Here is a 60,948-nt window from a genome sequence, read left to right as displayed (position 1 = left end):
ACACTATAGCCAATGTACTTTCACTTTGAAATATCTACCCAGTCTTTGATAACGTCCAATGACTATAGACATCTATCTGTACATAAGCTAGTCTACTATAGCTTTGCTTTCAAGTATAAGTTAAATGAATGTCACATTGTTTACACTATAACATCCAGTCTTCTGCAATTGAGCATTTTGGTATATGAGCTACTTGAGGTAGCCGTGTCTATCTTACGCGCTTGCGCACTGCGATCCACACACGCACACACATGCATCTTTAGTCAGTTTTTCTTCCTAGAGTCCATTTGCTTTTCGGTCGAACCGGCTCTTGTGAATCCTTGATCCTCGGATCTCTGGGTGCGACACTCGGAGCATCCCGGTAGACACGCGGGAGACCTGTACGGATGCAGTAGCATATGTTCTGACAGTGAGCCGGTCGGTAAATACATGGCCGGCGCGAGAAAGGGGGGCATCATGGCGGAGCCGAAGGAGGGAGCCATCAGGCTTGGAGGGGCAATGTCCCCGATGTGGTCGACGCGTCCGAACATGCTAGGGGTTGCAGTCAGTAGATCAGGCGGGGGGAAAGTGGTGGGGCGCGGGAGTAGATGCGAGAATGATACGGCGAACGGTAGATTCTGGTGCGCCGGTGGTGCTTCTGACACAGACACTGGCGTGAAGGCCGATTTCGGACTGTCCTGTCTCGCTGGCAGAGCCGCGGCCTCGTCCTGCTTGTACGTGGAGAGGTACTGCTGGAGCGCGTTGCCGCCCGCGCCATCTTTGACGTTCGCCCGCCTCGCCACGGCCTCGCCAGCAGCCACGAAGTGTTCGATGGCCTTCAGTAGGTCGTCGCCGCATCGCTGGAGGACAAGTTCCAGCACGGAGCGCTTCTTGTGGGGGAAAACCCTGGACAGCATCTCCAGGGATGACAACCTGGCTGGGGAGAGCTTGCTTCCGGAGTCGCTGTCCGCCGGGGACGCCTCCTTCTCGTCGTTTGACTTCTCGGATTCTCTTCCTGGGCTCGAAGTCACGTCCACCTCGGTAACCTCATCGTCAGAAGGACCGGAGCTCTGCTTGGAAGATTCTGTAAAGATAGCAAGAGTCAAATTTCAATGATGCATCCCAGCGTTACAGGTGTGATATTTTACACGCAAAATTTATTGTTCCAGACCTTTTATTGGATTAAAATATTCTCATAATGAACTGATTTCATGGAATTTTGAAGTACTTTATGGGGTCTGCTACAAAATGACAAAACCTTCACTATGATTGCATAGGCTGAATGCATGAAAAGCATTAACAAAATTGCGTTACGCGTGTGACGCTTTATAAATGTACAAATTATTTTTACATGTCACTCCCTTTCGACCCTCAACCCTAGAGGGGCCAGAGGTGTATTGGAGTTGAGCAGCTTTGGAAGTGGTACTATTCATCTTACCGACCCCGAAAACTATGGATTCCACACTAATATTGGTTGTTTTCGATTGTTTTTACATCTCACCCCCTCCACCCCCCTCTAGGAGTGTCAGGGGTGTCTTACCCGCACAGTATTTTTTTCGAGATTACTAGTGATATGCGTACCAAGTTTGGTTGAAATTGCTCCAGGCGTTCGAGAGTTATGCTGGCACAAACAAAAATTTTATATATATAGACTTCGCATTTCGGGTACTTTTGGCTAATCGCGAAGGTGAGGATGAGTGGTGATATGATGAAATTGATGAAGGGGCCTAACTTCGTAACCCCTCCTCTACCACGGAGGCCGGCTGTTAATGTGATCATCCCTTTCGCTATTATTTTTATTTTGAATGAATGTGTTTAAACGGCATTTGCCTCATTATTGCAAGAACCCTTAAAATTATTTTGTTTTCAGCAAGTGGCTTGCTCCCTCGTTATGTGACAGGACTTGATTAGAAGATACGCTACATGCCAAGGTATAATTTCCTAACACATTGTTACAGCCTGCGTGTTCAAAACAAAGCGGGGAGTACGTACATTATGTTTGCATTTGTTCGTTCATCGATTTCATCTGATATTGCATGACAGTTGAAACACGATGGAGACATTTTATTTAGAATGAACACACATGAATGGCAGTCCCCATTTATTGGAAATTCTTTGTCTTGTCAGTTTGTAAGTACTGTAAATACTTCTTACAGAATTTCAAGTATCATCATTCTTTTGGATTTTGCTCAGGTAAGACTGGCAAGTTACGCTAGTGGCAACCCTGTAGCGCGCCCCTGGAAGTTATATCAGAGCGGTCGTTTGCTGTGTTGGGTTGCATAGATACAGGTTAAATCTTAAGCGTTTGTGGCGCAGAAAATAGTGCTCTCGAGGTAAAGTTTATGAGGAGAAGTTACTTGTTTCTATGATATCTACCAGCACCCAAGTGTTGTTGAAGTTGTTTTGCGACACCCTGTATGTATACATATATGAAGTATGTTATTATTAAAGTAAATTATTGGTAATACATATAAAGGAATCAATTTCTTACTTTTATATATATATATAAATGTAAGAAATCGATTCCTTTATCTGTATTAATAATAATGTACTTTTTAATATTTAGTAATTTATTTTTATAATTTATAACATTAGGTGTATATATATATATATATATATATATATATATATATATATATATATATTTGATTGATTTGGTGTTTTAAGTCCACTTTATGCACGGTAAGGCTAATCGGGACTGGACCTACAGTTTAAAGTGGGATCCGAACCACTCGTGCCTCCACCGGGTATCGAACCCGGGACCCCTTATATATATATATATATATATATATATATATATATATATATATATATATATATATATATAAAATCAGAAATGTATAAATTAGGGAACTAATTCCTTTACTAACTGGTCTGGTTAAAGCTGTCAATATATTCATTATGTATAGGTTTTTCTTTAGTTTTAGATTTCTATTTATATGAATCAATTAGATTTCATAGTTATTTTTGTCTTGCATTCTTGTTTGACTTTTATTATGTGTATATTGTTATTGGCGTAGTTCTGTTAATATTCTTGAGGGAGAGACAGAGAATGCATGCAACACTTACAAACACACAATACGAAATGTGTGTATTTTCGATTTTTATCCTTAGTGAAGTATATTTGAAGTCAAAACTAATTGTTTATCTTTTGTTGTTATAACAAAGACTCTCCCCCACCCCTAAAATTTTTGGTGGGGATTTGACAAGACTGTTGGTGGGGGTAAATTTCCCTATCTCCCGCCTGGAATTCACGCCTCCAACCGAAGTTTCAAGGTTGGATTCCCGGCATGGACACGAATGACCCTTCATCAATTTCTTTAAATCATGGTTCATTGTCATCGCGAATAGTTTGAGGAAGCAACGCGTAACGTTTTTGAGTTGCTTTAGCGTCAGCGATTGTCACGTCCCAGTTCCGACAACACAATGAAATATGCAAGAAAGAAATGTTTCCCGAGAGCGACGATAGATGGCAGCACTCTATATAAAGAAGAGCAGAGTTCATTGTAGAAACTTGGAGCTGAGAAGAGCGATTATATATATTACAGTAAATGCAAAATACATAAAGGAAGAGTATAAAAATTATAGAAGGAGTAAATAAAATGTTGTAAATAGCAAATTAAGATAAATAAGAATATGCTCGTATATAAAACAATCAGGAACGTTAATAAGTGAGCAAATGAATTCAGAAATGTATCTCTTCTTTCGATCCTCTGACGAGGAGAACATCGTGAGCTTTTGTATTTGTCCGTCCCGCGGTGGCGCTGTGTTCAATTAGACGCCCCGAAGCACTTACGGTTGCGCTTCTTATTAGACGCACTGGGCCATAGGCAGCGGTTGCTATTAGCGATCCTGGGCTATTCCCCTTTTGGTCGTTACATAGGAGGTGGCGCTATTGTCAGTTTAGTCGACCCAACTCTTTCTATAAGTATAGCTTGTATCGTTTGCCAAAGAAACTGGGAAAGCGAGCGCATATATGTAATAAATAAGATTACGCTTTAAAAGGAAAGACAATAAATTAGAAGAAAGAAAAGAAGAATAAGCCTTTCCCCAAAAATAGAAGGAAGAAAAGAAGCGGAAGCCTTTTCCATAATCAAAGACAGAAAAGAAGAAGCTTTTTTGCAAATCAAAGATAGAAAAGAAGAGGAAGCCTTTCCCAAAAATATAAGGAAGAAAAGAAGAGGAAGCCTTTTCCATAATCAAAGATAGAAAAGAAGAAGCCTTTTCCCAAACCAAAGATAGAAAAGAAGAAGCCTTTTCCTAAAATTCCGAGAAGAAAGAAGAAGAAGATTTCCTTTCAAGAAGAATATAACCGACGTAAATTTGGAATCAGCATATATATATATTTCAATGTATAGCCTATACAAGCTTCGCTATATATTTTCTCTGTATTGTGTATAGTTTTCAGAATATAGATCCGCATTTAACTATATCCTCTTGGCTATAAAACGCTTTCTTATTTGGAATTCTCGAATAAAGGACCTATCCCCTGAGATTAAGATATCTGTAGCCGTGGTATAAGTTTATTTTAAGAAGTGCACTAGATGGACGTTGCACGATCTACTTTCTGGCAACTGTTGTTCTACTTTTATTTTATAGTATTCTGTCTTGGATAAAGTAATAGGCACGCTGTCATTGTGCTTATTCCTTCATCGGCTTTCGATCATAAAGTACTGCTGAACCAAAGAACTTCAACTCAGACCAACTAGAACAGATTTTAATTCCGGATTCTATCGCTAGATGGCCGTAGTAGGTTGCAGAGTGCCCGTGAACGCGCAGAGACAAAACTAATATGAACTGTACGTTGCATGTGACAGAAATGGGCGACATATTGAATTGTTTACTATTTGTTTTAAAACATTGTACGTATGTAAAGAAAAACAGTTTGTGTTTAATGTAATGCTTAATCCTAATAAGCCTACTTCGTATTTATTTATTGTCACCTTTCAATTTGTTCTGTCGACTATGACCACGGTCTGTGCAAGGTTGTTCGTAAGACAAAAATATTCCGCTTTAACAAGGACAACTATAATATAAGTGTTATTTCAAGAGAGAAACATCTATATAGAGGATTTTTGAAAAAAGAATGTCTCATTAAATTCAGAAATCATTAATTTCTCAGTCAATTTCCCAAAGTGGATTTTAAAAAGGAAGTAATATATTTTCTTTACCGTATAAATGATAGTATAAATATTGATTGATTGATTTAGTTTATTTTACTTCTCGTTTTGTGCCTCTTGGCTAATTTGCGAAGATGGGGATGAGTGATGAAATTGATGAATGGACATTCACAAACAACCAAGCTCGAGCGGGATTCGAACCCGGGACCCCTGGCGTCGCAGTGCGATGCGCTAACCACTCGGCCACAGGATCCGGCAATATAGTATAAATATGTTAGTACATTAATTTATTTTACTGGAATTACCAGTCCAGCCAGTAGCGGAAAGGGGGGGGATTTACTTTCTTTTTGTAAACAAGAGACAAGGCATTAAGAGGCCATATTGTTGTGTCGTCACTGGGTACAGCAGAGGACATTTTATACCGGAAAGAAAAAACAGTAGACTTAATAGCGTTAAAAAAAGGAAAAAAACTGATTAGAAAGCCTATTGAATTAGGAAAGTTGAACGAGTGAGAGCTTGGGAGTTGCAGTGTGGAGAGTTTCTTTGCTCTGTGTTATATGTCAGGCACTCTGAGAGGAAAGTTCGGAGAATATGGTTTTTGCCTCTTTTGTTAAAATGCCAATATTTTTGGTTCATTTATGATTACCAAGGGCACATATTGAGACTCCAGTAAGTGGTTCTATAATTTTAGCGGGAGAATTACTTGGTGGGTCTCCAATCTCCATGAATGATCTTGTAATTTCATATCTACAATGTTTCTACGAGATTCTCGGGTATTCATGTGTAAGGTTTCAAACAGATCTCTCTTAGGTCTCAGGGCCGTGGTATCTCAATCTTCTTGAGCCCTGTAAATTAGTTTTTTTTTATGGCCCGATGACAACAATTTTACTCTTAAATTACTTTCATTTTTTAAAACTTTTACCCTTGAAATTGAATAGTAATAAATGAATTATGGCATAATCATTAGTTTCAATATATATCTAGGCATTTTCACAAAATATAAAATTTGGTTTAAATTAGTTAACAACGACTGGTTCTAATGGAATCTTTTCGTTTCAACTGGCCAAAATTATTAAATTAATTTGGTAAGTGATGATTTTCATTGGAATGTTAAATTTCGGATACCGAAAAATTTCAATTAATCAAAATATTTTCGCTTGAGTATATTTATTAATGAAAATTGCTGATCAAATTAAATTCATCCTGGAGTCCGTCCGTCAACTTTCAAGTTTCAATCTCACCGCAACTGTAGGGAAAGAATTTGCTGGTTGTTGCCAGCTCGGGCTGCAAGTACAGAGCATTCCCTGACATTCATTACGAGACTCGGCGGCAAGCGGCCCGGCGTCAGCGCTTGTCTTTCCCGGTGAACGGGGTCCGCGACAGTCGGTAGAGTTGGCTATTAAGATTAGTTTTCATATTGTGTACTAACCTTGACTACAGAAGGTGTTGAAAATGATATCCTTCTGTTGCAACACATTCCTGGCATCTCCGAAGGAAATTGGCATTTACACGTGCAAGTTCGTCTACTGTAATTCTCCCGATTTCTTGTACAATACTCTCTTTTAACTCACGGATGGTGTGCGGATTGTCTTTGTATACTTTATTTTTTTTAGATTTCCCCATAAATAAAATTCGCAGGCTTACAAATCGGGGGACCTAGAGGGTTTTTGAAACACCCGTTTGTTGTGAGAGGCGGCGGATAGATTTCCGAGGAGACTGTTCTAACCTTTGTCCTATCTCATCGAGTTTTTCCTCAGTAAGTACACTTGGGTATTTCTTTCCACTTTTATTCAGAACTGACCCTGTTACTCTAAACGTTTTACGAGGTTCAATATAGTGGTTCTATGTCGAACGGGAACAGTAGGAAATTTCGTTTGCTAAACATCGTCGCACTTCTCCACAATTGCTCTTTCCGAAGTAACATTCGACAAGATAAATCCTTTCTTGTAATGTAAACTTTTGTGGTGCCCTATTAAGCCACAATCTTCAACACACAAACACGACACAATACAACTTCCGAGGGAAGATTATACTGGCGTCAGTCTGCAACGTCAACAGAAAGGAAAAGAGAGCGAAGGCAGAGAGAGCGAAAAAAACAGACTGTAGCGTGCGACTGTCGCGGACCCGTTCACCGGGAAAGACAATCGCTGACGCCGGGCCGCTTGCCACCGAGTCTCGTAGCGAATGTCAGGGAATGCTCTGTAGCTTTATTCTTCCGGCACTAACTCCAGAACTTCGCCAAAGTTGAAATTCATATATTGTATCATTCAGAGACGCTATTGATGTCATTTTGGAGAAGGCATGTGTCTGATGACGACTTTATTCCTGTAATCTTACAGTTCTTAGCGTCCGTTGTCAAAATCAGTTTGAAGTCAACATTTTTTTAATTTTTTTTTTTAATTTTAACTTTCTGCGCACCCAAATGCAAAGTTCTGTCTACGCATATGTTCATAGGGATTATTCACTAATGTTACGTTAGGGTTGCCGGACAATTGCGATGATGGACAATTTAGATGCACACAGAAGTGAAAGGGCGGGTGGGCAAGTGCGATGACATTTTAAATCTTCTATCAAATTGAAGTGGTACAATACCTTTTGCAAGAGAATTATGTGAAATATTGATATTTTCGGCTGGGAATTTGGTTCAATCAAGTTTTTTAACATGGGCTAGAGCTAACAGACACTTTTTGAAGTGTCCCGTTTCCTCATATGTGCGAATACACTTCCTAACTCTCTCGTCGATTTTAATGTCACGCTTCCTCCTTTTCTGACCTTCTAGATTAAGTTCCCTCCGCATGTACTTGATGTTGCTGTCCTCTGTTTGGCTCTTGAGGCAGGCCAGAACATCATGAGTTTTTGGATGCGATGTTCCAAGCCACCTATTTATTTTGTTGTTCCAACCTTCTACAGCATTATTAGTTCTGTGGCGCCTTTGGTTAGGTTAGGTTAGGCCCTGATCGTAGCAATTGTCCAACCACTAATTTGTAAAATGACCGTCAAAATCATCGCAATTGTCCGTGATTTTGGCTTCATCACAATTGCCCGCCATCGCAATTGTCGTAGATGCTACGTTAGTCACATTGGTCACATTGATGTGGTCGCGTCGGTCATTTTAGTAACTACTTAGGAGTCGCAAGTTAAGGCCGAATCACACGGACCTAGATTTCCAATAAAAATGCCCTAGTTAGCGCTGGACAGGTTACCTGGCTGCTAGGCTGGTTTTGACGACTATACCGTGTTCTAATTGCAACTGGCTTTCTCTGCTAGATTATGTGGAACAGCCAATCGGAGCGAATGTTTGGTCATGTGAAGATAATCTGCGTGTTTGGAAAGGAAAGTTTTTTGTCTGTGGTTTCGGAGTGTTGGCTGTTTTTGTTCGCTGCTCGATGAAATAAAAAGTAACAGATGTTCATTAATATTTAGGAATTTATCCGAAGCAATGAAGTTTCTACACTACGAATGTCATTAACCGATAATGAAACTCCTTATTGCGTAGGCTATTCGGAAATCAACCTCCGTTTCGTTGGTACGAGCGCATGGGTTACTGCAACGTCACGGCGCATGCGCAGAAGTAAGCGATCACGTGTTGGTTCACGTCACCCCAAATGGTCGGTTACTGCATTGCATTCAGTGCTTAGCGTGCAGCGAGCGGAGAAAGATGCCTGACGTAATCGCTGCTCCCGCCAAATGTGAGATTCACGATGTGATCTGCTTTCTTCAAGCTGAAGGACACAGCGCAGGTGAAATCCATCGCAGAATGAGAGCCGTGTAGAGTGCCACACACGTAAATTTGCCGTTGCGTAGAAACGAATTTTCGTTTCGTCTCCCTCTCTCTTAGCATCATGTGTTCTACCCTGCTCGAAAACCTTCGCTATTGTTGCCACATTGTCATTCCATTCCTGGACACACTCGCGCAAACATCATTGAAAACAATTAAATAGCGCTCCAGCTAGCGGTTCCCACCGCTCGGTAGGGACGCTAATGTGGCAATATAGCACGGCGTAGTGCTTGCTTCTTTTATGCAGTGCATGTTCATTGGCTAGCTAGTAACTAGTGTTGCCAACTGTAATAATGAAGCACTATTTCTGTCACGGAAGGGGAAAAGGCAGATTAAGTGGCGGTGAGTTTTGTTGGATTGGAAGCACCATATTTTTATTTTATACTAAGTATTTGACCGGTTTGACGTTGTGTGCGTGTATTGCGTGTGTTTATGTAAAAGTGTGTGTTTGCTAATGAACGTTAAATTCCATAATGCCTCCAGTTCTGTCGAAGTTGAAATCAAAAACCTTGCATAGCCAAGCTCGGGAAATTCTAAGCAACGTGCACGAGTTCATGAAGGAGGAAGCCAGTCATGGTGTTAGCATCCCAATAAAGCATTTTGACAAGAGAGCAGCGAACAGCAGCAACAAATTGTTCATATTTCATAATTTTGGAATTATTCAAAATAAATAAATTATGTGGCTCCAACATCATTTCAACTCTGGCTCCGGCACGTGTTCTTGTAGAAATTGCATAGAGGAGGCTGTCATTTTTGCTGCTTAATGCGATACATATTGTTTTCTGTGTTAAAATTGCCATGCTTTGATGGGTGACCAAGTTCATAGCAGGGCCGGCGGAAGGGGAGGGCGAACCGAGCGGCAAAATTTGAAGAGAAGAAAAAAATAAGCCTATTGAAAACTGTGATCGAGCGAGATATTCTTTTGCGCTGAATAGTATTGAAATAGCATAAGAAGTCTCATTATTTATTTTATATTTTGATGTTTTAGTTAGGAATATATTGATTTTCAATTTTCCGTTGCTGCGTAATGACCGGGGGGGGGGGGGGTCGAAATAGAGCGGCATCTGCCGCCACCTCCCAGGGAGGCAAAATGACTAGCGCCGGCCCTGGTTCATAACAAAAGAAAAAGCCGCGCAGCTTATCGTCTAGTGGCAGTATATGTACTTGTTATTGTTGTGGAAGCCGGCATCCTTTGTAAATGTACAACAAAGGCAACCGACTGTCGCCGATCTCAGAGAGGAAATAATAATACTGCTTCAGGAGGAGTGTTATGGTGCAATTGTAGCGGTTTAACACGTTGGCATGTTATTATCTGCCGTTGCAGTTCCATACCAGTGTATACGGGTTTTGGGAGTGAAAAGTTAGAACGCCACCAGTGCATTAATGCAATGAAAAATAATATATATATTTTTTTATTTTGTTTGAAATCACTCAAATAAGGAATCGTATGAAGAAGTCTTCTTTGCAGCATTTTTGGTAATTTTACTTATGTGTTAGTTCATATTTTGCGAATTTTTAGTCCATATGTATGTAGCTACATACATAGTCACTTGTTAGTACATATTAATCCTAGTCCTGGTATAATGCATGACGTTTAAAACTCAACGTTAGATAGACCTGAATTCTCTAATTTTATTGTTGTACGTAACAGCTGTGCATCGGCGCACCGCAGCGATTTTTCTATCTGCTCCATTAGCAACACTGCTTCTTTAGTTCTGTCGCGCATTGCACGGCAGAATTATCTGCGCTGGACTCTACGGAGAGAAGTTCATGAGTGAAGGTTGTGTGAGGGAATGGTGCCGGAATTTTCGAGAGGGACGAACCGATGTGCACAATGAAGGTGGCCAGGGAAGACCGTCTATAGTGACGGATGACATTGTGCAACGTGTTGACAGAGTGATTCGCGAGCGCGGACTTGTCTTCTGAATTTCCGGAAGTCGGACGAACAACACTGTACGAGATTGTGGATTTAAAGCTGGGTTATCACAGGTTTTGTGCAAGGTGCGTACCCAGGGACCTCACCGAGGACCTCAAAGAGCAGCGCGTGGGGTCGGCATTGGAGTTTGTGGAACGCTATCAAACAAATGGTGACGCTTTTCTGTCCAAGATCGTGACAGGTGACGAAACGTGGGTCCACTTTGAAAACGTTGAAACAAAAGAACAGTCGAAACAATGGATGCATACGAACTCGCCAAACAAACCCAAAAAGGTGCGACCAGTATTGTCCAAGTAGAAGCTTATGGCAACAGTGTATTGGGCCGACAGGGGGTCTTGCTGATAAGACTTTATGAAGCCTGGTAGGACCATCATAAACTTCGACGGGTAATTCGGAACAAGAGTTGTTGTCCTCGGGATTGTTTTGGTTCACAATAATTCACGCCCACATACAGCCGCAGTCACACAAGCCTTGCTTCAGAAATTTCGATGGGAAAGAGGAAAGTGTGGTTGGGGTCACAGAGATTTGAGAGCAATGATGAGCTGATGGTTTGGGTTCGGGAGGGGCTGTGGCTCAGTTCCCTGGCGGCAACCTTCTTCAGCGAGAGCATACAACAGATGATGCCACGTTATGACGAGTGCCTGAATTTATGTGGCAATTATGTTGAAAAATAGCTCATGTATGTGTGCAACTTTTGTGCATAATAAAATTTAGTCGCCTTTATATCTGTTTAATTTCGCGCCTCCCGGATGTTGATTTCCGAATAGCTCTCGTATTACTAGTGTATTAAATGTTAGACATATTTAGTTGAACAAAATATTTTTTATGAATGAATCCTGCGTAACACATGAATGAATACAGACCCGAGATCATTAACAAGCTTCGTTACCATATTTTCTTCAAATCGTTCGTCATCTTTTTAGCTTGTGCGTTCTGCGCAATGCCTTGTGGGAACAAAAGTACACCGACAAGTACGGTAACAAGTATCGTGTGAGGCGAAATCTAGCAGCACAACTAGTTAAAGTCCAACTGGAAAATCCAGCATGAAAAACTAGCCTCGTGTAATTCAGGCATAACTTTTTACTCACACAGAGAATGCTTAATTCTATTTACCATCATTTATCTGGTCCTTTTTCGGATCCGTGATGGACATCCCGAATATCGGCCCTGGTGGCAAATACCCGAACTGATGCCCCGTCGCCATAGCTCGAAGGCCCAGCGCAATGGCGTCCTCTGCAGCCTGCTGCCTCTTCAGAGCCACCTGTTGGAGAGAAGACCAATTAATGTCAGAGTACTAACAACTTTGGTAGCACCGCAGTATAGTAATTGCTAGGTATTTTGCCGTTCTATTGTTGACTTCAAGAGACACGCTCAAAGAGAGAATATTTTATGTCTCTTTGTCGGACGTAGAAAGGATTTTTTCCCGGAGTACCCAACATTCGGCAAAGTGCGTTGGAAAATTTATTAGTGCAAAATCTACTGAAATTCAAACTAGTACGTATTTGTCACTATGTATTATATGAATTCAGGCTACTGTATTTATAACTTACTACTTTTGTGAGATTGTTAATTTACTTTCAATACTCACGTAGCAAAAAATTGACCATTGATTTATCCATACAATTCTAACACCCCTCGTATAATTGTTGAGTTGTGTTCACTGTGTAACCACGCCAGAGCGTTGCCATACATTTTTGTAGTAGAAATAATCATTATTATGGATCCCACGCGCAGATCCACGGGAGGGCGATCACCACCCCTCCAAATGTCTAGACTAGGTTCCTGCATACTTTATATTGAATCTACTGGGTGGCCAGAATTAAAGTTACCCAACTCAGAGCCCTCTGTAGCCTGTTTGAGGCATCATAGAACTCTGAAATTAGGTGCATCCACTATGCAGACCATGGGGAAGAGGAAGGCGATAAAAAGAAAAATAGTTCAATTTTCCGCCACCAGGTTGAAATGTGGCGCTGTACTTCCATGATGGGTTGTAATAATGACGTAAAATGGATTTGCCTTTACCTTGCAATCTTGCAATAAACTAGAGATTATTTTCTCGCAACTTCCATCCACTAACAAATGTCTTTCTAATTAATAACTGAGCTAAATCACTTAACATGATTATTTGTACAGTGGTATCCATGAGTATTACCGTGCAAATTGTCCATGACTATTTTCATTAATTTTTCTCTTACATCCTGTGTGTTTTTAAGAGATGGATTTTTATGTATGCTGGTGAAGAAGTTGTCAACAGCTTGTTTTGAGTTTTCTTTTAATTCTTGAAGCTGTTATTGGGTCAAATAAAGTTCACGAACATGGCGATGGACAATTTGCAAGGTAATACTCATGGATCCCACTGTACAACCCATCACGGAAGTACAGCGCCACATTTCAACCTGGTGGCGGAAAATTGAACTTTTTTTATCGCCATCCTATTCCCCATGGTCTGCATAGTGGATTCACCAAATTTCAGAGTTCTATGATGCCTCAAACAGGCTACAGAGGGCTCTGAGTTGGGTAACTTTAATTCTGGCCGCCCCGTATATTTTATTCATATTTCAGTATTATATACTGTAGACGGTAGGACAAGAGTGACGCATGCAAGACCCTTGCTCAGCATAATATACGTGTGCTCCAATTTGGCAAGAGAGTTGCGTCAACTCCGGGGTCATGCACCTCCGAGTATGAAACAGGGAGACGAAACATCTCAGCCCTCTGATTGCTCTTATTGCTACCATCGACTGCCAATCGTAAAGTGTGCAATTTGACTGTATCGACCTGGAGTCGACACGACGAGGAGTTGTATAATATGAGCGCTTCTGCGCCATCTTTTTGGCCCCCCTGTAGATTTCGATGACGTAGCAAAAAAATTGGGAAATCAAGGGTGCCGAAAATTTTCGAAGAGACACTGGGTTTCTTGAGTTAGCATGTCGTCTTCGTCTGGAAAATTCAAAAATGGCGTAGGTCCCTCTGAAAATATTTTCGAAGTCCTGCGTTAAAAAATTACCTAAAATTCGAAAACGGGGAGATTTTGATGATGCAGAGAACGTGTACAAAATTTTGGGGGACCTTAGTTCAAGGGGAGGGGGTTTGGTCCACCAAATAAGTCGTAACTTTCGAAAGGATGGTCGCTTTTTGCGTTAGCATCGTCTCTCCCTTCATAAATTCGACCGGATCTCGGACGGTCACACTTTTGATCGAAATCTGTTGTTTTTTTTAATTAGCAAGAACTAGGTCATGTAGGTTAGTTTATCACATAAAATATCGTAAAGAAACAAAAAAAATAGGTCAAAAGACGCGTTAAGAGTAAGAAGAAACATGGTGCAAATTTGCAAGAGGTAAAAAAGTGTTGCCGGAGCCTCTGCATTCAGGGGCACAGCAACTTCTAGAAACAGCTTGTTTGGTTCTTGTAACATTCACAAATATTTTTTTTTGTAGACCAGTGATATCAATGATCTCGTTCAAAATGACCTTTGATGCAGATGCGAAGGAAATTTGCGTCATAGATTTTTGTAGGCCGCAACAGGGGCAGTGAAGGTACAGATAAAGAAGCTTCCGAATGAAAGAACTTACAAAGTCTAGATAATCTTCTAAATACTTGCAGTTACTTAGACGTCAGCTCATAAACAAGATGAGCGAATGTAATAGCTCCTGTTCATGTTCTGTGGATTAAAGTTGTGAGCTGTCTAAATTTTCACTCTTCACTGCAAACAAATTATACAAAATAGTTTTACCTAATGTCAAGGGGGCTGATGGCAGTGCCAGGGGGAGCTGACTGCAGTTCCAGGGGGGCCAGCCCCCCTGGCCCCTGCCTGGCTATGGGCCTGGGTTGAACACAGAGAAGAAGAAAACAGCGCTCGCATTATCTCTGAGGGAAGCAGCGCTAGAATAGTTCTCTGATGTCAATTAACATTATAATTATTATTACTTGTTACTAATTCTGTATCGAGGCGTCCCCGATGGTAACGTCATGACTTCGTAATTAAGAGGTTCCGGGTTCGATACCCAGTGGAGGCACATGGCACAGTGATTCGGATCCCACTATAAACTGTAGGCCCAGTCCCTATTAACCTTTCTGTGCATAAAGTGGACTCGAAACAACAATTCGTCTCCCCGATGGCGCAGTGGTAATTAAGGGGTCCCGGATTCGATTCCCGGTGGTGGCACTTAGTGGTTCGGATCCCACTTTAAACTGTAGGTCCAGTTCAGATTAGACTCACTGTGCACAATTCAAGTCAAATTAATTCTGTATTGAGGTTTTCTGTTAATAATCTAAATTTCAAATCCAAATTAAATAAATAAATAACGACTCTAATGCTTTATGTACATTTGTTACGTTTTGCTGGTTCAGCAAAGGTGATGTGATTCTAGAGAAAATATCCTTGATTCTTCGTTTCCTCACTATTCGTCGAATCTTTATGCGTTAGGTTTATCATGACTATGGAAAGATGCAACAATGCTGGAAGAAATTTATAAATATCCTCTATTTATCCGGGATTCGAGCTTAGTATTGAGTATTGTTATTTTTTATCCTGTGCCCGCTAATCCTTACAGACCCAGAATAGTGCTGTAAAAAGTATGTAAACAGTGACGGGGATTGGGTTTCAAAACTGGGGGCCAAAAGGGGGGTGGGGTGGATGGCAAGGACAGGTTACTTTTCGTTGGTAGATAAGGTTTAGCATAGTACGGGGGGAAAAGTGGCAAAACGTTGGGGGCAGCTACTCCCCACGACCCCTCTTATCGCCGCCACTGTATGTAAATTGGTTATAATGGACTTCTGGCTGGAAAATTGCCACTGATGGCTCCAAGGTCGTACTCAAGGGAGGGATAATGGGGGACATGGACCACCCCTCGAAGTAAGAAGAGTTAACCTAAATATGGGCGAAGGTTTAAATATGGGTTTTTGAGTTATCAGTGCTCCCGGGTGCTGCAGCCTGGCAGAGGCTATTGGAGCTGGCTATCTGTCAAGGACAAAGGTTGCGGCGCCAATTCGCAAGAGAAAGTGGTGGTTAGTTTCGGCCTTGGACGCTGTTATAGAATTGCGACCTCCGAAAACTTTTTGCAGGTATTTTTTAACTCAGCGTTTTCTGAATTCTCATCTGCTTTGTATAGGTTATGATATTAGCGGTACATAAAACAAATGTGGGCTTTCATAATGCCATGATTTGTTTGTGAAATACGTACCACAGAGAGCGAAAATAAATTGAAGAAAATAGCGTGATGGTCTAAATATGGGGTCTAATGTTGAGATCACATTTCCAACAAATATTTGGATGTTTTTTCTTAATTTCGATTTTTCCCATTCCGCGTGATTTTCAAAACAACAGATTATTCATAAATATGAATTTCATAATGTTTTAGCGATAAATGACTGTTTCTTTAAATTTTAATTGTTTTTTGTGATATTGCCACTAGTAGCCCACATTTAGATCACAATTTTGAAATACATCATTTTACCATTTTTTCAATATTGCTTTTTTTTTAAAAAAAATGGAGACCTTCTATACTTTAGCATGCTATTACATTTAAGTATATATTTCATAGATATGCATTTTAAAAGCAAGTGTTTGATATATTATTTTTTTTCCTCCGAAAATGACAAAAATGGGGGCCCATATTTAGACCTTTTCCTTTATTAACAATTTTTCAGTTTGTGCAAGAATTTCGATTTCGCCCTTGCATCATTGAATGGGTTGTTTGTAGAGAGAGGCAGGTTCCAGACGTCTGCAACATTGAGTAATGGATAACCATTGATGTGATGCAAAGCTACCAGACGTTCCGATTAAGTGGGGACAGTCCACTGTTTTCAATCCCTCACCCGACTTTGATTTTCGAACCAGTCGTGTTGCGAAAATATTTAGTTTTTCTTGTTAACTCACTGTTTAGACATGTTATTTATTTGAGTAATCAATGCTAATACGTATCATTTAAGTAAAAAATACATGATTTTCTAGACATAAAATTATCATGGCTCTTTAATAGTGCTGGGTTAAGAAAATAACCCAACTGTTCCACATTTTCGGATCTGGCCCCACCCCCACCCCCTAAAACAAATTCTGGTTACGGGCCTGGATGGCTCCATAGGTACTTAACTGAAGGTGAAACGTACACTCGGAGAACTAAATGCATCATATATATTGATGCACCATAATGCATCGATTGATGCACTAAAGTGTGTCTTTATGGCTTCTTCAAAGAATCAGATTCACATTTGATGCATTTGGATGCATTTTTGTTTGTCGTGAAAGAAACACCACAGTGCATCATTTGATTCAAGTGAGGATTCCTTTCAGTCGAGATTCACTTCAATACATCAGTTGATGCGTTTTGATGCACCTTGATGCGTTTTCATGCAACAGAATACATATTTTTTGATGATGCAGGAAGGTGCATCAAGTAACATCAACTGATGCATTTTTTCGTGTTTTTTTCAAGACATACAAATATGCACCCAAATGCAACAAATGTGAATCTGATTCTTTGTGGAAGCCATAAATCACACTTTACTGCATCAATCGATGCATTCTCGTGCATCAATCGATATGATGCATTTAGTTTTCTGTGGGGGGGGGGTACTATTTTCAGGATTGTGTTCAGGACCCTAAAAAATTACCACTTAATCCTTTTCTAATATGTAATCCTACACCCGAATTGTATTTATAGGCCATACAGCTCAAACAACGCAGAAAAAACTATCAGTTTTGAAACGTGAAGACTTTCAAATCGAAAACTTGAAAGCTCACAAAACTCATTAACGTTATTTTTACGTCCGTCTCCCGATCGAGTTAACGCGATGACAACATCCGAACTCAAACAAATGAAACTGTATTCCGCAGAAACAAGGTGTCCGGGGTAAATGATTCAGCCCCATGAAACTCTGCACCTAATGGAAGTTGCAGAGCAAACCTATCAGATGTCGTTGATGTCGCCAGATTTTCGCTTCTCACGGCGGTGGTGACATCTGTTGTATGGACGGGGAGTTAGCGCTCCCGCCCACACTGTCAACAGAGCTCGTTTGCGACGACACGGTGATTGCCAGAGATTGGTAACAACGGGGGGAACAGAATACGGTTACTCTGCGCACCAAAAAAAAGGGGGGCGGGGGGAAATCAGTATGTTGCACTGACTTACGTGCTGTAGCGGCACGATAATATTTTCGTGCAAGTCTTAAAAAGTTGACTTACGAAATTGCTGTCATGGAACTGCCGTAAAAAGAATAACACAGTTTCTTGAAGTACAGTGATCAAGGCCCGTAGCCAGGAATTCTTTGTAGGGGGAAGAGGGCGAAGTCAATCTTAGAGGGGGCAAAATTTTAATATATTGTGTCGCATTGGCAGATATAGCAGGTTACACACTTGCCCCTCCCCCAAAAGAGATAAGGAACAGAAAAGGGATGATATCTTGAAACTCCAACGAACAAAAAAAACTTCGAGCAACATCAAATAGCAATATTTCGATAATGACCTTTCCAGATTGCCAAAGAATATAAAGTTTAACATAAATAGGCTAATAGGGACTGTATCTACTTGATATTTAGAGGCCGATAATGATAATAGACGATTAATATGTACCAACAGCTTTGGGCCTCTCTGCAGAACTGATTAAGGGAGCCCTTTATAAATCATGTTTCATAATGATTCCCTCTAGTTTTCAGTATGAAGATTTTTATTCACAAAGGAGTCTAACAAGAATCCAACACCACCATTGTGTTTTGTTATGCAAGAAAAATCAAATTACTTAAATAATAATGGTTACATATTATCTACACTTTGATGAATTGTGTAAAAATTTGTAATACTTTTTTTGTAGGCCTACTTGCTAAAACATTAAAACATGGGTCTCTTACTCCACCATGGATTCTATTTGCTTCAAATGAAAGAATCTTGCATCAATACAGACAATGTTTGCCTACTGGTTACGCTAATCATTTTGCAAAATATTGTGTTGTTGAAATACATGTGTTTGACACCCGAAAAACAAATAGGAATCCTTTGATTGATCAATGACTTCTTGGATTACAGTGTCATCATTAATATTTTATATCAAGTTTTATAGAAGGAAATGTTGTATCCTCTTTACATTATGAAAAAAAATCTTCCTTAATGACTATGGTACGAAACCGAACGATATATGGGGCCTCCTTCGCCTTACCCCATTTCCGCGGCACAAGGTCTCTGGGCCGCTTATCGCCATCACTTTTTGAGCAGAAGCGTACAAACCCCAAATATCAGGGTTTTTCTTTATGCTGATACTGATTTCTGCCAGTCACAGAATGGCTTAAGATATATGAATAAAATTAGGAGAGTCCACTCCATAGAAGAAGAGTTGACATAATTATTTGTCAAAAAATTAGTTTGTGCCTGAGGTACTACAGATAGAATGAATTGTCATTTTCTTGAACCTATATTCATAGAGTGCCGCCTGATAGCACCGACAATTTTCACAGTCTGTACAGGACATCAAGACAGCAAGTTTTCTCAGTCACTATTTGCTCGTCAAATTCTTCTTTCGATGTTACAAGGAATCTTCTGTCCTTAATGTATGCAATCCCATTGATAGCTTTGCAGTTGCAAATGTCATTTATTTTTACTGCCGTTTAAAATTCTGAGAGCAATATATAAGATGCTATGGAAATGATATCATGGAAACAGTCAGGGTTAAGACTTAACTTTTCCTTTATAAAATGGATATCATAACATATGCCTATGTTGCTTATCTTATTTGCGTATGCGAGCGAGCAAGAAAATTTTACGAAATGTACTTTTATTTGCATAAAATTTGAAATCGAGGGGGCAATTGCCCCTCTGTGCCCCCTGCAAGTGCCCTTAGCCGTCTGGAAGAAAAATGCAAGAAACACTTGAAAACTAACTCCATCTTGAGTATCCATTTGTCCTGCTAGTCAGGTTTCTTTACTTCAATGTTTGCCCCCCCCCCCGTAGATTGGACATCCTTCCAAAATTGGGGGGGGACAATGCGCCTGCCCCCCTGTGGTTGCAGCACTGTTTGTGAGTGCCTCATCATAAATTTCACGTCAACACTCATTGTCACGTTTAGCTAGATGTGGCAGAAAATCAACGCTAAGTAAAAAAATCAAATATGCACTCCCTCTCCCTATCAAATGAATCGCTATTACCAAAAGGTAGACTTGGGAAACAAAAAATTATGCTGTTCAAACTTCATGGCAACACATCCAAGAAAAACATCCAAATACATTAGGCACCTTTAATACAAGACTACTCAAAATGTCACAACTCTTCTAGAAATTGAACTTTGAAAACTGTGAAATCATTTCACGAAGTCTGAATCTGGAAGAAAATGTTTCCCCAAATCCTGATACGATATTATATGGAATTCCACACACCTTCATAAATCACAATATCAATACATGTCTTTGTTATGTTGCTAGACTAATACAGGATATAATTGTAAAGATTAGTGAGAATTCCAGGTAGAAATGTGTTCTGTATTTTTAACAGGGGGGGGGGGGCAAAGCAGGCTCTCAGGGGGGGGGGCAGTTGCCGCCACCTGCCCCTCCTCTAGCTACGGGCCTGCAGTGATCCCGAAAAAATGAAAAACTCCTGGGTGTGAAACAGGGTTGTTGAAGGTCCAGGGACCGGAACATTTTTTTCTCGCACAATTTAAATTCGGTCCAAGTTGCTTATTGTTTCATTGAAAAAAGGTTCCTGGACCGAATTTAAATTGATCCGGAAAAAAATGTTTTTGGACCGAATTGAAATATTTTAAATGTAAAACTGTTTTTTACGGTATAGAACCCATTTACACGTGCAGATTTTCTCTCCCTGTTTGGTAAAAAAAAAGTAAAGTGCTCCCCTGTGCTTCGCACCACGCCATGAAGGCGTATAGGAGGTGTGGAGTTAGGGCCCCACACTTTCTTGATCACGGCCGAAGGTGGGAGTGATGTGATCAGCACCACGCCCCTGGGATTCCCTGTTGGGAATTAAATTTATTTACAATTCTTGGACCTTTAACAACCCTGGTTTCAAATAGAGTATATCACTTATATAATTGTGAAGAGAAAGAAAAAGTTACTTCACACATTCCTCACCAGATAGCAGCACAGGGTAACGTCGTCGCCTTGTAATCAATAGTTCCTGGTGATTCCCGGTGGAGGCACATAACACAGTGATTCGGATCCCACTATAAACTGTAGGTCCAGTCCCTATTAGCCTTTCGGTGCATAAAGTAGACTTAAAACAAAAAATCAAATAAAAACAAACAATCAAAGCTGCACCGTGCAACCGTTTCGATGGAAAATGGATAGGCAGAGAGGCCTATTCCTTGGCCACCTCGAAGTCCCGATTTGATGCAAATGGATTTTCTTTTGGGGCTACGTAAAAGGCATTGGGTAGTCACTCCAGTCACTTGACCACCTTCGCCAAGGAATAACCACAACCATAGATAAATTTCTCAGCCCAGTAGCTAGATATTTTGGCACAATAGGCAAAATTTTGCCCCCCTCCCCCCCCCCCCCCGTGCACTGCCAAACCCCGAAATTTTATGCATCCTTCGATATTTTCTTCTTATGCCATGGTTTGTGATATTTACATCCTACAAGATTTCAAATGAGGAAACAAAATATAATAAATAATATATAATACATGTAATACAAATAATAATCTAATTATATTTAAAGTCTCATATTTTTCATTTCTGATTTTAAAAAAGTTTTATCATATTTAAAAATATTTCCGTTATGTCGTATGCAGTGACGTGCGTCTTCGCGGAAACAACGATAGTCTACATTTTACACGTAGACAATTTTATACACGTAAATGACGTAATCTATGTAAACAACATGGCGAAAGGTGATGACTTATCAAAGGGCGCCGTGGAATTAAATTAAAATTATACTACGTATCAGTTGCTGATGTGTAAGCAGAACTTTTCATACACTTTCTTCCAAAGTCGAACAATTTCTCACCTAGAAAAAAACTAACATAGGAAATATTCTAGTGTTTTATGGGGAAAAGACTAATGTTGCCTCATGACTGCCATCTGTTATTTTTTGCATACTATTTATCTTCTTCCATAGTTGATGATAGAAGAGAAGAGAAATTTTGTTGTAAATAGGATATTTTTCAGTTCGTTAGGAACCAATATAGTTGAAAATATCACTTTCCTTTCATGAAACCCTTGAAAATTAATTTTAATGCACTTTAGATTGTCTACGTAGTCTATGTAAACTACAACCCAATGTAATCTACGCGTATATTACGTGTAGACAACGCACGTAGACGTAAACTTATAGTCTACGGCACATCTCTGGTCGTATGTGAAGGCTTCGGGAAACAGAAATGTTCCACAGAATATAAGCCAACAATTAAACGAAGGATAAGACGTTAAAACTATTAATGAAAATAAATTATAATAATAAAAAAATACTTCGTCACTTGAAAATCTTCAATTTGAACAAGGGTCGAGTAACATCTTGTATGTTATAGTTCTTCTATTATCTCTGCTAAGTGTAAATTTCTCCGTCGCATATTCAATGGCGCCCTAGGCTTCAGCCCTCCCCCCCCAACCCCCGCCTAACCTACCCCTCGCTATGCGCCTGAAATGTCTATAGATACCTGGTATGATTATCCGAATGTGGACTGAAGTGGAGTTTCGGCTTTACGTCTGTAGGGCTGTGAATGGTGCACACATTGTGTAATGTAATTTTGAACATTCTACTTACATAAAATACGCAGAGGCGTCTCGTGAACGCATGCGTCAGTTGTGGAGAAAAGGACAGCTTGCTCTGCGACGACATTCATGAGCATTTCTACATTCTAATTTCTTCATATAGGAGAAGTATTTATTTTACACGAGAGCGCTCAACTAAGCTTATATTACATTTCTTGGATCTGAAGTGACGCATGCATCAATTGTGGGAAAATAATTATTGCTTTCTTTCACTTCAGATCCAATAAATGTAATATAATCTTAGTTGTGCGCTCTCGTGTAAAATAAATATTTCTCCTATATGAAGAAATTAGAATGTAGAAATGCTCATGAATGTCGTCGCAGAGCAAGCTGTCCTTTTCCCGACAATTGAAGCATGCGTTCACGAGACGCCTCTGAAAATACGTTACACTACACGTATGATTCAGGAGATCTCTTTCGAACGGTGCGAAATCGGGGGGGGGGGGGGGATTTCCCCCACCAACAACGTTGGCCTCAAAAATCCCCCCACCAAAAATTTCCGGGGAGGAAGAGATTTTGTTACAACAAACAAAATACATAAGCAATTAATTATGACTTCAAATAGATATACTTCACTAAGAATATTATCGAAAACACAAACAAAGTAATGTTGTTGTGAGCGTCCAATGCTCTCTCTCTCTCTCTCTCTCTCTCTCTCTCTCTCTCTCTCTCTCGATCAATAATAGATCTACATTAATACGCACAATAAAAGTAAATCAAGAATGCAACACAAATAATAACTATAAAATCTAATTAATTTATATTAACATAAAGCAAGAACTATATAATAAAACCACTTCAATTATTTCGTAATTTATCGACACCTTTAACCAGTTAGTAAAGGAATTAGTTTGCAACTTTATATCTGATATATATAAAAGTAACAAATATATTTATTTATATGTATATTTAATAATAATAATAATAATGTATTTTTAATTATTTAGTGATTTATTCTTACATTTAATAACATTATAAGTATGTGTATCGTATAATTTATATATGTGGTGGGGGCGAGTATGTAGATTTGGATCTTTCTCTCACCCCCCCCCCCCCAGTCTTCAATAATTTCGCACCCTGCTTTCGAACACACTATATTAATGTTCATGCGTAGTTAACATGGAATTTTAATGATTTGGTTTCTATAACCATATTTATGGTGCACGTTACTGTAATTTATGACCATTATCTAATGCGTGATTAAAGAAATTCAATTTTAAATAAAAATCAATTGAGCCCCGTTTTGTAAATTAATGCGCAGACCGTCAAATTTTAACGGTAGAATACCGTAAACTTCACACTAACTTCTACCAGTGTAGAGTAGGTTTGATTGATTCATTTGGTTCATTTTCCTTCAATTTTCTGGCACTTATGGCTAATCGCGACTACGAGAATGGACGATGACATGAAATTGATGAGACACTCGCATAGAACATCCTTTAGCAGACCGGCGGCAGTGTAGAGTAAGTTTGGCATGTTTAAATCACTTGCTTACGTTTTTTTTTAAAAGATAAGTATACAATACTTTCTTTTTTTAAAATTTCATAGTATTTTTTTTTTCATTTACAATGTGAACAAGAACTTCTCTCACCAAATTCAAAATCGCTAAGTAATATATGCTCTAAGTTACACTTTGGATCACGTAGACTACAACATGTTCTCACAACCAATCTTAGGTAAACGCCGCTCAAACCAACCGAAAATCAGAACTGAACAATGATATCACGATGACATGTATACAGAGTTAAAAAGTCTATGTTTAAACCAATATTGTGAAAGCTTGGAAGAAAAAACAAGTTGTCAAAAGTACCTGCGAAAAGTTTCTAGAAGAGAGTTTGGTACAAGTGCCATCTATCGGGAAACCTGTTTCCATAGACATGAGATCACTAGACGGCTAATTCGAAGCACAAACATCGCTCGAGGTCTCAGCAGTTGTAATAGAATTAATGGCGGACAGAAGTGCATTGATTTCTGAAAGCGCCAAAGACTTGACCTATCAGTATCATCCTAATTTGCTCGTGGATTTGTTGCTGCTCCCAGAAGTTGAATCGGCTAATCCTTTTAGCGGTTCCCTGTGGATTGTGAGCAGAGGGGATTTGCTCCCTGTGAGCGCACAGGGATTAGACATCCACTCGGGATTTGATTGCTTAGTGTCCGTTTCAGGGTTTCTGGCAATGCCTTCTTATTAAAACAAAGCCTGTGCAGATTTTTCCTTCACACGCAACGTCATATTTGGTAGGTTTTCGCAAATGCGATATCACCGAAAAGTATTACTTGGAAAAATGTATATAATATGTGCAATGTCATGCTTTGAACACATTGGCCAGGTATTCAAAATCACGATAACGAGAACTTCGCATAAATTGCAAATTGTAACCTATTCGCGAATTTAAACACATTCTTATGCTTAAAAAACGGAAAAATATGCGAAAAATTTAACATTTCTTGTGTTTTAGGTTTAAAAAATGAAATGCAGCATATTTTAGGCCTGTATAACGCAAACATTTTCCAAAATTTGTATCCCAAAATAAACTATGGTGCGGGATATACATGGAATTCACGTATAAATGAATGTTTCCCACGAGTTTTCACCTTCTATCGGAAAGTTTTGCATCACCGAGCAAAGTGGAGTGGTTCTGGCAGGAGATCGATTGCGCACTTACCGCCATAAGGAAACCGTAACTTCGGTGGCGCAAGAAATGGAAAATAACTTCCTTGAAAATTGTTTCCAAATGATGAATCACCGATGAGACGTATGCCATTTGACTTATGAATTAAGAAACTAGTTTAAAAGCACAATGGTTGTATACTTTTAAGGATATTGGCAGAAATGGCGTGCTAAAATAAAAAAAAGCGAATTTGGGGGGAAATTCACTGAAACTAAAACTATCACGGGTCCAAGTGGTGGTTCTGGATTAGGTGAACAAAAACACACACTAAAATTTGTGAGTGTCTCTTCATCGTATCATCCCTCATCTTCTTCGTCGCGATTAGCCAAAGGTGTCAGTGAGAAAAGCTACGGCCGGCTAGTAAAACAAAGCACCTCAATTAATCAATCCATACCGAACGCCACTGACTCGCTAGCAGAAATCATAACCACCCACGCTAGGAATTGCCACAAAATCCGGATAACGGATATCTGGATTTCAAATTATCCGATATCCGTCTCGGATGCAACTGATAATCCGGATAGTACAGATTTGATGAAGGATTCGTAGGAAATCAGTACAGAGAAATACGAAAATGACAAATAAAACGATAAAACCGTCCGAATTATGCACACATTCGAATATCCTAACATTTCGGATAGTCTATCCTGTTATTTATCCGGATAGAAAATTATCCGATATCCGAATAAAATTTTGTCCGGATTTGGCCACCCCTACCATACATATGAACAAACATCTTCAGGAATTTCAAGTAGGAGATCCGAATGAAGTGGCCGGCTACTGTGCGCAAGCTATTAAACTATTTCTATTTTATCCCCTCTGTTAACATTTCGGTGACGTCCCGCCGCCCAATGTATACATTTCACTCCCCCCCGAAGACAGAAGCGGCCGAAAAACCATCTCCACTTGTCAACTCGTTGTGTATTTGTCTTCTGGGAAGCTAAGGGAAACACATTCCCACTCTCCTAGTCCGCGTGTTTGCTTGTGCAACGGAACATTTCAGTTTTAAAACTGTTCTGATGGAGTTTCTACGTCTGAAAGTGGATGGAATGATAGCCACGCTTTCTAACAGTTTACTCGTATCGGGTTGATTGGGATTATACATTCGTCTGCGGCGCAGATGAGCGGATTTCTTGCAAGGGCAGCCACTAAGTCCCGCTTCAGACGGAAGCATTTCCTTTTTAACAGTTTTGCTAGCATAAATGCTATGTAAATGCTCCCAAAAATCTTATAGCAGATAATACTTTACACGGAAGCATTTCATGTAACTTTTCGGCTAGCTTTTGCGATTACAATGTATAACATATACAGCATGAAAGGCAGGTCGAGTTACGCCATCTATGCTGAGTGCACGGTGTTCACAATTGAAACAACTAAAATATTATTCCATACGTGTACTGTAAACGTTATAAAGTATGTAATTAAGCAGTGCAATTGATTTGTACCTAATACCTTTTTTACAGGAAACGTTATTCCTCTCGGTTGAATAATTATTGGCTTTTAAAAATGTGAAGTGATACATTGTTTACATCTCACTCGGCCGCCATATCTGCACTCGTGACCTAGAGGTCGCTTCTGATTGGTTATGCTGAGAAAGAATGCCATAAGATTTTTCACTTTACACGGTAGCATTTTGATCATGGCATAAATGTTAAGGAAAATTCTGAGGCAAATGCTTTTGTCTAAAGCGGGAGAGGGATATCCTCCTTGAATAGTTTTAAAAAAATAGGAATAGATGGCAGCACAAGGTAAAAGAATATAAAATAAATTGTTGGAGGATAAATATCGATGTAGTGAGAGCAAAATTATGGTAAAAAGGTTTTGAAAAATTAAATCTATGTACGAAAGCATAGATATTACGTAGATGCAAAGGAAAATAGAAATGATTTTCATCAATCAGCAAGTTTATGCCTGTAGTCTATTAATAGGAATGCATAAAGAAGTATTCAATGAATTAATAATTTAGGTCTTCCACATGTATAGTTGAGCAATGTTGTAGCCTTTGTCTTAGTTGTTATCATTCCCCCCAAAAAGGGAATTTTGCATGACAAAATAAATGCATTGTAAAATATTTTAGCAATTTAAGCTGAGAGAGTGCTGTTATTTTGATATCATTATGCCTGTATGAAATAAGTACATACCTACCACTAAATGTATTTTTTAACAATACTTAGAGCAGGGGTTCCCAAACATTTTCGTTTCAGTGTGTTTCAAAATTTATCCTCGGCGCTCAATTCAGATTGTAGGCCTATCTAACACATGCAACAAATCTACAATTAAAACTAAGAATATACACAACTGTATACCCTCTTGGTGGCGTAGTTTTGCAGTAGACTCAATTCGGTAATAATAGGAACTTCACAGCATAATATCAAAGGAATATCTTCGAAAAACGTCTATGATTCGGTAGCTGATGATCAACTTTTACATTGAAAAAAAATATGGAATGTTTGGGGTGAATTTCCCTCTTCTGAGTTTCTGTAAAATGGAAAATTGAGAGTTTACTCTTTGTGGGGAAAGTTTATCGATTTGACGTTGAAACGTTCACTTATGCAAAGGTTTCGGCTACAGCTACAAGATGACGCCACATTAGCTTCTCATTGAAAATCCACTCAGAAGCCTTGATATTGGAAACAGGTTTTATATAGAATGTCAAAATTTATAAAATATGAAAAATCTAAAAACTTACTGTATTTCTAATTATGAGAACCATGATGGCTGAGTATAATGAAATAATAAATACACAAGTGCCGCTAAAATTTATTAAAAGAATATTTGTTTTAAAGACGAACATCGATGTAATGGAATTTCATTTAGTCTCATTAATAGCGAAATTTAGAGATTTTCATTCCTAAAAGGCAAAATATAATTTTACACAACAAGAAAACACAAATTTTAATTAATAATACACAAAATATTATAAATTATTGACAAATTAACATACAATGTAAGGAAATTCACAATAGCCAGTCCGCCATTTTGAAATCCGTTTTTGGGGGTTTTCCCATGGTTCGATTTTGTCTGATTTTGGATATGTTATTCAGCAATGATTCCTATGCTAGAAATTGTTTAAAAAGCTTCTCAAGCAATTTTGCCCAGGTTTGATGGAAAATTGCTTCAGTTTGCCTGGACCCTAACTACAGTGGCGTACGCAAGGGGGGGTTACCGGGTTTAACCCCCCCCCCCCTTGAGCTTTTGAAATATTATGGAAAATGTTGTAGAAAAAATTAAAAATGGCTAATTTATCACAGTCAAAGATCTGCGACAGTAATAATAATAATAATATTAATAATAATAATTTGAATTATTATTCCAATGCAGCATGGAGAAAAAACAACATTCCAAACACAATCTAAGCGGCCACAAAGTTCAATTTTGCAATTCTTTTGCAAAAAGTCGCGCAGTCTCTCGCGAGAATTGTGAAAATTCCTTGCTTCGTCGCAGTGTGCCGACGTTATTGCAAACGTTCTTCCCTGTACTGATTTCACATCCCCTTGTGAACTCTCAAGTGATGCTGAGTCTACATCCACATCATTAAATAATGTTGAAGAAGTGCTTTGTGAATCACCCAGAAGTGATAAATGTGTTGGAATGTCTATAAACTTACATTTGAACGAAAACATAGACTCAGTGGAATTTGGCAACATGTATTCTCGCGCCTCATTATCATCCTGGGTGAGTTCCATAGGTATTGTAAATTTCCCCGTGCATATAGCACCGTGCCATGAAGGCACATGTAGTGGTGTGCTGGGGCCCACACATTCTCGATCTCGGCCATTTTGCAGGGGATGTGATCAGCACCATGCTCCGGCAGCCTTTATCCCCCAGGGTTACTCTCAGGTAACCATTGATATGAGGCTGGGTGCGGAGACAAGGCTGGATAAATTCCAACCAATTCCTGGAATCGAACCCGGATCTCCCACGAGATTGTCAGACTAGAGCACCGCGGACCCTTGAATGAGTTTCATATTTTGATTATTTCAATAAATCCAATATATTTGCTTGTTTTTATGGATTTTCTTCACTTAGAATGTCTCACCTATCATATACAAATAACAGTTGACTATACAATTATTTCGTAACAAAGAAACAAAAAAAATGTAATTTTGTTCTATTGCTTTCATAAATATATTTATGAAGATCTCTACTACTTAATAATAGTAGTGATATAAGTAGTAAAAGCAGCTGCATTAGTAGTATTATTAGTAGTAATTAAACTAATTAATTAATTGTAAGTATTATTAATTAAATATTATTATTAAGTAATTAAAGTATAATAAAACGCTGGTAATGTGAATTAGTAGAAAGTTTTCGAAATAACCCCCCCTTGATGAAATCCTGCGTACACTACTAACTATACAACTCAATTGAAGAATTTACTTGTAGGTCTAATTTGAATTTTCTGCCCGTAATTTGATAATTTTGAAGCGTATTTTAAGTGCCTCAAGTCGTTTCTTTTCCTAGCGTAAAATCCATGTAGTAATGGCACAAGAATCGTTTCGTGCTTTCAAATAACTAAGGTTGCTATCTGTTAAGAGGGGTAGAGAAAACTGAAAGAAATTCAGGCATCAACCCCTTTTCTCAGGAACCAGCATTTTTTTTTTCAAATACGACGTGTGGCTAGAAAAAAAAAACGGATTGATGTTGCTGTCGACAAACGACAAGCGCGTCAAGGTCAAGCGGTGCATGAGTGTATAACGTGATATCCTGCCTATCGACTGTGTGATTTTCCAGGGTGCGCGGCGCTCAGTTCCACTGTAGCTTGTGACGAAGTGAACCGTACATCTGTGCTCCGTCGGAAAAGAAATTAAGTGTGAAAGTGGAACAGCGTATCAATCTGAAGTTTCTTATCAAACTCGGAAAATCCGCTACGGAAACTTATGGTTTGTTGAAGGAAGTGTACGGAGATGAGTGTTTATCACGCACGCAAGTGTTTGAGTGGTTTCAAAGGTTTAAAGAGGGACGAGAAGTGATCGCTGACGACTCGAATCCTGGACGGCCTTGCACGTCAAAAACGGAATCAAACATTGCAAATGTCGGTGAATTGATTCGAGAGGATCGTCCTTGAGTATTCGAGCTATTGCAAAACAACCAACATTATTACATTAAGGTGCTGACGACCCTTCGTGAGCGAGTAAGAAGACGTCGACCTGATTTGTGGAAAAGCAAATCATGGATTCTTCATCAGGACAATGCTCCTGTCCATAAGGCATTGTCAGTCAAGTCTTTTTTAGCCAAGCATGGGATCCCAGTGTTAGAACATCCACCCTATTCGCCGGATATCATTACGCGCGACTTTTTTTTATTCCCAAAGATCAAATCAGCACTGAAAGGAACCAGATTTACGACCGTAGAATCTGTGAAAACAAAAGCGACGGAAGTCATGTACATGGTTTCAGAAAATGATTTCCAGCACTGCTTCCACCAATGGAAGATTCGTATGGAGCGGTGTATCAATAGTGCAGGGGAGTTCTTTGAAGGGGATAATGTTCGTATTGTACAAAATAACCAATAAAAGATTTTGTAGCAACAGTCCGGTTTTTTTCTAGCCACACCTCGTATAGGTTAAGAAAGCCATGAAAACTATGAAATGTGATCTTAAAATATTTTATTTATTAATTAATACAAGATTGGATTAGAAGCTATTAATTCTTGTGCCGGGGTGTCCTTTCTAAAAAAAGGAACAACTGGTAACATATGGCCGACTCTAATCGCTGCAGATATTAAAATTTGTTGCTATAGCAACAGTGCAAACATTTATAATCGCATGTTTATTATTCTGATAGAATTTTTTTTAAAAAAAATACTACACGTCATTTAGAAAAAAATACCAATGAAAATTTCCGTAATCGAACTCGAAATATTATAAAATATATTTTATAACTGAATTAACAAATTCAGGCGCCCTGTTGTAATTTTCAAGCTCGCTTGTATTTTTCTACACCCTGCTTAATTATATTTATTGTGAGAGCTTTGATTTGTTGTTTCAAGTCCACTTTATGCGCAGATAGGCTAATCGGGAGTGGACCTACAGTTTGAAGTGCGATCCGAGCCACTATATGCCTCCACCGGGTATCGAACCCGGGACCCCTTGATTACAAGGCGACGACGTTATCACTACGCCGTCGGTAGGCTCTTAAGAATATTTTAGTCGCCCTTATTACGGGCCAAAAAGAGTAAATCGTTATCAATTTAATGCAAGAACTTCATGAGATGGGAAATATTTTGGGAAGTGTCTCAAGTTTCTATTAAGGGGGAGAGGGACAATTTTCCCCAGGTCCTTCTCTCTTCGGCAGCTGCCGATCACTGTTGCCAGCTTCGCTCTTTTGGAGCCAGATCAGGCTCTTTCATGCACTCGTTTCGCTGTGAACTATGGTGCCCGCCCCCTGCCCCACTATGATGCCATCACTGGTTCCGGCTTATATAGAAAACTTCTGTCATAAGTATACATTTTGCACGTGACGTGATATTGTTATATTGCCTACGTCGCTCTACCCCCTCTTACAACCCCAGCTACTTTTCTTTACAGCGCCTTGGCTCACGCGAAGAGGACGTAATATTGTTATCCGGGAATACTTTATTTTCGATTTCATACGACCATCGGTGGATTATTGAGATGGATGATGCCGCCGGATCTAGACGGTGAAAACTAAGAATAAATTGCCATCACTTTAAAGCTAACGGTAATAACAGCGCCCCCTCATCCACACCCGCACTCATTTGACATCTAAAATTACCCCAGGAGGCACTTTATCCAGTTTCGTAAATCTAGCTCCTTGAAAGTTTTTACTCCTTTACGGTTAAATTTAGCTCTTTTATGTGCATCAGGTTTGGAAACACTGCCAGGATGGCCGTAGGAGTCAAGGAGAAATACATTGCTCTTCATTCATTCATTCATTCATTGTTTTCTGCCTAATTGGCAGGTTTTTCACTGCAATCTCCAGCTTTCCCTGTTCTCTGCCTTACGCTTCGTAATAGCATACGACCCAGTTAATTTAATATCATCCATAAGCTGATATCTCTTTCTTCCACGGACTTTTCTTCCTTCAACCATTCCCTCCAAGGCATCTCTTAGCAGGCAGTTTCTTCTTAGACAGTGTCCTAACCAGTTTCTTTTCCTCTTCTTGATGGTCTCCAGTATAGATCTTTTTTCACCAACTCTTTTCAGTACGGCTTCGTTTCTTACCTTGTCTGTCCATTTTACACGCTCCATTTTTCGCCATGTCCACATTTCAAAAGCTTCGAGTCGTTTCTCTTCATTTCTTCTCAACGTCCAGGTTTCTGCACCATATAGTGCTACACTCCACACAAAACATTTCACTAATCTCTTCCTTAGATCTATGTCCATGGGTCCACAAAAAACATTTTTTCTTCTATTGAAAGCTTCTTTTGCTATTGCGATTCTCATTTTCACTTCTTGGTTGCAGCTCATGTCACTGCTTATAGTGCATCCGAGGTACTTGAAGCTATCCACTTGCTGGATTCTTTCACTGTTTGCTCTTACATTAATATTCCTTGGTTTCCGTCCTATAACCATTGCCTTTGTCTTCTTTACATTAATCTTCATCCCATACTGCTCACATCTGCTGTTTAACTCTTCTAACATACTATTTATGGTTATTTCATCCTCAGCGAATAATGCCATGTCATCAGCAAATCTTATGCAGTTTATTCTTCTTCCTCCTAATTTGACACCTCCTGTGCCCTGGAAACAAGTTTTCACTATATCTTCTAAATAAATATTAAACAAAGTAGGCGATAGGCAGCATCCTTGTCGTACTCCTCTTCCAATTTCACAGCCTTCTGTCATTTCGTCTCCTGTTCTCACTTTAACTCGTTGATTCATGTATAAGTTGCTTAGAAGTCTTCTCTCTTTCCAATCTTATTATTTTATTTGTTCTCTTGGGAATATCAAACTTCCGATGGCATAGAAAAATACGGAAAAAGGACAGACTGAAGTAGTAATTGACAGGCGGAATGGTCGAAACTTCCATTTGATTAGCCGTAACTTTAAGTTGAAGTTGATTTCCCATAAGGAATGCATGGGTTTCTGAAAATTCTTATTTATCATATTTTTCAAACATCGTATCTAGCTTAATAGTCAAATTTAAAAAAAATAAAACACTTTCACTTGCAACATGTGCAGAAATTCATACTCTATTGAACACCAACTTTATCCCTCAGTAGCATTGCCTATTCGGACGATATTGAAATAAATGCACAACTGGTGCGAAATTGTCACTCTTCCCCTTAATAATAATAATAAATGTTATTAAGATTAATTGCACAATTATTAATAATACTTTTATTATACAAAATAAAATTGTAGTATATTATTATTGATATTGCATGAAGGGTTGAAAAGATGGCGCAGGAATAAAAACTCTTTCATTACAAAGTTTATATATACGTCAACCACTAAAATTTACATAAGCAGAGTTATCACGTGAGGAAGTATTTGTGAAATAAACTGAACATGGAATATTAACAGAATAATAAAAGCTTGTTAGTTTGAGCGATTGAAATCAAGTTCTCGATTATTTTTTATTTTCTTTTTGCACATTATGATTATTATCCTTTTATCAGAGAATGCAATAGTGATTCGTCTAAAACTTTTTTATTTATTTGATGCACGTTCAGTAAAACAACCAGTAACGGGAGATTTACAATGCGAGAAATCTTGCACGTTCTTCGCGGCGCGGTATCACTACAGTAAATGTAATGAAATGCATAATATTAAACAAGTTACATTTTATATAACATACAGATCGCAATATAGAATAAAAATTTACAAATTTTCTGTGTTTCTTAGTCCCAACCCATCAGGGTGCTAAATCGTTGAAAACTGGTGGGGGGGGGATGGCGGATAGAAAGTTCTTAATCTTCAAACCCCCTTCCCCTCACAAACATGTGTAAATTATACTATATACATATTTGTAATGTTATTAAAAGTAAAAACAAATTACTCAATTGAAAATATATTATTATTAATTACATAAAGGAAATTAATTTGTTACTTTTATACATACCAGATATTGCAAAGCAGCTAACTAATTCCTTTACTAACCGGTTAAAGATGTTAATAAATTATGAAATAGTTGAAGTGGTTTTATTATGTGTAAGTTTTTGTTTAGTTTGTGCTTTATGTTAATATAAATCTATTAGATTTCATAGTTATTATTGTTTTACTTTTATTGTGCGTATTGATGTAGATTTGTTAACAATCTCTTGAGAGAGAAAGCATTCGATACTCACAACTACATCAATTTGTGTGTGTTTCCAATATTAATCTTAGTAAAGTATATTTGAAATTAAAAGTAATTGGTTATCTTTTGTGTGTTATAACAAAAACTCTCCGCCCCGGAAATGTTTGGTGGGGGGGGATTTTTGATGCCAAGATTGTTGGTGGTGGGGGAAAATCCCCCGTCCCCCCAGTATTTCGCACCCTGGAACCCATAGCTATATATTGTCCACTGCTGCTCCAGCAAGATATGACGTCACTTCCGCCCGAACGTGCAAGATCTTGCAGTCGACTTGTAGTCTTGTATATGCATTCGGAGAACTAAATGCATCATACTGATTGATGCACCAGAATGCATCGATTGATGCACTAAAGTGTGTGTGTTTTATGGCTTCTTCAAAGAATCAGATTCACATCTGATGCATTTGGGTGCATTTTTGTATGTCGTGAAAGAAACACCACAGTGCATCATTTGATTCAAGATGCACTTCAATGCATCACTTGATGCGTTTTGATGCACTTAAACGTTTCGTCTAAGCTACATAATCTCTGTAGCTCAGACCAAACGTTTAGGTGCATCATTGAAAGAGATGCAGGGAGGTGCATCAAGGAACATCAACTTATGCATTGAAGTGCATCTCAACTGAAGGCAATCCTCACTTGAATCAAATGATGCAGTTTGGTGTTTGTTTCACGACATACAAAAATGCATCAAATGTGAATCTGATTCTTTGAAGAAGCCATAAAACACACTTTAGTGCATCAATCGATGCATTCTGGTGCATCAATCGATATGATACATTTAGTTTTCTGTGCGTGGCTCGCCGAACTTGGAATATTTTGAAATTTCGCGATTTTGGTTGTTAATTAAATATACGGGAGAAATACAGTGACTTCGTTTTGGCTTGGGGCCGAGATAGCGCGTGAACAACTTTGAACAACTCTTATAACACGGGTTATCACTCGATATGCAATATAGATATAATTGTCTGCATGCTATAGATGTGTGCGTGAATAAGCGAGACGTTGGGGGACGAAAATGCCGGCATCTTCGACATGTCACGCGTTATCTCGGCCCAGAGACAAAACGTACGAACTGTAAAATGTCAGTACTGGAGCCGGGAGGATAAAAAAGAAATAGCTCTTATACGGGAGTTTGAGACGAGCCCAATCCCATCAAATAATTTAATATCTTTAGTGTATTTGTATCTTCTTTTTCTATCGAAAGACTGTTGTAATATGAAACGCAATTATGGGCTGAAACTGCCAATTGAGCACTATGTACATTTTCTTCTTCTTTTATTCCATTACTAGCTGTTTACCCGGCGTTGCCAGGGTATTTATTTATCCAAATCTTGTATTAGAGAGGAAAATAATAAATTCTAACTATAGTGTAAAATGTAACTAATTTTAAATGTGATCGTGAATGTTACCAATTAGCTTGCCGACTCCGAAAACTATGGATTCGACACTAATCTAGGTCATTTCTGGCATTTTATTTTTCACCCCCTCTCACCCTCCATGCCGATAGATGATGAAGTTGAACCGCATTGGGAGTGTCACGAAAACTATGGATTCCATTCGCAACACAGCCTGAATGTTAGACAACCCGAGAGACACTATCGTTGTGCGGATTGCATAGAGTCACGGATGTCTGTTTGTGCGAAATTTAATATCGGTGGTTCTCTTATTTTTACATGTCACCCCTTCCCACCAGTGGCGTAGCATGGGCATTTCGGGTGGGAACGCCAAGTCCGAAGGAAGGGTCGGCCCTTTTTTGCTTAATAATTTACTTATGGAATTAGTAGTCACAGGTATTTTATTTGCCTGAAGTCAGCTGGGTTTCCAATAAAATATCATCCATGCATGTTTTAGCTAGAAAATTAGGTGCCTCACTATGCCACAAATGTTTTGAACTCTGGTGTTTTATACCATTTTTATACCTTTCTGCATAACGCAAGTCATTAAAAAATATACCTGAATCAAAGCGCCTCTGAACAACAGTAGACGTCATTGTTGTGGAGGATCCAACTACTGATTGATTTGGTTTATTTTACTTCGCTTTTATGCCACTTTTGGTTATCGTGGATATGAATATGAGTGACGATATTGATGAAGGGATACTTACAAAGAACACCGTGCTCATGCCGGGATTCGAACCAGGGACCTGTGTTGTTTTGGCGCGATGTGCAAAACACTCTGACACGGAGGTAGGTGGATGATCCAACTGTCGTCTACTGACGTAACAGTGCCGATTAGTAATTCAGACCACTGTTTATTGCATCTTGAGAATGCTCAAAAACATTTTAAAATAATTTTGTCCAGAGACCATTCGATGTTAAGAGTTTTCAAATGAATGCTAAACATTTCCATTGACACAATATTAAGCAGTTAAATACTAACGAAAAATAATAATAATAAAAATATAATAGTTTTGCGGGTTACGTGGTAGAGCAGCCACAGTCTGAACTTATACCACGAGGACTTCACCAACTTATTTGACAAAAACTGTGTAGATTTTAATGCACATCGTTGTTCGTGCGATTAATTATACAATGCAGTGGCCATTAAGAAATGGTATATTTCAGTTTGGTAAAGTTACGTCAGTCAATATTGCGTGTTGTAGCATCACACAGCACGAGCGCGAAGAAACGAGTAGGAATTCTGTCGTCTGCGACGAAAGGAAGGAAGGGTCACATGAACCAATCACGTAGCTCTCTGCTCCGTACGCCAGCGTCCAAGAGAGCACTGAGCGCCTGCTGTAGAGATCCAAGCTTTTTTCCCTCCAGGGCAGCAACTTCCAGCAAGGAATATAGAGTCCTTTACGCCAAACCCGCTCGGCGTCCGGTCAGGAAAGGCATTGAAAAAAAAATGCTAGAACAAGTGTTGTTAGTGGAGCGTTGCAAGCGGATCACGAAAAATAGCTATTATAATGCCATGAAGGTCAAACATATATGAATTTGTCACGTTTTTCTTTATATTTACAGCATTTACGCATTTTTGAAATTTTAAATCAGGGAACGCCGGGCGTACTATAACGCTACGCCACTGCTTCCCACCCCACCCATAGGGGTGCCAGGGGTGTCTTACCCCCACAGTATTTCTTTCCAGGTTGCGAGTGATACGCGTACCAAGTTTGGTTGAAATCGCTCCAGGCATTCCAGAGTTATTGCTGAACAAACACACACATATAGATAATTCTTCTTGATTTAACATATGAAGTTCTATATGTGTAACATTGTATAAAAATGTAACCATGAAGCTTAAAGAAAGTGTTTTGCAGTTTTGTAGAAGAATTATTTTATTTAACTATAAGATTATAATACTGAACTAAGTGTTGGTTATAGGGATGTATCTTCTGATCAGTTAGATATTTGAATACTAATCCTAGTATTCTGCGTTAGGAGTGGAAAAGTTTGTATTACATATTTTGTTCATTTTTATATTGCTTAGTTCAGTGACTTTAGAAATCTTAATTATAAATCGCTTGATGAGATTTTAATAAGTTATGTCTCAAGTTCCCGGGAAATGCGGGAGAGTTGGTCATCCTATACCCTGTCTCAGTTATGTCTGGAGCAAGGTTGTGCATAGCGTCAGAGAAGAGGGGGCAGTCGCTTTCCCCCATCCACGCAATTTTGTTCGTCTCACGTGTTCATTGGTGGAGCCGTCTCGCGTCACTACTTGCTCAGAGACTTTATTTCGTTTGCCTGCTCCACAGCTAGCTGGGACGGAGTGTAGTGCACGACGTGGAAGAGAGGTTGTAATTTGGGTGTTTACAGGATCCATAGACAATAACTTGTTAAGGATATAAACTAAATAAACAACACGAAGTAGAGAAAACTGGAGAACGATAAAATTCTGAGGAAAAGACGTCGTGGTTCAAGGCATCAGGACAGAAACCCCCCGAAATGTGTGTTGGTGGAGGTTTGCCCCCATTTTTTTTTTACGGGAACGAGAAAGCCACCTCTTGAACATACGTGCCCTTGGCACAAGGGGAACGATATTTTCACCTAACAGCTAGTTATGAGTTATGCATTATAATATAGTCATCGATTTCCCAATGGAATTTTTCGGTATTCAAAATGGAACACTTACCAAATTAATTTAAAGATGTTGGCCTCAGGAAACTACAAGATTTCATTAAATCCAAAGGTGTATAACTAATTTAACAAGCCATGCTTTAGACATAATCGAACCATTACTCTTTATTATTATTATTCCATAATTTATTATTATTATATAATTTCATGGTAGCCTTTTTCGAGTCTCTCAAGCTCGAGCGTATTCAATGGAATATCATTTTAATGTGACAATACTTAATTAATTAATACTCGCAGTTTCAGCCCACAATCATGCGTTTCATTTTTATGTCACTGCGCATTGGTAAGATATACTGAACTACATTTTAACATGGAGATTATGACTAAATTTACTAAAGTTTCAATTTCACTGTGTCTTTCCCTTCACGATTAATATTTGACGGCCCACTACCGCAGACAAATTACGGTTTACGTGCACTATTGGGTTTCGTATACCGTCGTTTTGCTTGTTCGAGCGTTATTCGCTCGAGCGAAGAATCTCTCGATTCCGTACGCTCGAACGAAATGCTTTTCCTGCAGAACACTATAGTAGCTACATATTAATCAATGTGTAGCATTATTTTAAAAAAGTATTTACGAGTAAAGTTGTTTGGTTCCAGGCATGACCAGCAACCCAAAGATAGTAACACTTTAATAGTTATAGACAGTCAATAGCAATAGTAATAACTATTGGTTGATGTTAATGATTATATATGTAAAAGCGTTAAAATTTCTGAATGTCAGTTTCTGAGACTAATAAGTTATTGTCATTTACATTATATTTATTCGTAAGATTCTGAAACATGCTTCGGTAGGCCCGTAGCTAGAATTGATCTCCAAGGGGTGCTTTGTAAACAAAGTCCATTTTCCAAAAGTTTAACAGTGTTAAATGAAGGTAAATTATGTGCGTGTGTGTGTGTGGGGGGGGGGTCATTAAGTTACATAAAATTTAGAAATATACAAAAACTTTGCTTGAAGCATTAATTGACTGCTATTGAAATCATCCCTTACCACACACTCCATACTACTTTTGATTATACAGATATTTATAATCACACAAAAAAATGTACAATATTCAATCATAGTGCCTACTGTACATTCCACACCTCGCCGAAGCAATGAAACTCCCCTTCGTTCCCAAAACTTGGGGTCTGTTGCCCTATGACGCAGATGCGGAGGGAAGTTGCTTGATGACATCAAAGTCACAGATTTTTGACTAAAAGGAAGGTCGCAACAGGAGTAGCGAAGGTACAGATAAATGTGAATTTATACTTCACCAAAGTTTTGAGCAAAATACGGTAGGTGCTGTCTACATTTTCACTCTTCACTGCAAACAAATTATATGCCCGGCCCTGTGGCCGAGTGGTTAGCACATCGTGCTGCGACGCCAAGGGTCCCGGGTTCGAATCCCGGTCGGGCTTGGTTGTTTGTGAATGTCCATTCATCAATTTCATCATTTCATCACTCATCCCCATCTTCGCAAATTAGCCAAGAGGCACAAAATGCGAAGTAAAATAAACTCAATCAATCAATCAATCGCAAACAAATTATACAAAATAGTTTTACCTAATGTCAAGGAAGCTGACGGCAGTGCCAGGGGGGCTGAAGGCAGTTCCAGGGGGGCTTCAGTTATGAAGAAAATAACATTATTGTAATTGAAGGCTATGTGACTATCCATTATGAAAAAACCATAACAAAACTCTTCCAATGCAATTCAATGAATAATTGTTTATTTGAGTATGTAATTAATACAAAATGTTTACTAAACCAATTCGAATGGTTTGGGCCGCTTCCCTCTACATACGATCGTGGTGGTATTGGTCAGGCACGTAGCCAGGGGGAGGGCTAAGGAGGGCTGAAGCTCCCCCCGAAATCCTACAAATATCTAATTCCGTAGCAGGATTAAACGTTAGATCGAAAAACAGTTTAGTGTATAACAGAGATCCAAGTTATATTTTTATTTTCTACAGTTTAATCCAAAGAATAAATGGGTTCACACAATATCAACTTTATGAGTAAAGTTTGCCTTTTTAAAGCCTTTTTTTAACGGAATATGTAAAAGTTAATAGCAAAATACAATTACTATGAATTTCAGTACGCTAACTGTACAAAATGTAAGAAAAATAATGAACAACAGTGTTGTTTATTCACTCATACGGTGGATCGAGTACCAAAGTCTTTGCATTTATATAATAATAATAATAATATTTATAATAACTTTGGAATTAAAATTGGTTTATTTTTAATAACTTATGATAATTGTTATTGTAAAATGACAACTATAACCGTGGTAATTATTATTGTAATTATTATTTCTACTAATCAAGTTTTATCAGTGGCCTGCAGCCATATCTGGCGACGCGTGTGCTGGCAAGAGCAAGATCCTGGCTACGGGTCTGCCACTAGCGACAAACATTGCTTCCAAAATTGGAAAAGGAAATAAAATTAGAGAATAGAAATTTGACCTACCTGGGCCGCCATTACCCGCTGCCTCTCCGCTATAAGATTGCACTTGGCGCACACGCAGTCCTTGAACCGACAGTGTCTCTTGTGGCCCTTCAGCCACGAGATCATCCCGTGGTTCCGGCATCTGGCGCACTTGGGTCTCCTGGCACCCTTCTCCGTCGTGGGATACGAAACCTGGAGCGTCGGGTTCATCCGAAACTGCACCGCCACCAACTAGCGAACCAACCCACCACCACTTGCTATACGGCGTGTCCCTTACCCTTCTGTCGACAATGTGTCTCCACGCTGTACCCTCAACGAGCAACTTGCAACCTCTGTCTCCGTGTGACGGGCGGGTGGGAGGACGGGCAAAGTTTCAACTTCTTCGGATGGTCCGCTAGTGTTGCCAACCACGTGCTTTTGCCTCCAGTTCTGGCGCCGAATTGCGCAGAGGAAAGTAAACTTAATAGGATTTATTTTATACACTTCACATGCATAAACGGTTGGTTTCTTGGTTGATATAAAGTTATAATGAAATGCAGTTTTTGTGCAATTTTCATTTTTTTTGCATTCTCCGTTTCACTTCCCCATTTAACTTTGAATTTTAGAAGACTACGTCTATTTTCTATTTTTGTATTATTTCTATTCCGTTCTTTATATTTTTTTGCTTTTGCGTTGTTTATATTTTTCTTACTTTTGCGTTGTTTATATTTTTCTTACTTTTGCGTTTTCTATTTTTCTTACTTTTGCGGTTTCTAATTTTTGCTTTTCCGTTTCTATTTTTAGTTTTTCCGTTGTTTCTATTTTTGCTTTGCATTGTTTCTATTTTTTTGTTTTGCATTGTTTCTATTTTGCTTTTGCATTGTTTCTATTTTGCTTTTGCGTTGTTTCTATTTTGCTTTTGCGTTGTTTCAATTTCTTACTTTTGCGTTGTTTCTATTTTCTTACTTTTGCGTTGTTTTTAGTATTTTTGTGCTGTTGCGTTGTTTCTATTTTTTTTACTTTTACGTTTCTATTTTTTATTTTATGTTCCTATTTTTTATTTTTCGTTTCTATTTTTACTTTTAGGTTTCTATTTTTTACTTTTACGTTTCTATTTTTCTACTCTTACGTTTCTATTTTTTCTACTTTTAAGTTTCTATTTTTACTTTTGCGTCGTTTCTATTTTTTTACTTTTGCGTTGTTTCTATTTTTGTGCTTTTGCGGTGTATGTACTATTTTATTTCACTTCTTCTATTGTCAATGTCAAGTCTGGTGTAAATATAATTTATTGTAAAACAATACACTACGAACGTAATACACTATTCTATTTTTATGCTTTTGCGTTGTTTCTATTTTATTTCACGTTTATAGTGTGTTACTTTACAATAAATTCTGCCTCGCTCAGCATTTTTAGTGTTTTATTAAACATGGAAACAAGGCTTAATAGTTTTAAATGTATTTCATTGGATGACGCGAAGTCAGCTAATCTGCCTCAGTTTCCCTTACTTCAAGTGCTCAAAAACACAACGGTTCTCTATTGACCCAATTGACTCCACACCAGGAATCGAACCCGGGACTACTCGCACACGAGAAAGCGAACCAACCGGAGAACGAAATTTCAGTTAAAATAACCATGATTAAATATTTGCAATTTCTAAGGAGATAATTCTGTCAAGTTGCGCATAGAAATAACTTCGTTCGTCTGGGTTCTGCTTCTTCTCTTGCACTTCTTTTCTTCTCCTATTTCTTTCCTTCCTCTTTCTCCTTTTTCCGTTCTTTTTATCTCCTTTTCTACACTTCCAGTTTTCATTCTCCGTTTGTCTCTTTTCATTATCTGATCTCTGCTTCTCCTATTTTTCTCTCTATTTCTCTTTGCGTTCCTATTTTTTCTTTCTACTGATCTCTATCTTCTAGCATTATATCTCTCACTTTTTCTGTCTCTTTCTCTGTGCATTTCTTTCTCTTTATTTCATCTTTCTTTATTTTCATCTTATCTTTTCTCTTTTTAATTCTCTTTTTATTTCTTCTCTCTCTTTCTTTACTTTTTATTTTTCTCTCTTTATTTAGTCTATTTTCTCTTTATTTCTTCTCTATCTATCTTTACTCTATTTTTGTCTCTTTATTTCTTCTCTCTCTTTCTTTACTTTTTATTTTTCTCTTTATTTACTCTTTTTTCTATCTTTATTTCTTCTCTCTTTATTTACTCTATTTTTATATTTATTTCTTCTCTCTTTCATTACTCTTTTTCTTTCTCTATATTTCTTCTCTATCTTTCTTTACTTTATTTTTCTATCTTTATTTACTCTTTTTTTCTATCTTTATTTCTTCTCTCTTTATTTACTCTATTTTTCTCTCTTTATTTACTCTATTTCTCTCTCTTTATTTACTTTATTTCTTCTATCTTTATTTACTCTATTTTTCTCTTTATTTCTTCTCTTTATTTACTCTATTTTTCTATCTTTATTTCTTCCCTCTTTATTTACGCTATTTTTCTCTTTACTCTTTATCTCTTTATTTACTATATTTTTCTCTATTTCTTCTCTCTTTTCTTTACTCTATTTTTCTCTTTATTCTTTATCTCTTTATTTATTCCATTTTTCTCTTTATTTCTTCTCTCTTTATTTACTCTATTTTCTCTCTTTACTTACTCTATTTTTCTATCTTTATTTCTTCTCTCTCTTTATTTACTCTATTTTCTCCTTATTTCTTCTCTCTTTATTTACTATATTTTCCCCTTTATTCTCTTTATTTACTCTATTTTTCTATCTTTATATGTTTTCTGTTTATTTCTTCTCTCTTTATTTACTCTATTTTCTCTTTATTTCTCTCTCTTTATTTACTATATTTTAACTTTTATTTATTCCTCTTTATTTACTATATTTTTCTCTTTCTTCTCTCCTTATTTGCTCTTTATCTTTTCTTCTTTACGTCTGCCTCTATTGATTTTTATATCTATCTTTCTCTCCCCCTTTATATCGTTCTCTTTCTCCATTTCTCTCTTAATTTCTGTCTCTCTGTCTCAAAGCTCTCTCTTTATTCCATGTCTCTCTCTCTCTCTTACCCTCTCTTTCTTTTCTTTCTCCCTTTCTCTGTATTTCTCTCTCTGTGTGTGTGCCTGTGATTCTTGCTTTACTACAACTAACTTTGAACATTTCTCATGCATGCTATTTTTGTGGGTATAAGGGTGAGCCAGAGGGGGCCCAGGCAAAATAACACAGCCCGACTGAAATTGAATTTACTTGCGCATAGATGGCCATCAATAGAAAATAAATCCTTTATATCCTTACACGCAACTTTTACACTTTTATATGATGATGGAAGGTAGACGTTTACAATATTAGACCGTTGAAACTGAACAGCTTGTTTGTTAGACAAGAACGACAATCAACCTTTCTTATGTAAATTTTGAAAATTCATCAAACATAAAGGTAGCTAATTAACATAAATTTCAGTTTCGTGTGTGTGTATATACTGTATATATATTATTAACTGAAATTACATTGATTTGAATTATGTCATGCTTTAAAAGCTGTTATGGGCATTTTTATGTCAATTGGATAGCTGTGGAAATTGACTGTCTTAGGGAACTGTCAAACCAGAGCGACAGGCGACATGATGCAAGGTATTGAGAAAACGACACGCAAGCGACAAGGGACAAGGGCAGCTTCTCGTATCGCTTCGGTTCGAAATGTTGCATGTATTATAAAAGGTTCATATCGCTTCGATCTGAAAGTTTGGTTAGACCAACGTTTCTACAGTCATTTTTTTAAAATAATAGAATAGAATCAGACGTGTTTTGGCTTCATGGGTCGTTCTTACAACGAACCCTTGTCACAGATACGATGAATCAATAAAAACAAGGAAAGAGAAAAAAACAAACATAATGATAACATGATAGATTGAATTGATTAGTATGTATACTGTGGAGTACATAGGTACAGAGGCTATGAGGTCCGTGGGGAAACCGATAAATTGTTCTAATTTTCACCACCAGGTTGAAATGTGGCGCTGAAGTATCAAAAACCATTCATTTACGTTTTGTAGGTACAGCAGTGTTCACTATGGACCCTGTCAATATGAATAACCCTTTGGAAGCATAAGACAGTGTGATCATTGGTCGCTCAAAGCATAGGATGTTGTTCACTGTGCACCAGATTTTAGCGCCACATTTCCATCTCGTGGCGAAAATTCGAACTGTAGCCTGTATCAGGCATTTTGAAACACATCAAGGAAGTATTTCAATACGACGGTTAATCGTTTATGCTGAAGTAGATTCGTAGACAGAGAGAGTGAGAACAGAGATAAAAATTAAATGATTTACACATTATGCTGTGTCAATTGATGCATTAAAAGTGAAAGTTTGTTATCTTTGAAATGATCCAAGTCTGATCTTCCAAATTGATGCATTTTACTATCACACGGGACTTCATCTCATTAAAATACAATTTAATACATTCCTATGTGTATTTTGACACATTAAAAGGTGCATCATTTGCAGTTTATGCACATTAACGTGTTATTGAAATCAAAATATGTGTCAATTGATTGACACATTTTGGGTTCTGTGTGTTCGTATGGTCATGAAGCAAGATTTTGTTGGATTTACTTGACGTGAGTCAAGATCAAATTGGACTTTGGTCATCGCATTATCGTAGCCTTTTTTATTACACTGAATAAAGATTTGAGTCGTCAGCATACTGGTGGCGGAAGCAATATTGCACAGCACGTAGTACTAGTGGACCTAATATACTTCCTTCAGGGAAACCTTGTTGAACAGCTAACCATTTAGAGTATGCAACTTCCGGTCCCCGATATTTGACACCTTGTTTCCTGTTGCCGAGATATGAACGAAACCAATTTACCGCGTTCCCAGTAATTCCATAGTGATACCGTTTGGCCAATAGCAATTAATGATTAATTGAGTCGAAAGCTCTTGAATAATCCAACAAGACTAGAATTGTAACTTTATTTTCATCTATCCCTTTGCTTATACTCGTATTTTCTACCATATCTACCTGCGCAGTGTGATAGGAAACCTTGAATATGCGGATGTAGGTAATATGTTATTGAAAGTGAAGAAGGAGCACTCCCAAAGAACACGCATACAGAAAACTAAATGCATCATATGGATTGATGCACCAGAATGCATCGATTGATGCACTAAAGTGTGTCTTGTACGACTTCTTCAAAGAATTCACATTGATGCATTTGGGTGCATTTTTGTATGTCGTGAAGAAAACACCAAAGTGCATTTGATTCAAGTGAGGATTTTTTTCAGTCGAGATGCACTTCAATGCATAAGTTGATGCACCTTGATGCGTTTTCATGCACCTTGCTGCATCTTTTTTGATTATGCATTTAAACGTTTCGTCTGAACTACAACAACTCTATAGCTCAGACCAAACGTTTATCACCACCCTCGGTTCCTTCGAGAAAAGCAAACTCCCGTGAGGAAACGAGGCTGATGTGACCGCGCAGTGGAGCATGCTATAGAGAGTCCTATGCGTCTCGAGAATGTTCATTGAAAAATACAGATGTTACAATTAAAACCAGCATGTTTCAAAGAAACCAGATAAAGTTATATATTAACATGAGTTTTATTGCACGGTATTGAAAACAAATTGAAAACTATAATGTTAACAAAAATATTGTGGAACCATTCTATCGTTCCATTACTCATATAAGTTAAATTAAAGACACATACCAAATACCAATTAGAACTAACGAACTCTACCTTACATGAATAACGCTAGTGCACGTGCAGTGTATCTGATCGGCGTGCTACCCAGAACTCGAGTGTTTCAGCCTTCCTGGTCGCTCTTGAACACTCGAGCTCGTCTTGTGCAGCACCAATCAGATCACGCCTGACGTCATCTCTACTTCTTATATTTAACCCTAGAGTTCGTTAGTGAAAACAACCTCTTGCAAGACCAGTTTACATAAAGTGGTCTTAACCTCCCCCACTCGGGGGTAATTTACAAAAATTACACCTTAGTTATGATACCATTCTAATTTAAGTATGTTCTGGGTAGCCAGCGCCGTTATTCCAATAAATCTGATGTTGTGTGTCGCGACATAAAGCTAGGCGTACAGACTCCATCTGAAATATACAAAATCGAGAACAGTATCTTCGTAACTTGTATGAACACCCTGTATAACATTTATAAATCAAGCATATGTATATTATTTTGATTACTTTTCACATATAAAAATAATTAGTATACAAATTATTTACAAATGTATGAGTCGACACATCATTAATGGATTTGCAACAGTGTTTTTGGATTTTTAGATTACGTAATCTTTAACCTTCGTTTAGTCACACATTTCCGGAAAGGATTTCAAAGTCTGACCTTGAGTCAGTTAGACAGGTACAACTTGAAATAAAGACATGCCTATACAGCAGACCTCTACAAGTAACAGATGGTTACACAGATAAGACGCAAGACAAGGAGTTCTGACACGTGTTTTGGGTAGCACGTCGATAAAGAAAAAAAACCTGAGGAGTTTTAATCGTGAAGGCGAGACAGATACCTTTTCAATTGACTAACATGAGCTCTACGAACGTTTCGGGAGTCATTTACCTTTTCTAACAAAACACTATTACCCCCTAGAAATTTCATTATCTTATAAGGTCCAGCATATTTCATACTCAATGATTTTGTTATATTTTGTGCTAGACTAGAGATTTCATGCGTCTCTACTAAAACTAAGTCTCCTACCGAAAATCTTATGTCTGAAAATTTTTTTTTATACATTTTGTCTCGCTTATGCCACATTTTAACCATATTTTCAATGGCAAGTTCCCATTTATTTATTAAATCTTGTTTTTCAAGATGTTCATCCGACAAGATAAATTGCCACTTAACTTCCAGAGAAGAGTACAACTTCCTACCCAAAAATAATTCTGCCGGAGACATCTTTAAGGTTTCATGATATATTGAATTGATACTAAAGACAATTTCTTGTAAAGTAAAACACTTGACCATTTGTCTTGTCTGTTGTGTATATAAGTTCGCATGGAACTTTTAATAGTAGATATGTATCTTTCACTCAAGTTTGCCGCCGCATGGTATGGCGAAATTGTAATATGACGAATTCCCATGGAGTATAAATATGAGGTGAAATATTGACTTTTAAAATAAGCTGCATTATCAGTTACACATTCATAAGGTACTCCTAGTAACATAAATGTTTTATGTAGTAATTTAACACACATTTTAGAACTAATCTTAGCCATTGCGTGACATACACAAAACCTAGTAGCGGCGTCTACCATTATTAATATAAACTTATTTCCACCAGACATTGGTAACGGACCTATTACGTCAATAAAGATACGTTGCAAGGGTAATTTTATGATTTCTGACATCAAAGCATTAGACGCAGGTACATTTCTTTTCTTTGCCTTTTGGCAAACATCACAACTACTTACAAATCGTTGAATGTGATTTTTCATACCTTCCCACGTAAATCTAGACTGTATTTTCTGGAGTGTTTTTACCCAATAACAATGGGATCCACCAATTACATTCGAGTGAAAATAATCGATTATCGAATTTTGTAAATGTTCTGGCACACACATTTTAAACGTTTGATTTATTGCCCGAGTTTTCTTGTACAAAATATTATTAACTAACTTATAATCTGGAACCAATTCTTTGTTATTTATTTTATCTATGATTCGGGACAATACTTTATCCTTTTTCTGTTCCAAATCAAATGATAAAGAGAATAATGGATGAAAATACATTCCCAAATTTACATGTTGCAATTCTTCAAGTTCTAAACTTTCTGTATCAAATTCTTGACTGTTGTAAATGCGTGAGAGAAAATCAGCTATAACATTAGCCGTGGTGGAAATGTGAGAGATTTCAAACTGATATTCGGAAAGCTTTTGTAAATAGCGAGCATACAATGGATATTTCTTAGCTCTCCTTATCATCCATGTAACACTGAGGGAATCCATCTGAACCGTAAATGGTCTTAATTTTAAATAGAAACCAAATTTCTCGATAGCTAACATTAAACCCATTAATTCTATTTCATATATAGTTTTTGATTTATGTTTCTCTTTCAACCGTTTGGAATGAAAATAAACAGGTTTTAGTTGACCTTGTTCATTTTCCTGCAACAACGTGCATCCAAACCCTTTTAGGCTTCCATCCACTTGTACTGTGAAGGGTTTATTGAGGTCAGGTAGTTTCAGAACTACAAAATCTTCAAAACATTGCTTTAGTTTATCGAAGGCAGACTGTTGAGACTGTCCCCACTGAAATTTAACTCCTTTAACCTTTAAATCATACAAAGGTGCCATTATTTCATGAAAATTTGGAATAAATCGGCTGAAGTAAGAGAGAAACCCACAAAGTCTATTTAAACCTCTCATATTTTTAGGAGGTGGAAGTTTATGTATAGCGGTTATTCTATCTGGATCCATGCATAGTTTTCCTGATTTAATAATGAATCCCAAATATTGAATTTCTAATTTCATGAACTGACTTTTAGTAGGGGAGATGGTGACCCCCCATTGCTTAAATCTGTCGAATACAATTCGAAGGTGTCTCAAATGTGTGTCTTTATCTGGGCTAAACACAATTACATCATCTGCATAGAATTCCAAAATTTTACCTTTCAAGTCACCCAAAATTTTATACATAATTCGGGCTAAGCTACTAGGGCCAATTTTAAGACCAAATGGGATCCTAGTGTACTGGTAAAATCCCGAGGAGGTCCCGAAGGCAGTCAGTGCTTTCGAATCCTCAGTTAATTTAATGTGATGAAAAGCCTTTTTTATGTCTAGCACACTATAAACATTTCCTTGGCTAATTGACATCAAACTTTCCTCCAACACCGTGTTAGGAAAGGCATCAAATAGTATATGTTTATTGACTTCAGAGTAGTTACAAACAAGCCTACTTTTATTGTTTTTACCTTTCACTATGAAGCAAGGTGAACAATAGTTACTTTGGCACTCTTCTATAATTCCCTTTTCTAATAAATCTTGAACAATTGATTCAATTTCTAATCTTTTCTCACGAGTTACTGGATATGGATTTATTCTAACGGGAGTTGTATCTTTTAACTTTATATGATATTCATAATCCCTTATACATCCTATATCATTATCAGTAAGTACGTCAGAAAATTCCTTTTTCAGCTTACCTAGTTCTTGCTCATAATAGCCTATATTTGCAGTCTGCATTCCCAGATGTGTCCCTTGATGTCTTCTAGGCCTGCCAAAGTGTTCTCGGGTTCCTGGTCTGCTTCTTTTCCGGACTCCAACTTGTTCCCGGCGGTCGTCGTATCCACTTGCTTGACGAATCGTCTGCCCATTTGAATATTGAGGAGTAGAAACACTTTCCTGAAATATTGTACATCCTTTAAGTAAACTATCACCATTCCACTTAATAGGCACAATCTTATTGCTGCTTTTTAACTGCACTACACCATCACTTAACTTTATATTCATTCCAGTTCGAATTTGAAATTTTAGGCCAAGAACTAAGTCTACAGGTAAGTTTTTAGCAATGTACATATCAACTGGCCACGACATTTCATTAATTTGAACTCCAACTGTCACTCTCTTATTAAGATGTAAACTGGACGAATTACCCACGGTAACTTTGATATCTACGTCATGCTCGTGAAAATTTCTTTTATCTTTAATTAATTGCCAAATACTGTCTTTAATAATGTTCTCAGAGCAAACTGTATCAATACAAGCCAACACTGGTACCTTTTCCACCGAACAGTCAATGAAAACTGCTTGCAGCCCCTGTTTATTTATAGTTTTCGAAAGATCTCTCTTCATTATATAGGCCTGTCTTTTAAGGGGACAATTTGATTCTTTATGATTAAAGTTTGTACAAAATCGGCATTGCATAGGAACTTTGTCTTTAGGCAAGGGGAAGGAAACAAGTTTTTCCTGTCTTTTTTCGGCATAAAATTCACTTGCAATAACATGATGTTTTTGCATTCTTTTTAGACTCGATTTGAATGTTTCAAGAGAGTCGGGAACTTCACTCATTATAAGAAATTTTTCGGAATATCTAGGCAACAGTCTTTCGACCAACAAGGCACAAAATTCCGCATCTGTCCACGCAACTTGCAAAACTCGGGCTCTCCTTAATCTAGTTTCTAAAAATTCTACTGGGTCTTCCCAATTATCCTGCCTGCGTAATACATAGTTCGTAATGAGCTTCTCACGTCCCAAAGACGTCACATGAGTATCCAGCACTTTCCTTACAACTTCTCGCCACATGCTGTTCTTCGATATACACGTCAACCATAAACTATACAATCTTTGTCCCACTTTATTTAACACTGACAACATGATTTCTCTCAAGGGAAACAAACACTTTTCTACAATTTTCTCTATTGCTAGCAAAAATTGAAATATATTATCCGAAGATTCGGATACCACGGGCGGAACATCAGCAATAGCTTGAACTAACGTATTCTGTGCAATATGACTAGTTAACTTGCTTAACACACCATCAGAAAAAATAACACTATTGTTACTTCTTTCATTAATATTAAGCCTAACTTCTTCGTCCGAATCAGAGAACTGTATTAAATTGTGACGAGGGCGTCTATTTACCCAGGAAGTCCTGATAGGAACCCTATAACTAGGTTGTACCTCTACATTTCTTTGGTCGAGTACATTAATAGGATTATTCTCATTACCTTCAGATCGCTGGTCTCTGTTACGAGTTGAAGAAAAAGGCTCACGATATTGCGTGAGATCCGAGTCTCCACCTGATCTAAGGTTAATAAAGAATTCACACCATCCATTTTCTTTATATTGCAAATAGTGTATCTGTAATTAGAAACATACGTTAATACTAAATACTAAATTCTAATTTTCAGATCTCCCCCCTTCTGTTCCGTATCCAATTAAATTTTCCTTTTCTTTTACGATGAACAGATTGAATACTGGCATTTTTCAATTTAACGAGCAGAGCAAACCGACAGCTGGTATGCAAGGTCAAATGAACATGCCTCTGAAAACACACGATCAACCATGCTCTCTCTTATCACCACCCTCGGTTCCTTCGAGAAAAGCAAACTCCCGTGAGGAAACGAGGCTGATGTGACCGCGCAGTGGAGCATGCTATAGAGAGTCCTATGCGTCTCGAGAATGTTCATTGAAAAATACAGATGTTACAATTAAAACCAGCATGTTTCAAAGAAACCAGATAAAGTTATATATTAACATGAGTTTTATTGCACGGTATTGAAAACAAATTGAAAACTATAATGTTAACAAAAATATTGTGGAACCATTCTATCGTTCCATTACTCATATAAGTTAAATTAAAGACACATACCAAATACCAATTAGAACTAACGAACTCTACCTTACATGAATAACGCTAGTGCACGTGCAGTGTATCTGATCGGCGTGCTACCCAGAACTCGAGTGTTTCAGCCTTCCTGGTCGCTCTTGAACACTCGAGCTCGTCTTGTGCAGCACCAATCAGATCACGCCTGACGTCATCTCTACTTCTTATATTTAACCCTAGAGTTCGTTAGTGAAAACAACCTCTTGCAAGACCAGTTTACATAAAGTGGTCTTACGTTTAAGTGCATCATCGAAAAAGATGCAGGAAGGTGCATCAAAACGCATCAACTGATGCATTGAAGTGCATCTCGACTGAAAAAATCCTCACTTGAATCAAATGATGCACTGTGGTGTTTCTTTCACGACATACAAAAATGCACCCAAATGCATCAAATGTGAATCTTATTCTTTGAAGAAGTCATAAAACACACTTTAGTGCATCAATCTATGCATTCTGGTGCATCAATCCATATGATGCATTTAGTTCTCTGAGTGCATGCTCAGGCGAGATTCGAACCCGGGAATACACCCAGTTGAAAGATAAGATGTTTGTACGTAGTCATGAATTCGCTTCGATTTTTTTTTAGCAGGTAGATACATGGTCCAATGTGACAAACATCCAATGTTTGGCTTGTGCAACAAGATTGCGAAGATGGGGATGAGTGATGATATGATGAAATTGATGAATGGACACTCGCAAACATCCATGCCCAGGTCAGGATTCGAACCCGGGGCGATGTCTAAACCACTCCGCCACGGGGACCCGGTCAGAAATTGTGTAGAGAAAACGAACGCACCATACAAAGCAAAATGTTTCATATCTCAAAAACTATATGGGTCATTGTGATGATTTAGAAATTTTTGGAGAGGATAAGGACAGTCCTAACAGAAAATAACTGTGTTACCATTCTTACCTGCTCAGAAAGTAGAAAAACCTTAAAAGAAAGTTGTGATGAGAAAGACACTCCACTTCGGGTGAGTGTTTCATACGGAATCTCACGTTCTAGCACAATGAAAATTGTTACACAGTCTAATCAATCCATGTCAAATATAATAGACAAAAAAATATCAGAAAGTATTCCCTACAATTTTTAACAAGACATTGTTAGTTTATCTGAGAATTTCACCAGTTCACCCCTGTCCTGACCAAGAAAGATAGAAAAAGCGAGATAGTGTGTGCGATGAATAAAATCTCAAATTCGAAATCTACGTAAATCAAATACAGGATAAGGCTACTGCCGAACGTTTACCAACCTAGTATTTTTCTCTGCAACGAACTGGCACCACTGCCCAATGTTTACGCAAGAGTTTAACCACGCCCCTCGAAGGTAACCTGCCAGTCCGATCCCGCGTGTAGCATCCCCAACGGAGCCGCCTGCGAGAACGTAAGAAAAGCTCCTGATTGGCTACAGCGGACAGAGGAGGCTCTTCCTGATTGGCCACTGCATGCGGTCCATGCGAGAGAAGCTGGATGAGGTTCTCTCGGAGTCAAATATTGACACAGAGTTAATGGACCGCGAGATGACAGCATCAGCGCCCTCGTAACAAGGTGGCAATTTACGGAACCTGAAACAACTGAGAGCACTCCGCAAGAAGTTCTCTGGGGGTAATTAATTCATCCGATGTTCCAAGGAGCAGGGGCGGAGGGGAAGAGTCGGAGGTGGGGGGATGGCTATCCATCAAATTAACAAGCTCGGAGGTGATCTTGTGTCGATGTTAAGATTTCTTGAGGCTCACGCCGCTGCACCGAGACGAGACTGAAACGAGACTAGACAGAGACGAGAGTAGTGTTGAATCCAGCCCCTTTTCTTCGGCGGGGGGGGGGGGGGGGGCATAGTCATCAAATTACAATACTAGTTAAACAAAACTTGGATATACACAGGGATCGAAAAATCCCGGTCGCCAGGTCTCCATGGCGACTAAAAGTGTGAAGTTTTTCTGTAATATTGCCGTTTTATAAGTTTGCATGTACGAAATTTTGAAGATTCTAAATTCAAATTGCAGTACAGCATAAGTTAGCAAGTGATTTTTTTATCAACGTTGTGAATATTCCATAGAATCGGTAACAATTTCTTACTCTTTGTTCCTAAACCCCTCATTTTCCACTTTCTCACATGATTTAGCGATGTTTTGAATACGATGATGGTCAGCTTTTTATAGATTGATTAACTTACTTCATTTTACTTAGCTTTCTGTGTCACTTTTGTCTAATTTGCGAAGATGGTGATGCATGATGATATGATGAAAGTTATGAAAGAACACTCACAAACATCCATACTCAGGCCGGGATTCGAACCCGGGACCCCTGGCGTTGTAGCACGATGTGCTTACCACTCCGCAACGGGGGGCAGCTCAGCTTCTTGTATAAACCAGAAGTACAAGAATTTTCGGCGAAAAGTCTCCGCGCAACTTCCCTTTCTTCCGTTCAACTCGGGCCATAAGGAAGCACGGTCCACTCTCTGCTCCTCCCCTCCACGTGGGAGTGCGGTGCACAGGAGTCGCGGGTCTGCGCAGACTTTTTTTGCTTGTGGTTCCACTATAGTATGCACAATTGCTAGTAGGTGGTTTCCTGGCGCCTGATTTTCAGAGCTGGCGCCTAGCTCTGAAGAAGGTTTTTTCGAGCACTGGGTATGCATGTAAATTCCCCCTTATTTCTGATAATAACAGGTGGTGCAACAGCCCGTGCCTATCGACAACCGGCTTCACTCCCACCTGCCGAGGTTGGAGATCATCAAACCAGTTACGGAATGGCGTGTGGTCAGCACGATAATCATTCGTGGCTCCACAATTTCACCACGATGGTGAGTGGCCACCGGTCCCGTACACAGGCCGAAATCTCAAGAGAAGTGGCGAAGCGGGACATTTTTACGTAGTCATCGCAAGATTTGCCAAACACCATGGTAAATCTTCCAATCAGGGGAAGGGGGTGGGGCAATATTTCTCCACGGTAAATGCCAAGGTCATGCGATATATTATGCGATTTATATCCGAGTGATAATAAAATCTCACGTTGCTGTAAACGCATGTTCACACTATCTCAAGAAAACTACAAATTCTGAGTTTGTTTACCATACATTTCCGTCCGATGAGAAGTTATGAAAATTGGGAAATAATATCCTATCGAAAATACAAAATTTCAAGTTGCTAACTTTTTTTTACTATAATATTACGAACGTGATTTAAAATCCGAATTACTCAAAACAACAGGAAGTACTTCTTGTTTTGTAAAGCAAGAACGTTTATTCCCGAGAAGGAAATACAGTGGATCCAGGACTGCTCTTTTTCCAGTTCTTTCCAGCACTAACCGTGGGCAAATTTATGCTTTTGCTTACTTATAGGGTAATTTTTTTCTATACACCATTACTTTCATGTATTCTGTGTAAGTTGTGTTCCGATGCTCTTCATTAAGTGATTCACGTTAAAAACAAGAGGCGTTTCATGTTTTACAGTGCTGGGAATAGCACACTCTCGAAGTTTCATCCTGATGACGTCACAGAAACCCTGCCGTGGTTGTAAAGATAGGGGCTGAAAAGAGGTCTCTTATGACTAGGGAGCGGAAGTTGATGAAATGTCATCTATTTTCTGACATCTCAGACACGATGCCCATTAAATATACACAATATTATACTTCGTCTAGAACCCAAAAAAGGTAATTTTCAGGTTTTAGGTCATTTTCCCCGATTTTTGGCATTTTCCCGTCATTTTTCGCTATATTCGGTGTATTGTTTCGTCATATTTTGTCACTTCTTTCATTTTGGTAATATTCTTGAGTCTTTTCACCAAGGTGAACATAGGCATCTCGCAGGATTTCTTTTTCTTTACAGTGCCACAGAAACACCCCACACTACATCACCAGGCAGAGATGCGGGAAATTAATACACTTTACTATTATTCGACTATTTCATAAAATTATTTTAAAATTGTTCGGTTGTTTCAATTGGAAATCCTCGTTGCATATTTTAATTGAATGTGTACGTGGTATCATTTGGTGTGTTTTTCTAAAGCAAGATTGAATTTTGTTTAATTTCCTTTTCATTTCAATTTTTAACCTGAAACTAACAAATTTAATGGTCATTTTTTTTGCATTTTTTACGTCATTTTTTCCCCATTTTTTAGGACATTCTATAGGTCATATACCTATATTTTTTAGGTCATCAACTTCCGCTCCCTACTTATGACCAGCTCTTCAAGAGCGGGAAACAAGCGGTCAAAGGACCTTGGATTCGCACAATTCCTGACATGACCTGGGACGCCTGACACCACTGCACTCAACAGCAGTGTTGCCACATGAAGGGAAATTTGAAATTTCATTTTTTGCAGGGAAATTCGGACCGAAATTTTAGACAAAAGGGAAAAAGGAATTTCGATAAAAATACCACAACTGCAGGGAAATTTTAAGGTCATCCGCCTACAGTATTACAGTTTATGTTAATTTCGAATTTCATATCCACATGTTATGTTATTTATTTATTTTGCTATTCCTACTTCTTTCTGCTGCTTTAAGTTTATTGTACGCTGCTTTTATGCATCTTTGGATAAATAGTAACGATGAGGATTAACGAATAAATGGATTCCTGACCAGGATTCAAACCTGGGAATCTGGTCAGGAAGTGATGAAACTGAACTTAGATTTTTTTTTTAAATAAATATATTTTTATTCAAAAGAATAACGAATATAACGGAATACTTAAGTACGTACTACTACTGCTTTCACCACCACCACCACTAATAATGTTGCTGCTACTACTACTACAAATTATTATTATTATATAATTTGCTTAGGTGAAGGGAAAAAATGGTCCAAAAAGGGAAATTTTGCCCCTTGGAAAGGGAAATTGTGCCCTCATATTGTGGCAACACTGCTCAACAGGAAACTTAGCGGGACGGTTGGGCGCGGAGGGTCTCTCTTTTCGATGCGCTAAACTTTAGCGAATCTCTTGCGTATTTCTAGCTGTTTCGTGTGACTAATTTCGCGCAAAATATGCGAATATTCTGACTTTTTTTTTTTCACTTCTTATGTAAAATATTTAAAATTCAATATTTTTATTATTTTCCTTTGACATCGCCGCATCTCCCGATGACCGGACGTCTCGCGAGAACAGGAGACTCGAACCCGCGTCCCGTGGATCCCAAAGCTAGACCACAGGGCCACGTGCGGGACCCTCACTTCTAATTAGAGTTGGAAGTGGTCGAAAAAGAACCGGAGTTTTTTTTTTTTTGCGGCTTTTTTGGTTGTGCTTTTTTCTGCTTTTTTCCACAAAAGTGTCTCAAATCAATGAAAATACAGGAGTTGGCAGTATTTTTTTCTGTAACCATGGTTTTTCGTTTGTCTCCTTACTGTAAAATAGACACTCATTTCTAAACATAAAATACAATTTACAATATGAAATTTGTAGCTACACATAAACAGTGTTTTCAAGAAAGCTGGCTTCTTACCGAGTGTTGTCTTCATATTTCGGTAGGTTTATTAAATACATCCATGTAGTATAAATATATTTACATAACTAGAGTACTTTTGTATGTGCATTTAATGGAACTTAATAGTATGATATGATTTTCAATGTTTGAATTTGTTATACGAACACATACATAAAACAAAAAAAGAAAATACAGCTATAGCTTTTGAAAATCTAGTATTGAATCTTTTTACATTCAATTTTGTGTTCAGTCAAATATATTTGTATTCTAGCTTTCCAGTATATCATAAATAATTTGGTTAAATGACCGCTAAACCTGGGCACGGAACAACTGTCCATTCAAAAATGCCGGCTGTTTTGCAAATCTACTTCTGATACGCAATTAAATTAACTGTAATTAGGTATAATTAACTATCATTTTAAGAATATTATTCGAATCAAGAAAATAATATTAAGCATGCAATAATTTACATTTACAGCATACTAACTAGGTGTCTAGGCTTTCTACAGCATATCTGTGGATGACATCATCAATGAAAATGAAAATTTCATGGTGGGTGCATCAAAAACTAGCTAAATTCAAGGTAAGTTTCGTTGAATAAGCTCGTTTATTGTAAAAAATTAAGTTGCTTTTGTATATTCTTCATATACCATGAGCCTTTTCGAGTGTAGTGAAAGCATCTTTGTTTCACATTACGTCGATGTTGATTCATAAAATAAACTACAGTAAAACCTCGTTGATCCGGACTAATGGGGGGTATAAGTTGACCGGTTTAAAGAAAGTCCGGATTAACTGAAATAACCTAAGAGAACACTAGAAAGTGCATTAAAACTCCGTTAATAGCAACAAAACACGTTTATTATGGTGTATTTAAAGGGCATAGGCCTAAATACACTGTACAGTACAGTAAAAATGTTTACAAAGCAATACAGTACATACAATGCAGTACGTACGACGTATGCGAGCTTGCATTCTGCATTTTTTTTCTTTTGCGCCTTTTACCTGTCCGGATTAAGCGAAGTCTGGCTTATCGGGGTTCGGATTAACGAGGTTTTACTGTATTAAAGGCTTGCGTGTTGGAAATGGCGAAATAATGTAAAAAAAACCAGTTCCGTTTATTTTGTAAAGGAGTTGCAGTAAGTCTAGGTGGAGAGAAAGTGAGTGGTTAATTTGGATTCCAAAATATGCCAGAGTGTAGAGAAATATCAATAAGCATCTACAATCCCGTATTTTCGTAAGAAATTCGGTCACAACCAGTGATGTGCGTCTACGCGTTAACAACGATAGTCTACATTCTACACGTAGACTATTTTATACACGTAGATGAGGTAATCGATGTAAACAACATGGCGAAAGGTGATAACTTAGCAAAGGGCGCCGCGGAATTTAAAGAAAATTATACTGCCTATCAGTTGCTAATGTGTGAGGAGAACTTTCAATACTCTTTCTTCCAAATTCGAACAATTTCTAACCTACGAAGAAACCTAATATAGGAAATATTCTAGTGTTTTATGGGGGAAAAGACCACTCTTGCCTCGCGACTGCCATCTGTTGTTGTTTTCTTGCAGGTACCCCGTTTGACGGTACTATTTATCTTCTTTCATAGTTGATGGAAGAGAAGAGAAATTTCGTTGTAAATAGGATTGTTATCAGTTCGTTAGGAACCAATATAGTTGAAAATGTCACTTTCCTTTCTTGAAAGCCTTGAAAATTAATTTTAATGCACTTTAGATTGTCTACGTAGTCTATGTAAACTACAACCCACTGTAATCTACGCGTAGATTACGTGTAGACAACGCATGTAGACGTAAACTTATAGTCTACGGCACATCACTGGTCACAACTCGGATGTTGAAAACTTATGGTTTAATGTGAATTGGTGAAATGATATTTTCGTCGTGAGAAACAAAATTACGAAGAACTAAGTACCTGGCGTCTGCCGGCTGAACCTTAAGAATCGCAAACACACAGAAAGAGCGAGAGAGACATTAGCGGAGAGAAATAGAGAGGGATGCGAAAAGAGAGAGAGAGAGAGAAGTAGGAAAAGACAGAGAAACTGAGAGGAGAGAAAGATTGGAAGAGAGAGATGAAGATATAGAGCTTTAAGTTAGATAAAAGTGTAAGAAATAGGAATGCAAGGAGATAGAAGTCGACACACACACACACACAGAAGAAGATTGCAAACTTCCTCCTGTATCGAATCCCCGAAGTCCCTCTCAATCCGATCCCAGAGCCGAAGGATGCAAGTATCCCTCCAGCATCTGTTGTGCTCCCTCAAAGGCCGTGTTTACCGTCTCTTAGCATCCATCTTCTCTGCATATGACAAGCACAGAGGGGCGCTCATCATGCGAGCATAAACACCCAAATCGCAACACAGGCTGTTTCTCTTTGGTCGCCGCGTCCTCAGGTGATGTCGGGCGCCAGACGGCCATCCTTAATGGACGCCGATCCTTTCTGGCAGTGTTGCCATCTTCGAGAGTCAATATTACACATCTTTGCATGATAATACCACTGCATTTTACGTTCCCTGTTACGTAATCGGCAGTGCCAGGAATTTTGTGTAATTATATTTTTTCTTTGTGTGTAGCTAAACAAAAACTGTGGAAATTTCGTGAAATTACGATGTTAGAAACCATATATGTGAATTTCATGTTTCAGATTTCCCGTTTACATTACATATTTTTGCATAAAATTCAGAGTTTAGTAAGGAGCTGTAATTTGGTGAATGACATTCAAACTATGATTTCTCCAAAAATGAAAAAATAATCCATCAAAATATATTTAGTGGTTCACTGTGCATCACATTAACACGGTTTGTAATGAAACAGAACCGTATCATACCCCTAGGTATGAGGGATCTTTTGGGAATGTAGCTCACTTCATCATTCATCCTTCATGGTAGAGCACTCTCTGCTCATGGTGAGCTTGATGGTAATGCGCAAGAGGTACTTATTTACACACTTGAATGGAAAAACATGATACTTTAGTTTCACACCCCTTAAGACTGGATAAGCATGGCTAATGAAAGGATATCTATACCTGCCTCTGTACTGCAGCTGAAGATCTCTGTGGTATTGCTTGTGACTGTACGTAGAGTCTGACTTGCGAAACGCTCTCCCTAGAATCATCCTCCTCTCTCTCTCTCAATCAATAGTAACTTGCTCCTCAATACTGAATTAGAACTGATCTCGATTTCCCTGCCTCCCATACATTTATTCCAATTCAATTCACTAAACAAATGCAGAGTC

The 60,948-nt window shown here is 38.3% G+C and overlaps 1 protein-coding gene across 1 annotated transcript; it reads right to left on the bottom strand.

Annotated features, from left to right (window-relative positions):
- Window positions 1-263: 263 nt before the first annotated feature.
- On the bottom strand, window positions 264-44,098 carry LOC145979366 (doublesex- and mab-3-related transcription factor A2-like). The gene is made up of 4 exons (XM_083112231.1): window positions 43,997-44,098; window positions 40,978-41,124; window positions 11,937-12,074; window positions 264-968 (listed from the first exon to the last, which is right to left on the bottom strand). The coding sequence occupies exons 1-4, from the start codon at window positions 44,096-44,098 to the stop codon at window positions 264-266; spliced, it is 1,092 nt and encodes a 363-aa protein (XP_082968357.1).
- Window positions 44,099-60,948: the final 16,850 nt, after the last annotated feature.

Source organism: Lepisma saccharinum, chromosome 26 (genome assembly GCF_977018435.1).
Source record: "Lepisma saccharinum chromosome 26, izLepSacc3.1, whole genome shotgun sequence".
NCBI lineage: Eukaryota > Metazoa > Arthropoda > Insecta > Zygentoma > Lepismatidae > Lepisma > Lepisma saccharinum.
The sequence above is the reverse complement of the archived record's forward strand: the minus strand, read 5'-3'. Positions and strand labels throughout refer to the sequence as shown.

Excerpts from the sequence above, each read along its gene's own strand:
- LOC145979366 (XM_083112231.1), bottom strand. The coding sequence starts at position 44,098 with ATGCATGAGAAATGTTCAAAGTTAGTTGTAGTAAAGCAAGAATCACAG. Across the intron at positions 41,125-43,996 it reads AGAAAGAAAAGAAAGAGAGG|GGTGCCAGGAGACCCAAGTG; the intron begins GTAAGAGAGAGA and ends ACGACGGAGAAG. Across the intron at positions 969-11,936 it reads CGGATCCGAAAAAGGACCAG|GAGAAGGAGGCGTCCCCGGC; the intron begins ATAAATGATGGT and ends AAGTCAAACGAC.